At 34.0% G+C, this 72089-nt stretch overlaps 3 protein-coding genes across 3 annotated transcripts; 1 reads left to right on the top strand and 2 right to left on the bottom strand.

Moving 5' to 3' along the window:
• Nucleotides 1-33123: 33123 nt before the first annotated feature.
• LOC130824055 (protein arginine N-methyltransferase PRMT10) lies at nucleotides 33124-41143 on the bottom strand. Its single transcript, XM_057688933.1, has 8 exons — nucleotides 40733-41143; nucleotides 39091-39283; nucleotides 38891-38996; nucleotides 36551-36740; nucleotides 35684-35869; nucleotides 35501-35584; nucleotides 34090-34307; nucleotides 33124-33390 (listed from the first exon to the last, which is right to left on the bottom strand). The coding sequence occupies exons 1-7, from the start codon at nucleotides 40940-40942 to the stop codon at nucleotides 34131-34133; spliced, it is 1146 nt and encodes a 381-aa protein (XP_057544916.1). The 5' UTR covers nucleotides 40943-41143; the 3' UTR covers nucleotides 33124-33390; nucleotides 34090-34130.
• A 2688-nt stretch (nucleotides 41144-43831) lies between these two features.
• On the top strand, nucleotides 43832-46106 carry LOC130823292 (amino acid transporter AVT6E-like). The gene is made up of 4 exons (XM_057687914.1): nucleotides 43832-43981; nucleotides 44028-44207; nucleotides 44338-44417; nucleotides 45992-46106. The coding sequence occupies exons 1-4, from the start codon at nucleotides 43832-43834 to the stop codon at nucleotides 46104-46106; spliced, it is 525 nt and encodes a 174-aa protein (XP_057543897.1).
• A 4950-nt stretch (nucleotides 46107-51056) lies between these two features.
• LOC130824054 (deSI-like protein At4g17486) lies at nucleotides 51057-57734 on the bottom strand. Its single transcript, XM_057688932.1, has 4 exons — nucleotides 57238-57734; nucleotides 52428-52715; nucleotides 51725-51805; nucleotides 51057-51547 (listed from the first exon to the last, which is right to left on the bottom strand). Exons 1-4 carry the CDS (start codon nucleotides 57362-57364, stop codon nucleotides 51405-51407), a joined length of 639 nt encoding a protein of 212 aa, XP_057544915.1. The 5' UTR covers nucleotides 57365-57734; the 3' UTR covers nucleotides 51057-51404.
• Between the last annotated feature and the right edge of the window lie 14355 nt (nucleotides 57735-72089).

Raw genomic sequence — 72089 nt, 5'->3', positions numbered from 1 at the left:
GTCTAGGCGTGCTAGCGTTTCGGCACGTCCCTCTTATCATAATTCGGTAATAGCTAATATAATGAGTCAAGATGATAGTTTTGTAGGATCATCTTCTTCTTCACCCTCCACCTCATATTTAGAATTAGATAGTTATCTTAAACACCACTTTGAAATAGACCAAGGTAGCTATAATATTTTAGAGTGGTGGAAAGAAAAATCTGTAAAATTTCCCATTTTATCGAGAATTGCAAAGGATATCCTTGCAATTCCTGCGTCAACAATTGCGTCGAAGTCTGCTTTTATTGCAGGTAGAAAAGTTTTGGACGAAAAGAGATCTCGTCTTGCTCCACATAGTATTCAAATATGTGTTTGCAAGAAAGATTGGAATCAAGCGGAGATTCGAACACAAGGACAAAGGAATGATGATGATCAAGACGACGATGATGATCCATGGATGATGATGGATACATCTGCATCATCGTCAGGAGGAGAGTCAGCGGAAGCATCTAACCAACCAGATGATGATGACGAAGACGAATAGGATCAATCGGACAACGATAAATCAACATTCAACAACTATAAATAAAAGGTATGACAAAGAACTACGTGGGCTTTGATTCCTTCGGGATACGTAGGCAGCTTAGTATTCCTTTGGTTACTAGGTTCAAGTCCATTTTCTCCCTCTTTTTTTATTAATCATCTTTATCGACATTATCATTGATTCGTTTTTTATTAATTTATTTTTTTCATTTTTTTAGTATATATTTTAATAACGATGACAACTTGACAAGCAATGAATTTCGCTAATAATCAAGTAATCATCAAAGATAAGTCCGCAATATTATAGTATTTTTTTATTATATAAATATTTAAAGGAAAAAAAAAATGGAACCGATAGTCCGACCCGCCCGTCCCGTGAGTTGGAACCGCCGGAACCGCCTCATGAACCGCCAAGGAACCGTTTGGAACCGCCCGGAACCGAAACCGGTCGCGATAGGTTCCAAATCGAACCGGAACCGGAACGGGAACGGAACCGGACCAACCCGGACCGTGGCCATGCCTACTTGTTGACGAGGATTTAACTCTTGGACAATTAGACAATCACGAATTGGGTCGATCCTTAGAGTAAAATAAATTCCCTGGGGATTAAAAATATTATAATAGGCATTAAGATTGCAGTAGATATTAAGGATAATGTAAGCAGACATTAAGGATAATGACATATTGTAAGTAGGCATTTAAGATTAGCGTAAGTAAGTAGACATTAAAGATATTTTAAATAAGCATTAAGAATAGTATAAAAAGGCATTAATGATACAGTAAGTAGGCATTAAATTTGAATGAGTTGGGCTTAAAAGAAATCTTTCGGAAAGAAGATATCTCAGAAGGCAGACTATTAGACATGTTATTCTTGTTGTATACTTTGCACCCACTCTTCACAAATTTTCATGTTTGTTGATCTTACCATAAAACAATTTTAAATTAAAATAAATAGTTTATTTACATCTATTAAAATATCTATTTTAATATAAAAATTCACATTTTTGAATTTATGCTTATATAAATATATCTTATAATGAGAGGGTATGATATATAATTTATTCTTTAAGGATAATTAACTATTTTTTTTTTTTTTTCTAAACTTAAGTGTTAGGAATATTGATGTGAAGAATTATGTATTCTTTGGGTCGGTTGGTCACACATAGTAGTACATTGATATTGATATCGTAATCATATATTACCAGTTACATTGAGAATCTCGTTTTATATTTTTTTTGGATCTTTGAATATTACTATTAAAAAAATATGTGAAGAATTTTGTGAATCACTTTTTATAATTTTTTAAAAGAAAACTAACTTGCATAAGGTTTTTACTGGACACATAAATGAAATAATTAATTTCTACTTCAAAAAATTGCACTTGAAAGAAATCTCTAATTACAAGACAATTTATTACAATTTCTTTTCAAATACTCACATTTGTCTTCAATAGACAACCTAAAGACAATTTGCCAGGTTAAAGAATAATTTCAACAATCATTTTTCCATAAAGATCTTACATCAAAATAAGTCCTAAGTAGTGATCCACCTAATAGCTTTAGTGCTCTTGGAAGGACCTATTAGGCGATTTGTGTTGATCAATTACTAACCCCTTGTTTGTTTTAAAGGAGTTGGCATCTTCAGGAGTGATTTTATTGCATACTTTGGCAAGACAGCAAAGACAGGCTTCTACACCTGCATTAATCCTGTGATTAATCTTAAATCAGAGGATTAAGATCGTAATTAATTGTTTCTCAAAATGATACAGGAACAACTACTCCTATACTTGGCCAGGTCCTTAGAGAGGTGTAACTCGTGCAAGTCAACTTTTATCTTTTCCTCCCAAGTTCTTTTAGGTCTTCCTCATCTTCTCTTACCCTCTAATATGATGCTTTCTATCCTCCTCATGGAACCGTCAAAAGTCTTTCTTTGCACATGTTCAAATCATCTTAATCTTTTTCCGCGCATCTTTGCAAAAATAGTGGCAACCCTTAGTTTCTCTCTAAACTCATGGTTCCTAATTCTGTCTATTAATGTGTGACCGCACATCCACCTCAGCATGCGCATTTCTATAACTTCCATTTTATGTTCAAAATTTTTCTTTACTGGCCAACATGTTGTCCTATACAACAAAGCAGGTCTGATTGGCACTTGGTAAAATTTACCTTTTAACTTACTTGGAAACTTACTACTCCCTCCATTCTTTTAAGTTCTTCTACCTTACTATAACGGGTAGTTTCATAAGTTCTTCCACTTTAGAATACTTTATATTTGTAGAAAGTTTTTTATCCCACTTTTACCCCTTAAAACCCCCCGTTTTCTTTTAATGTACCCTTTTCTTTTATTTATAATTATTTTCTCTCTCATACTTTTAAAACAATCATTACTTCACACTACTATTTAATTAAAATAATACTCACTACAACCTCATACTTCCAATACAATCATTACTTCACACTACTATTTTATTAAAATAATACCCACTACAACCTCATACTTCCAATACAATCATTACTTCACACTACTATTTAATTAAATTAATACCAACTACAACCCAAAGATTCTATCTTCCTTAATATGTGCGAAAAATCTAAAGTGGAAGATCAAAAAAGAACGGAGGGAGTATCACATAGCACCGCAGTGGCTGCTCGCCACTTGAGCCAACCTCACTTGTATTCGAGTAACATCTCCGTCAATATGCTCATTACTCTGAATAATCGATCCCAAATACCTGTACTTGGTCATAATTGTAACAACTTCTTCACTGATGGACACCTCTGGCTCCCCGATCGGCAATGTCCCACTTAAGTCGCATCGTAAATATTTTGTCTTCGTACGAATTATGCGCAACCCTTTACCCTCTTAAACTTTCCTCCACTCTTCCAATTTATTATTAGCTTCCTCTTTAATTTCTGCTACCAATACGATATCGTCAGCAAATAACATGCACCACGGTACTGTCTTCCAAATAGATTTAGAATTTGATTTTGGTAAATTGGAGCTAAATTACGTAAATTATTTATATGATTTAGAGATATTCTATATGGTAAGCACCAACTATTGCAAAAGGCGAGTGATAGCAATTTCTTAAAAAAATTTCTACAAAATAACACTCAACTATTAGAAAATTAACTACAATAACATTATGGAGGTAAAAACATTTAATTTCCGTTAAGCTTTGGTAAAAGTAATAAATGCCCATAATAAATTCGAAATGTAAAGCCCAACTTAATGGAAATTAAACTTAATGGAAATTAAACTATTGTTAATTTTCCAAGAGTTGACTACTACTTTGTGGAAAAAATTAGGGATTTATCAAGGGCATTTATGACTTTTACTAAAACTCAATAGAAATTAAACGTTTTTACCTCCATATGTTACTATATTTAATTTTCCAAAATTTGAGTGCTATTTTGTAGAAAATATTTTAAGAATTGCTACCACTCACCTTTTTCCATAGTTGATGCTTACTATATAGAATATCCCTATAATTTATTATAGCAATTCTATATGCCTAACCTCGAATTAATTGATTCATTTAATTGAATGAAAAACTCATTTATTCAATAAATAATTTTTTAAACCATCAGTATTTAATTTTTGTTTTAAAAATCACGTATTCAATAAACTTAATTACAATAATATATTCTTGCATTATTCTTTAAAGTTATATTTTTATATATTATAGAATATCCCTATAATTTATTATAGCAATTCTATATGCCTAACCTCGAATTAATTGATTCATTTAATTGAATGAAAAAGTCATTTATTCGATAAATAATTTTTTAAACCATCAGTATTTAATTTTTGTTTTAAAAATCATGTATTCAATAAACTTAATTACAATAATATATTCTTGCATTATTTTTTGAAGTTATATTTTTATATATTATATTCCACACTAATAAATTCATCTATTTGAGTTTCCATACTAGATAATAATATATTTGTATAGTTTAATTGTTAATCTAAGATTTCATGTGCCACGTGGCCTCTTAAATAAGTTTTACTTTCTTCTTTCCTCCTTTTACTTCACAAAACTATAAATTTTATAAATGTCCTCGCTATAATAAAAACATAGATTTCGTTTGAGAACACCCACCAGACATTCATTAATAAGGATATATATCAATTTCAACTACTAATAAATTTAAGAAAAATAAATTATAATTTATATAACCATTAATTATATTACCAAAAGTAGCAATTAATTTGGAATCTATTAACAAATCACACATTAAAATATAATATTATTGGTATTATTATTTACTTAATGCATTTATGTTAGAATTCATTTTATTATCATAAGTAACTAATGTTTTGGGAGTATATAAGATGAATTTTTAATTAAATATATATGTGATTTTGTGAATATTATTCTATATATGTTGGGTTGTAGAAAGTTGATTCGACCCACATAAACGTTCGATATCGACATGGATTTGACACGTAGGTTGACCCAAGCTATGGTGAATCATAATCGACTAGAACCCGTCATGATGATGACTTGTGACCCAATATAAAATAATTACATATATAGTATACGTTATTGACCTATATACCCGCCTTATACAAGATATAAACTGAAAGATGTGGTTAACAAACTAACTTGTTATGAGCCTGAATTCGACTTTAACCTGGTAGGTATCCGACATAATTCGTCTCAAAATAACACGATACATCCAATTGACTTAACCCAATTTCAACATGACACACACAATGAAATTGTGGGAAAGAGTAATTGAGAAGAGGATTAGACAAGAGACTATGATTAGAGAATACCAATTTGGCTTCATGCCGAGAAGAGCAACGATCGAGGCCATTCGCATTTTGAGGAGACTGATGGAAAAGTATAGGGAGCGAAAGAAGGATCTACATATGGTGTTCATCGATCTAGAAAACGCGTATGATAGCAAACCATGAAGCATCATTTGGGATAGCCTCAAGGGTAGAGATATTTCTCTAAGATTCATAATTGTCGTGTCGTAAAATGAGGCTATAAAGGGATTGCTCATTTTTGCTAAAAGTTAAGTAGGAGTTTTGGTTATACAATACGGGATAAGTCCTCCTATTATAAGAATTTGTCTTTAGCTTCTTGCAGAGTTAGAACTGAAAAAGCATGGTCGTGCTCAAATGGATTAAAGAGTTTATCATCTATTTCGAAAGTTTAAACTCAAATTTCAAGAAATAAATTTGAACATTAATATGAGCGACGTGAGTCGTCACTATGCTATCAAATTTTGACATTAAGTGACTTAAGGAATTTTAGTTTACACACTTGTTTTAGGACAAGTAGGAGATTTGAAGGAAATAAGTGTCCTTATAATCAAGCGTAACTACTAAAATATAAATAGAAAAAATATGAAGATTATCATTCGATTATTTTGGGTGATCATAATGTTTTGCTAGAAACCAACTTTGATCTGTATAAGAATTAGATTAATATACTGCTATTATAACCAGGTCCTATGTGATCACACATATAAGATACCGATTGGATAATATAGTACATATATCATAAGATACTCTTTGAAATACTAAGTGCTAAGCATTATGGTTGGTTTTAATTGAGAATTAAAACACTAAACTAATACATGTTTATTAAAGGTTATTGACACATCTAACCTCTATATGTGACGTGAAAGGTTCATGTATTATGAGTATAAGTATGAGCTTTTGCTTATCTTTTTGCACAAAAGAAAGTGCCTAATTCTCTACACTTCTCTATCTAAAAAGTAATAAGATAAGTCTTTCTTATTCTGTACTAGCATGTGTGGTATTCCAATTGGGGCTTGTGGACCAATACTAGAGGAACGACACTTGACGTTTTAATCTCATTTGGTGATATTCCATACCCGGTCGTACTACGTGGAATTCACCCATCGAGGGTATGATATTCTTCAACTTTGATAATTCATATTATGCGATTTTGTCTAGATGTTAAGAAATAGTTTCTTGCAATTTCGCTTTACGCATCTATATTCCTACAGTAATGAGAATGGGAGAAAGTAGAGTTGGGTTCTTCTCTTGGCTTATATAAGTATGTTTTGAGGAGATTTGAGTTAGGTTCTTCTCATTGCTCACAAACCTAAGATTTTTCATGTATTTTTTATGCTCAAATATTTTGTTGCTAGAATTTTGGCGGATTTCGGTGGGAATTGGTGGTAATAGTGGTGGTATTAATTGGAGAGGGGTAAAGAGAGGTTGGGTGGTGGAATAGTGGTGATTAGGGAGGGGGTAAAGAGAGGTTAGAAAATAGGAGTTTAATTGGAGTAATTAAGTAAATTAAGTTTAATTAATAAATTTTATTGAAACTCAAAGGTCATTATGTTAACGGTCTTTTAGCAGGTCATATCACCTAAAGCTGACAAAATAGATGTATTGGTGTCGTGTTTATCTCAGTTGATTATATTTTTTTATTAAAGTTAAATATATATTATAATGTAGGATAAAATATACATTTACGAATCTAGGGCGGTATAATTGAACAAATAAAAAATGCTAGGTTGGGAGTATTTAGTGATGACACATAAGAATATGTGTGACAAATATAAGTAGATGTATTACATAGGTTAGAAGTGAGGGATGACTAATTGAACCTATATGCTCAACTTAAATTCAAGTTGATGCTTAAATTTGAATTATCCAAATTGATAATAGAGAACCCTTGAACATACTGAAATTGATGATAAAGATGGCTTGAATTCATCCAGATATTGAAGAGTTTACCCAAAAACCTCAAACCCTAACTAGGGATTTTCGAACCAAAGAAGAAAATAGAATTGAATCTCGGTTCTTACTGTTTTTAGTAGGGGAAAAGATCTTAAACTATTTATTATAAAGCTTCCCTTTGAGTTTTGATGAGGTACCAAGCTTCTTTAAATGGAGGTTTTTAAGAAGATGAAGAAGGTATATAAATTGTTTTTTCTTTTCTTTCCTGCATACTAATAACTTCAATTTCCCCCACTTTGTTTTAGAGAAAACGTGGTGATTTGGAGACCAAAAAACCATAGTTATTTTGAGTATTCCTACACAAATGTTTGAGATTTAATGTTTAAATGGTTGACAACTCATCAAACAAGAAAAACCCAATGTCATTTGTGAATAAGGTCAAATGCAAATCAATTGAAAATTAGAGAATGACCACAAAGATTAAAAAAACTTTGTCTACTGTTTGCATGGACTTACGTAGTGAAACAAATTGGACATATCAACGTAGTTGTTAAGGAGTTTATAATATTAGATATTTAGATGTCCATCAAATAGTGTGATAATCGTAAGTTGTTTGCTTCAAAATTCGTAAGAGATCATTTGTTTAAAAAGGGGTTTGTTGAAAACTTCTACGATTGGTACCTTCATAAAAGATCTGAAGGTGCACCAAGTACTGTGTTGATTCCGGAAGATCAACAGCAAAACACAGTTCAAAATTCGTATGCACAAATGGTTTACGATGAAGCTGCGAGTAATTTTCCTAATACACATCATCATTTTCTACCTCATTCTGATGATGTCGTCACTAATATACCACAATCGCCCCTACATATTAAAGAAGATCCGAACCCTCGATCGAGACATTTCTTTGATATGTTGAAAGCTGTGAACTTACCCTATGTACCCAGGTTATAAAACTCATACTCAGATGTCGATATCGGAAGAATGGCGAACCTAAAGACGGACTTTCATATTCATGAGAGACTTTATGATGAAATCAGTGTATTGATAATGGAAGTGTTGCCGAAAGATAATTGAATGACATTTGGTTTTTATGATACGAAGAAACAGATTTCGGCTCTTGGATTGATTGTTGTCTTAATGGGTGTATGATATATTGGGGTCCCACAGCGAGTAACACAATGTGATGATTGTGGGGTTTCTTGATGGATAACAGATACGACCCCTAAAAAGCAGTTTCACTACTTTTCCCTCGGTCCTAGGTAACAATCGTTGTATGCCTCTACCACTATTGCCAGTCACATGAGGTGGCATGCGAAGCACCATACAGAAGATGGAGAGATGTGTCACCCCTTAGATAGTGAAGCATGGTTCTCATTCAATGCGACACATCCGGATTTTGCTAGGGAGAAAAGAAATGTGAGACTAGGTTTGTGTATAGATGGTTTCAACCCATTTGGCAGCACTGGTCAACAATATTCATGTTGGCCCGTAATCTTAACTCCATATAATCTTCCTCCCTTGATGTGCATGAGAAAGCAGTAAATGTTTTTAACGGTGATCGTCCCGGGTCCTAGCAATCTAAAACATAAGATTGACCTGTACCTACAGCCATTGATACACGAGTTGAGCCTGCTGTGGGAAGATGGGATCCAGACATTTGGCCTAACTAAGAGGGATAACTTTCAGCTTCGGGCGGCGTTGATGTGGACAATCAACAACTTTTCATCTTATTCAATGATGTCGGGGTGGATTACAGCTGGCGTGCACGATTGTCCGTACTATATGGATGATTCCAAAGTCATATATTTAAGACACAGTAGAAAAGTCAATTGCTTCGACTCACATAGGTGTTTGTTAGAAAGGAGGCACCCATACCGCAAAAATCAAACAAATTATTGTCATGGAGCTATTGAGAAAGATAATAGACCCGACATCCGTATGGGAGATGAGTTGCTAGAGGATTTGGATTGTTTTTGGGTTTTTATGGGTATTTGAAGATGATGCATCTGAGTACAATGCAGGAATCAGCAAATACTGTGTTGGAGGGAAGAAGAGAAGCATATTTTGGGATCTACCGTATTAGAGAACAAACATGCTCAGTCACAATTTGGATGCTATGCATGTTGAGAATAAATTTTTTGATAACATTTTCAACAGCTTGATGTGAGTGCCAGGAAAAACAAAGGATCATCTGAAGGCATGTCAGGATTTAGTTGAGCTCGGCATTCGATCCGAATTGCATCCAGTGGGTTCATCCGTCCCTAAGGCCTTATACACACTTCATATCTAACAAATGGTTGTCGTTTTAGAGTGGCTTAAAACTCTAAGATTTCATGATGGGTATGTTTCTAATTTAGCCAAGAACATCAACATGGCTAAACATTAGATCTTCGGGGATGAAGAGTCATGATTGTCATGTGTTTATAGATCGATTAATTCCCATAGCATTTCGGAAATCGTTGCCAGCCAAAGTATGGGAAGCCCTAACAGAAGTTAGTCCATTCTTTAGAAGTCTAACATCTCCAAAGATTTCTACAACTGATATGAAGAGGTTAGATGAGGAAATCCCAATGGCGCACTATAAATTAGAGACTATATTTCCTCCAATATTCTTTGATTTTCTTAGAAGTTCTGACTAATCTCCTACCAGAAGGTAGTCGGAAAATTGCGACTAAATTTTAGTAGGTGATTAGTCGGAATCTCTGACTACATTATTACCAGTTTGGTCAGTCATAATTCCGACTAATTTCCTACCAACCAAAAGTTAGTCGAAATTCCGACTAAATTTCGAATATTCATATTTTTCAAACAATTTATTCGGACTGAAAAAAACAGTCGGAATTCAGTCGATCTAGAGCTATACTAACTAAATTTCGACTGTTTTAGGCAGTCGAAATTAGGCTTGTTTTTTAGTGAAAATATTATCAAAAACGTTCTTCTCAATATGCATAACAGACCAAAACTGTTTAGACCGTAGACCGTAACGGTTTGGTCTGTATAGTTATTCGAAACCATTGATAAAACAAGTTGAACCTTTGTTTTTATTTCGAATAACTAAAAAAACCAAACCGTTTATACCTTATATTAGACCAAATATTAAAATTCGATTTAGTCCGGTTTGATTTGCAGTTTAGACCAAACTTTGTTCAGCCCTAATTGTAATTGTGATGATATCAATAGGTAATATCACTAGTGGAAAAAACCTTATTTGCTGCGGTTTGGGGCCATAATATGCTGCGGTTTTGGCCCATAGCAATAGTGATAGCAGCAAATAACCTATTTAAATGCTGCGGTTTTGAACCGCAGCAAAAAAACTAACTATTTGCTGCGGGCTTCTTAAAAAACCGCAGCAAATAAGCATTATTTGCTGCGGTTTTAAGAAGCCCGCAGCAAATAAGTGTCTATAAAACGGAAAAAAATTTTTTTTTTTTTTGCTTTTTTTGTTTAATAATATTAAATAATTCAATAATGTACAATGTACTAAACAATAATTACTCCAATGATAATCACCAATAATCTCTTTGAAAACTCTCGATCGTATATATAATATAATATAATAATATGTACATATACAAATTAAAGTCCTAATAAATCAAAAGTGAATAGTGGATTCGAGTTGAGAATTTTTGTCCTTCAAATAAACATCGACATGGCAAACTATCAATCTGCAAATCCAGCGAAACACAAATAAGCATTAAACCATTCCAAAAACATAATTAATTAACATCCTAGAAGTACATTAGAATACCAACTTAATCCTAAAAATAGAAAATGAATAATACATTATTTTATAAGTAATGTATATAAATCTCATTTCATTTTGAGGTTCTTTAAATCTTTACAGTTTCTTAGCTGATTGTTGATAAGCAAAAGCCACTATCCTACTTCCAAATTTCTACTTCACACACAAAATAAAGCAAAGCAGGTTTAATACCAGCAAAAATTATCATCACCAAATAAAGATTGATATATAATTAAATTACATGATTATAATCTTACATGATTTCGTTTACAAGAACAACTACCCATTGAACCATTGATACCACATACATAAGTAATTATTCACATTCAAATATACAACTACATATATACATAAGTAAATTATTCACATTCAATCCACCCCAAAAATCCTAATTAATAAAAATTATTCACATTCAAATATTCATGTACATAGATAAGTAAATTATTCACATTCAAATATAAAATACATACCATGATAATGAGATATGATAATTTTGTTTCCTGAATAAGATTATGTTTACAATGAAAAAAACAAATCAAAATTAGTATAAAAAAAGACTAAATCCTTATTAAAACACAAGACTTGAAAAAGAACAAAACTAGCCATAATTTCGTGGCTTTTGAAGGAAAAGCAACAATGGTGGGTTTTAGAACTTAAACAAAGATGGAGAAGGAAATTCGTGCAACAAGCAGTTATTGAAGCAACAAATTTCAACAACACATGAATTTGAAGAACTTAAACAAAGTCGTGGGGTTTGGAAGATGATGAACGAAATGAAGAGAAAACACAGTGGAGTCGTATGATTTGAAAAACTTGAAGAGATTTTTCTTGAGTTTTTGAAGAAATTTTCTGAAATTCATAAGCTTGAAGAAGAAGACAGTCGTCGTCGTAGGATTTTGAAGAAAGTTATTTTAGGGTTTTAAGCAATTGAACGTCAAAACGCGTTTTAATATTTTTTGAACTGGCTATTTGCTGCGGGCTTCTTAAAAAACTACAGCAAGTAAGCATTATTTGCTGCGGTTCTAAAAAGCCCGCAACAAATAAGTAATTAAAAACAAATTATATATATTTTTTTAATAACTTATTTGCTGCGGTTTCATTAAAACCGCAGCAAATAATGCTTTTTTTTTTTTGTTTGATAAGCACTTATTTGCTGCATGCTTAATAAAATCGCAGCAAATAATGCTTATTTGCTGCGGTCATCATGAAAACCGCAGCATTTGTATTATATATTGTTTTTTCTTTTTTTTTTTTGCTATTTAATGCTGCGTATAAGGAAAACCGCAGCAAATGACACGCATCAAATGATGTTTTTTCCACTAATGTATCAAAAATAAGTACTCCATGCGTTCCTTAATGAAGTTCCCAAAGGGAATGTTCACGGGAATTAAGAAAAATTGAATTTGTTAGATAGTGGATGTATTATTTTATTGAATGATAAATTTGATTAAGGAAAACTGGAGACCATAAACATTGAAATAATATTAAAAGTAAGTTAGTGGAAAAAATATGGGGACCATAACTAATAAAAAATATTTTTATAAAGTTAGACGGAAAACACGAAGGGACCACAAGAAATATAAAAATGTTAAAATAAAGTTACTGGAAAATATGTGGGACCATAAGTATTAATAAAATATTAAAATGAGGATAACCAAGGTTATTTTTGTCCAAATATTGTGATATAAATGGAAAGATTTTGTTAGGATTATTGGTGACTTATGTTCACCAAGTAATCAAAACATGATTAAAAAAATTAATCATATTAGTTAGTGTAAGTAGAAGAGAACACAAGTACACACTTGTGATTGGTTGTATGGGAATCAAATAGTATATTGTATGGGATTATTGGTGAATAATGTGCTCGTTTTAGACCATGTTTACGAACCCATTTTACACACACATATTGGAGCATTGGCACACATTCCAAGGCCTTCTTAAAGGCCCTGCAAAGTTTGCCCTTGGATACTTCAAAGAAGTTGTAAAACAAAGAGCAAGCCTATATTCAGCTGAATGACTTCATGATTCGGTCGAATGGCTCCTTGAAGATCAATTGCTTGGCTCAAGATTCACTAGAATGGACGAATGAGCTTCCATTCGGTCAAATGGATCCCATTCGGGCGAATGGCCTATGCAATTCGGGCGAATGGAACTCCCAGACTCCAAGTTATGCTTAAATATTGTTGATTATGCCGAATGACATTCCATTCGATCGAATGAGGAGTCCATTGGTCAAATGGGCTCCAGTTTCTGCGCGATTTCGTTTATTCGATAGCCTATTTTTGGGGGTTATTTTAAATCTTTTTTCCTACTTTGTTCTTTGTCTATAAATACCCCCATTTTCTGTAATACACTTATACCTACTTTAAGAGCTCTTACGCCTCAACTTAGAACATTATCTTTATTGCTATCATTTCATTCATGCCCTAGGTAGATTTAAAGCTTTCTTTTATTGTGTTGTTTACATTCAAGTCTCTACATTTAAGTCTTTCTGTCAAGCTTTGTATTTTGGATTTAGGTATTTTATTCAAGCACTTTGTTTATGTAAGTTTGATTTCTCCTTATTGCTTTATGTCATTTACTACCATCATGTTTTGCTTTGTTTGATCTCCTTGCACCTGTTATTGATTTTTTGCTTTCATTTATTGATTTCCTTATTCTTCAATATTGTTATTGCTTTATCTATTGAACTTCATATTTCTTTCTTGCTATTTACATTCAAGTTCTTCTTGTCTACATTAATGGCTTTGTTTAATGCTTTTGTTCTAGCTATTTCTAGTTTGTATGAGTAGTTTCTTTTAGGGTTTGATTAGAGAAACCCTATGATTGGTCTTGTTCTTCATTCTATAGGATTAGGGTTTGAGATTGATGATTATTACTTGATTGATATTCGATGTGAATCTTGTCCTGCCACTCCTTAGGAGACATAGGGCGATTCTAGGTTGTTTGTGTGACTTGTAGGGTCACCAACTTCCTCTCGTCATCTTGAGTATCATGATTGATTGTTGTTCGGTCTCCCTTGACCTAGCTTATCTCTTGGTTTCTTATTATCGTTTTTAGTCTAACCTTATTATTATTGTCAGTAGTTTAGTTCAACAACCTACAATCCCTATAACCTCCATACACCAAGTCTTGAATCTTGCATCCCTTATCCTTGAGGTTCGATCAACGACTTACCATTACACTCGTTGTAGTAGCATTAAGGTGTTTATAAATATTCTTTGTGTAATTGGACTGTTAGTAAACGGCGATAAAAGCCCCATTATCAGTTAGCCACCTTAAATCTTTGTCTTGATTATTTCTTAATTATTGTTATCCATCACTAACTTGCAATATTTGATTCCTACACATTGACACAACATACACATCCATATTAACTTCATACTTTTATCCTTGAGTGAGGTATACACCTCTCCTATCAATTCTTATCAGAGCCAAGGGTTTATTTGAGGTTATTTGAGGTGTTAGTGGTGGCCATTTGAAGTCCAAAATGTTAACAGAAGTTAGACATTGAGAAGTTTGATAGGAACGCAAATTTCATTTTGTGGCAAGTAAAGACGAAGGAAATATTGATTCAAAATTGCGTTCATAATGCACTTGAAGGTGATAAGAGGAAGCCCATTGGTGTTAGTGAGGCTAAGTCGGAAGAGATAGATGCAAAAGCTTTATCCGCCGTACAACTTTGCCTATCCAATGAAATTTTGAGGGAAGTTATATAGGAGGTGACTTCTAAAGGGATTTGGAAGAAAGTTGGAATCATTCTACATGGCTAAGAGTGTTACTAACCGATTACTCTTAAAGAGTAGATTGTATGATCTCTGATTGCAAGAAGGTAAGCCTATGAAACCTCATTTGACGAGCTTTACTTTATTATTTTGTATTTACAAAATATTGATGTTTAACTTGATGATGAAGACTTGTCCATTCTCTTATCATGTTCTCTACCCCCTTCTTATGAGCATTTTAGAGAGAAGTTATTGTATGGTAGAGACACATTGTATAGTGAGGATGTTAGAAAGAACTTGACACAAAAGGACCTTATGGATTCTCAATTTGCTCACAAGTTGTCCATTAAGTCTAGTGATGCATTTCTTGTTAAGGAGTCAAGTAAGAACAAGAGAGGTATGACTTGCAACTATTGTAGAAACAAAGGCCATCATCTTAAGAGAGATTGTTGGAAATTAAAATCCAAACAATCCGATGATTGCAAGTCCAAATGAATTAGCTCCGCCTAGACTAGTTATGTTGAGGAAGAATATGATGTTGGTGCTCTTGTTGTTACTAGTGAGTACAAGGGTGATGATTCATGGGTATTGGATTCGGGATGTTCTAGCCACATGACTTCTAACTCTAGTTTCTTCTCAACTTATCAAAAGGTGGATGGAAGAAAAGTCACTATGGGCAATGAGGCTAGTCGTCCGATATTGGTGTTGGTGATGTTAGGATCATTATGTTTGATGGTGTTGTGAGAACATTGACCGGAGTCCTTGATGTTCCAAGCATGAATAGGCGCTTAATTTTCATTGATACTTTGGATAAAGTTTTAGCTTCATTGGTTAAGGTGGAGTTATAAAGGTTTGCAAGGTCCTAAGTTGTTCATGAAAGGGTCCATTGATGATGATGGCTTGTATAACCTACTTGGTTCAACCTTAATTAGTTCGATTTGTGATACCACTACATCAACCAAGCATGGTAATGATGATACTTCTCTTTATGACAAGAATGTAATTCCAATATTCTTCAACAAGTACATGGGTTGTATGGACTTGGTTGATATTTAATCATACTCTTTTGTAACCTTCGAGAGCGTTGTAGAGCATGTGCTTTTGTATGTTTGGTGCACAAGTTTATTTTTTTTGTTGAGTATGTTTCTAGCTTGAGATGTTTTTGTGGGTGTTGTTGGATGATCTTGAGGGTGATGTTTTTTGAAACTTGGAGAACACAATTCAAGGTGGAGATTGTAAGTATTATTGGTGACTTATGTTCACCAAGTAATAAAAACATGATTAAGAAAATTAATCATATTAGTTAGTGTAAGTAGAAGAAGACACAAATACACACTTGTGATTGGTTGTATGTGAATCAAATAAATAGTACATTGTACTATTAGTAATGTAAACTTTGACTTGTGAAGGCTTGGAGTGCAAGCATTCAGACCAAGTACAAAGTGTAAGAAGCATAGGGGACCATTGGGATACATGCAAAAGGAAAGTCAAGCAACAGAAGCTACTAACCCACGCCACTCGACCACCGCTCAACCAAAGCTCGACCAGGCTTAGGTCGAGCAGGCTGTAGGCCCTGCTGTTTCCGTATGCTACTGCATGTTGTCTTGTTTCTATTGCCTTCCTTAGCTGTTGCCCTCTTCTTATGTTTATTTCTCCTATATAAACCTTAGTCCTAGGGCTTTGTTAAGTGCACCAAAAGTCTCATCGTCTAACAACATCTTTCTAGCTTATGTAATTCTTCTTAATTAGCTCCTCTCTTCTTACATTAAACCTCCATTGTAATTCCTTCAAGTTTGTTGTCTCCTTTGAACACATTAATAATAATCCTAGGTTATATGATGGATGTAGCCCAAGAATTGTGAATCACCTTAAATCTTTGTCTTGATTATTTCTTTATTATTGTTATTCATCACTAACTTACATTATTTGATTCCTACACATTTATAATATAAACATCCATATTAACTTCATACTTTGATCCTTGAGTGAGGTATACACCTCTCCTTTCAGATTCTTTACGAGAACAATAAATGGAACACCCAAAATGGTAAATGGGAACTTCTTTAAGGAACGGAGGGAATAACAACTAACAAGTAACAACGTTGCGTAGAACATAGAAGTATGGTAGGAGATTTATTAATTTTGTTATACTTACTTTTGATGTATATTGACTTTTGTATGGTATGTGAAGTTTTCTATATTTTATATTACTTTCGCTTAAAATATTTCTACAAGCTAAGTGAAATTAACATAGATTTTTATAGGTATGCATGAGGTAATATATATTCATGTGGAATTTTAATTGAATTGTCTTTGAAATATAGAATTTTTATATACTTTTTTATAATTTCTTATGATTTGTATTTGTAAATATTAACATTCTATTTATGCTTTGAAAATTGTGCAAAAAGAAAATATAACCACTCTATGAAACAGATGGAATAATATTATTTTATTTTATACATACTTTAATTCTTTTACTAATTAAATTTAATTTTAACTGAATTTATTTATTTAAAGTCTCTAAAAAGACATATAAATAAGAAAGAATTATGTCAATTGTAGTATTAGGGATCAAGGTATAAAATAAAATATATACGCGATTTTTTTTTAAGCCAACAGAATTTTGTTTCAAAGAATTATTAGAAAAAAACAAAGGAATGATGGGAAATGGAGAGTAGATAATCAAAAATCTTCACCCCCAAAAATTCATTCTTTGATCAACTCATATTATCTCAAGGTCACAAGTTGAAATCGTTATTACTCATTGTCCTTAAATTTAGGAATGGCTAAGCTAATTGTTGGAGTAAGTGTCAATTTTCATGGTGTTGGAGGTGACTTTGCTCACCTAATTGCATACTACATAACTTGCATACTTGAAAGTGATGATGTGTGTGCATTGGGATATGGAAGGATAAAGTTTGGATCACTTGATGAAATAATCATTAGAGATCATTTAGGATGCTTTGTTGAAGACAAGAGAATGCACTATATGGTGTGTGGCTTGTGCCTTGAACGAGACAAGGCAAAAAAAAAAAGAAGCAAAGTGCTCGCCCGATGCAATGACAAAAAATATAAGGCTATTGAAATAGCTGTTGGGCATGGCTCACTCAAGTGGGCTACATCAGCCCCAACAGACGCGATTTTTGTTTTGTGCAACTTTTTCTTGGGCATCAAAGGTACCTGTCCTAAGGTTTCACTAATTTATTGTGAGCTATATAAGGGCTCAAATAGAATTAGAAAATGAGTAGAGAGGCTAATACACAAGAGGCAACTAGGGTTGAGTCCATTAGAGTTCATTCTTGTTGTATTAATGTATTTGTAAGAGATCACCATTAAAGGTGTGGTCTTTTACCTTGACAGATTGTTCTCAAGGCTTATGTGAGGTTTATCATCATATGTGTTTGATATATTGATGAAAGTAAACCATTGTTAAAGGGAAGGTATCTAAGGTACCTTATAATTTTTTGTTTGTTTTTCTTAGTGATGTGCTCTGTTTTTGTGCTTTTTTAACCTATTTTATTCTTCATCAAACTTCCAAACCCTTTCATTTCACTAACAAATAACAAATCATACAAAAAAGTGCTATATTGACATCTTAATATCATATGTAGAATGCCTACATTGTAGCTATAAGTTTATAGTCAGAACTATATGTTGGCGAAGGTTGATCATAATTCATCTTTAAAATCAATTAAATTTTATACAAATATTAGACCCACAGTTTATTTTTAACTTTACGTTTAAGTTATAATATCTACAAGTGTGTTATTGTCAAAAATAACAACACAAATCAAAAATCTAAAAATCAAAACAATTTTGACCTACTTTCAAAATCCTTCTTGCAATGTTGTTATAAAAAAATTTTGGCTCCCTCACCGAAACACCTTGCATCACCTTTAAAAGAAAAATATCATTCTAAATAATAAAATATTGTTGAAATATAGTGTGAAAGGTAATTAATGAATATAGTGTGAAAGGTAATTAATGAATTTACCCTAATGTGCATGCATTCAATGTAATTGTGGATGAACTTGCCTATAAATATAGAAGTTCACCATTGTAAAAACTACACCAATGAGTAAAAACATCTCTATCTTCAAACTTTTACTCATTCTACTTCCTCCTTATCTCTCTAAGTTTTAACACGTTATTAGCACCAGCTCTACTCTTAATAATCAAGAAGATATGAATCAGTTTGAAAATGGATTCAAATATCAATGCCTCCTAGATAGTGGAACAATTCACACTATCCTAAAGCACAAAAAATACTTTTCTGAGTTGAAGATGGTGAAAGCAGATTTCACCACAATCTCTGGAACTACTACACTAATAGAAGGATATGGAAAAGCTCAAATAATACTTCCTAATGGGACAAAACTAGTAATTAATGATGCTTTATATTCGAGTAAATCTCGACGAAATGTCATAAGTTTCAAAGATGTGCGCCAAAATGGTTATCATTTAGAAACAATGACCGAAAATCATACTGAATACTTATGCATCACATCTGAAAAATGCGGCAAGAAAAGCATTCATGAAAAATTACCAGCATACTCATCGGGATTATATCGCATTAATATAAAACCGGTTGAGATAAACATGGTGTCTAACCAGAAGTTAGATAATAAAGAAATGATGAATTTATGGCATGACCGATTGGGTCATCCTGGTGCGGGAATGATGCGAAAAATTATTGAAATTTCAATTGGACATCCAATGAAGAAAATGAGAATTCCCCAACCAAATGAATTATCATGTTCTGCATGCTCACAAGGAAAATTGATAATTAGACCATCTTAAAATAAAATTGCTACTGAAACTCCTAAATGAGTTATGGTATTGATTGATGCCTCAACACGATGGTCACATGTAAGTCTCCTACAAACTAGAAATGTGGCATTTGCGAAATTACTTGCTCAAATCATTCGATTGAGAAATCAATTTTCAGATTATACAATTAAGCGAATAAGGCTTGATAATGCCGGAGATTTTACATCTCGAACTTTTAATGATTATTGTACGTCAATTGGAATTGACATAGAACATCCAGTAGCTCATGTTCATACTCAAGTTGGTCTGGCTGAATCATTGATTAAAAGACTCCAGTTAATAGCAAGACCGTTATTAATGAGGTCGAAATTGCCGTCATCTGCTTGGGGCCATGCAATAATACATGCATCGTCATTGATAAGATTGAGACCAAGTGCTTATCATAAATATTCACCACAGCAATTAGTGAATGGTCAGGAACCAAATATATCACACTTGAAAATATTTGGATGTGCAGTATATGTCCCTATTGCGCCACCCTAACGTACAAAAATGGGTCCACAAAGAAGGATGGGAATTTATGTTGGATTTGAATGCCCATCAATTATCAAATATTTAGAACCAATAACTGGTGATTTATTTAATGCTAGATTTGCATATTGTCATTTTAATGAGACAATATTCCCATCCTTAGGGGGAGAGAAAGTGGACTCAAATAAGAAGGAAATAGATCTCACATGGAATGCAATGCATTTGAAAATATATTATCCAAAAACGAATGCTTCTGAACAAGAAGTTAGAAAAATTGTCCATAATGAATATATTGCAAACAGATTACCTGATGCATTTGTAGAAACAAAGTAAGTGATAAAATCATATATTCATGCCGCAAATGTTCCGGCACGAATTGAAATTCCCACTGATAACAAAGCTACTGAAAATGAATCTATTGCACGCCGGAAGCGTGGAAGACCACTTGGTTCAAAGGATTTGAAACAAAGAAAATCCAAAAGGTTGAATGAAATGGCAAATGTTATCAATATTACTTCTTCAATGAATTGTAAAGAAACAAGTTTTGGAGTTGAGGATGAAAATCTTAGAGAAGAATAAAATAATGATATCAAAGATAACAATGAAATTTCGATTAATTACATTTCAACTAAAAGGCGAATAAATCGAAAGAATGTTATTGTTAATGATGCACTTGCTCATTCAATCGCCACCGAAATAACACTTGATGAAAATGATATAGAACCAAGAACGATACAAGAATGTCGGCGTAGGAATGATTGGCCAAAATGGAAAGATGCTATTCAAGCGGAATTAGAGTCACTTGAAAAACGAGAAGTTTTTGGACAAATTACCCAAACACCAAATGGTATAAAATCGGTCGACTATAAATAGGTGTTTGTAAGAAAAAGAAATGAAAAAGATGAAGTGGTTAGATATAAGGCACGACTTGTAGCACAAGGCTTTTCCTAAAGACCAGAGATTGATTATAAAGAAACGTATTCTCCAGTAGTAGATGCGATTACACTAAGATTCATGATAAGTCTAACTGTCTCAACCAGTTTGCAAATGCGACTTATGGATGTTGTGACCGCATATTTATATGGTTCACTTGATACAGACATTTATATGAAAGTCCCTGAAGGACTTAAGTTGCTAGAAAACCACCAACCACGAGAAATGTTTTCCATAAAGCTGAAAAGGTCACTTTATGGACTAAAACAATCTGGAAGAATGTGGTATAACCGTCTTAGTGAATATCTCCTGAAAGAAGGATTCAAAAATGACCAAATCAGTCCTTGTGTATTTATTAAACGGACTCAATCAGGTTTTTCTATAATTGCAGTTTATGTTGATGATTTAAATATCATTGGAACTCCCAAAAAGCTTGAACAAACTGCAAAATATTTGATGAAAGAATTTGAAATGAAAGATCTTGGGAAAACAAAGTTTTGCCTTGGATTACAAATGGAGCACTTAAGGGGTGGAATTTTTGTGCACCAATCCAACTATACAGAAAATGTCCTAAAAAGATTTCATATGGACAAAGCTCATCCGCTGAGCTCTCCAATGATTGTGCGATCATTAAAACCTAAAGATGATCCATTTCGACCTTGTGAAGAAGACGAGGAGATTCTTGGCCATGAAGTGCCATATTTAAGTGCAATTGGAGCTCTGATGTATCTAGCTAATAATACAAGACCTGATATTGCTTTCGCTGTTAATTTATTAGCTAGATATAGCAATTCACCAACAAAGAGACATTGGAGGGGAATAAAATATTTGTTGCGCTACCTTCAAGGAACTAAAGATCTGGGACTATTTTATCGCTCAAACCAAGATGCTACTCTTGTTGGATATGCAGATGTTGGATACTTATTAGATCCCCATAAGGCTAAATCACAAAATGGATATGTATTCACATATGGAGGTACCGCAATATCTTGGAGATCCACGAAACAGACACTGACAGCTACATCATCAAACCATGCAGAATTGATCACCCTTTATGAAACAAGTAGAGAATGCGTTTGGTTAAGGTCAGTAATTGGTCACATTCAAGAAGAATGTGGGATAAACTCAATAATAAATTCTCCAACTGTAATCTTTGAAGATAATACCGGGTGTATTGAACAAGTTAGTGAAGGCTTCATAAAAGAGGATAGAACCAAACACATAGCACCCAAACTTTTCTTTGCACATGACCTCCAGAAGTATAAAATAGTAAAAGTCAAACAAATTCAATCAAGTGAAAATCTCGCCGATCTATTCAAAAAGTCCCTTCTATCAAAGAGATTCGAGCAACTTGTATATAAAATAGGAATGTGTCATCTACGAGATATCTGTTGAACTCAGGGGGAGAATTGATACAAATGTAGTATCAAAGGTCAAGGTCCTCACAAATGAGATGCAAGAACAAAACAGTACACTGGACTTGTCATCTACGCCAAATGCACATGGGACACAAAGAACCTATATGGATACTGCTCAACAATCAAGCATGGACTCATGAACATGTGACAAGACCGTGGGAGCCCAGCACGTTACAAAATTTAGCATCAAGGGCATAGAAGAACAGACAGATCCCAAAAGCAGAGCAACAGAGCTGCCTGCCAAACAGCTGACCTTGGTGAACCGCCTGAACTCAGACCGGAGACACTTGGACCGGGAGGAAGGCTGGAATGGCATCTCACCACATGGGCCAAGCCACCAAGGGCCAATGATACCACTAATAGTCCACCAGGAAGTTGTGGACTACGCTAAAGGAAGGCCAGTCAGCAGATTGTAAACATCAGAAATCTGACTAAGTGTTGAGCATTCTGTTTTATATTTCTGTTTGTTAGTTATCCACGTGTATTAGTTGGTATGCTTTGTAACGGCTAGTTCTATATCCAAAGCCTATATATACAGAGGCTCTCATTGTAATAAGCACGTTGAATATTGTTTTGATCATTAATAATACTTGAGGTATTTTCAAAAAAAGGATTTTTCTGAGTTTTTGAAGTTTGTTTACAAACTTCACCAGGGGTTGTGGAGCAGCCTTTGGGCCGGAGGGAAGACAAATTACGGAGTGATTTAGATTCTCAAAGGCACCCTGCAATCAAGGCCTGAGAGTCCTTGCATTGTACCTATCATTAGTGTAGTCAGAAGGCGAAACCAAGGTACTCCGATCACCCATATCAGAAAAACAAGAAACATGTTCTTTGCATGTTTTGTGTGTCTGAGCGTCTGTTTGTGGATTAATTTGGGATTGAGAGTGTGTCATTGATTGAAGTTGTGGAACAACATTAATCTTTGCGTCACAAAGTCCATATTCAGCCTTTGTTACGCATCAAATTGGTATCAGAGCAGTTTAGTGATGTTTTTCCAAATGACCTACCACCTGGACTCCCACCTGTGAGAGGGGTTGAGCATCAGATTGACTTAATTCCAGGGGCTAGCCTACCAAACAGACCTGCCTACAGAACCAACCCCATGGAGACTAAGGAATTATAGAAACAGGTTGAGGAATTAATACACAAAGTCTATGTGAGGGAAAGCTTAAGTCCATGTGTTGTACCTACTTTGTTGGTCCCTAAGAAAGATGGTACATGGCGAATGTGCATTGATAGTCGAAGTATGAACAATATTACCATTAAATATAGGTTCCCTATACCTAGAATTGATGACCTTCTTGATGAGTTAGCTGGTTCAGAATGGTTTAGCAAGATAGATCTGCGTAGTGGATACCACCAAATCCGAATGAAAGAAGGAGATGAGTGGAAAACCGCGTTCAAAACTAAGTATGGGCTTTATGAGTGGCTTGTGATGCCTTTTGGGTTAACAGGGGCTCCAAGTACCTTTATGAGACTTATGAATGCAGTCTTAAGACCATTCTTGAGAAAATTTGTGGTTGTATACCTTGATGATATATTGATATATAGCAAGACCATGACAGAACATCTGAGACACCTTGAGACCTTGTTTGAGACATTAAGAACACATAGGCTGTATGGCAAACTGGAGAAGTGCAGCTTCCTCCTACCAGAAGTAAGTTTCTTAGGGTATATTATAGGAAAAACAGGGGTAAAAGTGGACCCAAACAAAGTAAAGGCCATACAGGAATGGCCTACACCTACTACCCTTACTCAAGTAAGATCCTTCCATGGTTTAGCTTCTTTTTACAGAAGATTCATAAGGAATTTCAGTTCAATCATGGCCCCTGTTACTGAATGTACAAAACAGGGGAAGTTTGAATGGACCTCAGCAGCACAGCAAGCCTTTGAAAACCTTAAAGACATGATGTGCAAGGCCCCTATACTTAAATTACCTGATTTCACCAAACCATTTGAATTGGAATGTGATGCTTGTGGGGTAGGAATTGGGGCTGTGCTTGTTCAGGAAGGGAGGCCTGTTGCTTTTTTCACTGAAAAATTGAATAACAGTAGGCTGAATTATTCCACCTATGACAAGGAGTTTTATGCAATTATTAGGGCTCTTGAGCATTGGTCACACTATTTGAGGATCCAACCATTTGTTTTACACACAGACCATGAATCCTTAAAGCACATTAATAACCAACATAAGCTGAACAGTAGGCATGTAAGATGGGTGGAATTCATGCAAACTTTTGATTTTTCAGCTAAATATAAGGCAGGTAAGACCAACACCATAGCTGATGCCTTAAGTAGAAAGTACAACATGCTTGGGATAGTAGGATCCAGGATTTTGGGCTTTGAATTCATAAAATACCAATACTCTGTTTGCCTTGATTTTTCTGAAATTTACCAGTCATGTAAAGACAAACCTCACGTTTTATTCAGCATTCACCAGGGCTTCCTTTTCAAAGGAAACAAGTTGTGCATACCTAGACTACCTTTAAGGACCATTTTAGTAAAAGAAGTTCATGAAGGAAGCATAGCAGGTCATTTTTGAATACAAAAGACCTTAGACATGCTAGCTAAACATTTTTATTGGCCTAAAATGCTAGGCACGGTAGGGAAGCATGTGTTGAAATGTGAAGTCTGTCTTAAAGCCAAAGTAACTTTTCACAAAGGAGAATACATTGCCTATTGCACACAAACCATGGGAACACATTAGTATGGACTTTATGATGGCTTTACCCAAAACAAAGAGAGGCAAAGATGCCATAATGGTAGTTGTAGATAGGTTTTCAAAAATGTCTCACTTCATAGCTTGCACTAAGGTGGATGATGCACAAGGCATTGCAAGGCTGTTTTTTGCTGAAGTAGTCAGATTGCATGGCATACCTAAAACCATCGTTTCAGATAGAGACAGTAAGTTTCTAAGCCATTTTTGGAAAAGCTTGTGGAAGTTGGTAGGCACTAAGCTATTGTTTAGTACTGCTTACCATCCCCAAACCGATGGCCAAACCGAGGTGACTAATAGAACATTAGGCACCTTACTTAGAACTTTAATAAGTAAAAATATGAGGGAATGGGATTTAAAGTTATGTCATGCTGAGTTTGCATATAATAGAGCACCTAGTCATGCTACAAAATATTCTCCATTTGAATGTGTTTACGGCACTAACCCTTTACTTCCTATATCCCTAATTGATCTACCTGTGTGTGACAGCAAGAAAGTGGAGGCAAAGGACCTGATCCAGCAAATGGAAGCAGTACACAAGCAAGTTCATGACAATCTGGAAATCACTAAAACAAAGTACAAGCAGCAAGCAGACAAGCACCTAAAGATGAGGCAGCCTATCAAGGAAGGGGATCTAGTGTGGGTATACCTCAGAAAAGAAAGATTCCCACAACTTAGGAAGAACAAACTGATGCACAGAGCTATAGGTCCATACCCAGTGAAGAAGCAATATGGGGAGAATGCATTTGAAGTCCAGCTGCCAGCAGTGTATAACATCTCCTCTACATTCAACATAGGAGACCTTACCTTATATGAGCCTAACAAAGAATTGAGGACAATTCTTTCCCAAGAGGGAGGAATTGATACAAATGTAGTATCAAAGGTCAAGGTCCTCACAAATGAGATGCAAGAACAAAACAGTACACTGGACTTGTCATCTACGCCAAATGCACATGGGACACAAAGAACCTATATGGATACTGCTCAACAATCAAGCATGGACTCATGAACATGTGACAAGACCGTGGGAGCCCAGCACGTTACAAAATTTAGCATCAAGGGCATAGAAGAACAGACAGATCCCAAAAGCAGAGCAACAGAGCTGCCTGCCAAACAGCTGACCTTGGTGAACCGCCTGAACTCAGACCGGAGACACTTGGACCGGGAGGAAGGCTGGAATGGCATCTCACCACATGGGCCAAGCCACCAAGGGCCAATGATACCACTAATAGTCCACCAGGAAGTTGTGGACTACGCTAAAGGAAGGCCAGTCAGCAGATTGTAAACATCAGAAATCTGACTAAGTGTTGAGCATTCTGTTTTATATTTCTGTTTGTTAGTTATCCACGTGTATTAGTTGGTATGCTTTGTAACGGCTAGTTCTATATCCAAAGCCTATATATACAGAGGCTCTCATTGTAATAAGCACGTTGAATATTGTTTTGATCATTAATAATACTTGAGGTATTTTCAAAAAAAGGATTTTTCTGAGTTTTTGAAGTTTGTTTACAAACTTCACCAGGGGTTGTGGAGCAGCCTTTGGGCCGGAGGGAAGACAAATTACGGAGTGATTTAGATTCTCAAAGGCACCCTGCAATCAAGGCCTGAGAGTCCTTGCATTGTACCTATCATTAGTGTAGTCAGAAGGCGAAACCAAGGTACTCCGATCACCCATATCAGAAAAACAAGAAACATGTTCTTTGCATGTTTTGTGTGTCTGAGCGTCTGTTTGTGGATTAATTTGGGATTGAGAGTGTGTCATTGATTGAAGTTGTGGAACAACATTAATCTTTGCGTCACAAAGTCCATATTCAGCCTTTGTTACGCATCAAATTGGTATCAGAGCAGTTTAGTGATGTTTTTCCAAATGACCTACCACCTGGACTCCCACCTGTGAGAGGGGTTGAGCATCAGATTGACTTAATTCCAGGGGCTAGCCTACCAAACAGACCTGCCTACAGAACCAACCCCATGGAGACTAAGGAATTATAGAAACAGGTTGAGGAATTAATACACAAAGTCTATGTGAGGGAAAGCTTAAGTCCATGTGTTGTACCTACTTTGTTGGTCCCTAAGAAAGATGGTACATGGCGAATGTGCATTGATAGTCGAAGTATGAACAATATTACCATTAAATATAGGTTCCCTATACCTAGAATTGATGACCTTCTTGATGAGTTAGCTGGTTCAGAATGGTTTAGCAAGATAGATCTGCGTAGTGGATACCACCAAATCCGAATGAAAGAAGGAGATGAGTGGAAAACCGCGTTCAAAACTAAGTATGGGCTTTATGAGTGGCTTGTGATGCCTTTTGGGTTAACAGGGGCTCCAAGTACCTTTATGAGACTCATGAATGCAGTCTTAAGACCATTCTTGAGAAAATTTGTGGTTGTATACCTTGATGATATATTGATATATAGCAAGACCATGACAGAACATCTGAGACACCTTGAGACCTTGTTTGAGACATTAAGAACACAGAGGCTGTATGGCAAACTGGAGAAGTGCAGCTTCCTCCTACCAGAAGTAAGTTTCTTAGGGTATATTATAGGAAAAACAGGGGTAAAAGTGGACCCAAACAAAGTAAAGGCCATACAGGAATGGCCTACACCTACTACCCTTACTCAAGTAAGATCCTTCCATGGTTTAGCTTCTTTTTACAGAAGATTCATAAGGAATTTCAGTTCAATCATGGCCCCTGTTACTGAATGTACAAAACAGGGGAAGTTTGAATGGACCTCAGCAGCACAGCAAGCCTTTGAAAACCTTAAAGACATGATGTGCAAGGCCCCTATACTTAAATTACCTGATTTCACCAAACCATTTGAATTGGAATGTGATGCTTGTGGGGTAGGAATTGGGGCTGTGCTTGTTCAGGAAGGGAGGCCTGTTGCTTTTTTCACTGAAAAATTGAATAACAGTAGGCTGAATTATTCCACCTATGACAAGGAGTTTTATGCAATTATTAGGGCTCTTGAGCATTGGTCACACTATTTGAGGATCCAACCATTTGTTTTACACACAGACCATGAATCCTTAAAGCACATTAATAACCAACATAAGCTGAACAGTAGGCATGTAAGATGGGTGGAATTCATGCAAACTTTTGATTTTTCAGCTAAATATAAGGCAGGTAAGACCAACACCATAGCTGATGCCTTAAGTAGAAAGTACAACATGCTTGGGATAGTAGGATCCAGGATTTTGGGCTTTGAATTCATAAAATACCAATACTCTGTTTGCCTTGATTTTTCTGAAATTTACCAGTCATGTAAAGACAAACCTCACGTTTTATTCAGCATTCACCAGGGCTTCCTTTTCAAAGGAAACAAGTTGTGCATACCTAGACTACCTTTAAGGACCATTTTAGTAAAAGAAGTTCATGAAGGAAGCATAGCAGGTCATTTTTGAATACAAAAGACCTTAGACATGCTAGCTAAACATTTTTATTGGCCTAAAATGCTAGGCACGGTAGGGAAGCATGTGTTGAAATGTGAAGTCTGTCTTAAAGCCAAAGTAACTTTTCACAAAGGAGAATACATTGCCTATTGCACACAAACCATGGGAACACATTAGTATGGACTTTATGATGGCTTTACCCAAAACAAAGAGAGGCAAAGATGCCATAATGGTAGTTGTAGATAGGTTTTCAAAAATGTCTCACTTCATAGCTTGCACTAAGGTGGATGATGCACAAGGCATTGCAAGGCTGTTTTTTGCTGAAGTAGTCAGATTGCATGGCATACCTAAAACCATCGTTTCAGATAGAGACAGTAAGTTTCTAAGCCATTTTTGGAAAAGCTTGTGGAAGTTGGTAGGCACTAAGCTATTGTTTAGTACTGCTTACCATCCCCAAACCGATGGCCAAACCGAGGTGACTAATAGAACATTAGGCACCTTACTTAGAACTTTAATAAGTAAAAATATGAGGGAATGGGATTTAAAGTTATGTCATGCTGAGTTTGCATATAATAGAGCACCTAGTCATGCTACAAAATATTCTCCATTTGAATGTGTTTACGGCACTAACCCTTTACTTCCTATATCCCTAATTGATCTACCTGTGTGTGACAGCAAGAAAGTGGAGGCAAAGGACCTGATCCAGCAAATGGAAGCAGTACACAAGCAAGTTCATGACAATCTGGAAATCACTAAAACAAAGTACAAGCAGCAAGCAGACAAGCACCTAAAGATGAGGCAGCCTATCAAGGAAGGGGATCTAGTGTGGGTATACCTCAGAAAAGAAAGATTCCCACAACTTAGGAAGAACAAACTGATGCACAGAGCTATAGGTCCATACCCAGTGAAGAAGCAATATGGGGAGAATGCATTTGAAGTCCAGCTGCCAGCAGTGTATAACATCTCCTCTACATTCAACATAGGAGACCTTACCTTATATGAGCCTAACAAAGAATTGAGGACAATTCTTTCCCAAGAGGGAGGAATTGATACAAATGTAGTATCAAAGGTCAAGGTCCTCACAAATGAGATGCAAGAACAAAACAGTACACTGGACTTGTCATCTACGCCAAATGCACATGGGACACAAAGAACCTATATGGATACTGCTCAACAATCAAGCATGGACTCATGAACATGTGACAAGACCGTGGGAGCCCAGCACGTTACAAAATTTAGCATCAAGGGCATAGAAGAACAGACAGATCCCAAAAGCAGAGCAACAGAGCTGCCTGCCAAACAGCTGACCTTGGTGAACCGCCTGAACTCAGACCGGAGACACTTGGACCGGGAGGAAGGCTGGAATGGCATCTCACCACATGGGCCAAGCCACCAAGGGCCAATGATACCACTAATAGTCCACCAGGAAGTTGTGGACTACGCTAAAGGAAGGCCAGTCAGCAGATTGTAAACATCAGAAATCTGACTAAGTGTTGAGCATTCTGTTTTATATTTCTGTTTGTTAGTTATCCACGTGTATTAGTTGGTATGCTTTGTAACGGCTAGTTCTATATCCAAAGCCTATATATACAGAGGCTCTCATTGTAATAAGCACGTTGAATATTGTTTTGATCATTAATAATACTTGAGGTATTTTCAAAAAAAGGATTTTTCTGAGTTTTTGAAGTTTGTTTACAAACTTCACCAGGGGTTGTGGAGCAGCCTTTGGGCCGGAGGGAAGACAAATTACGGAGTGATTTAGATTCTCAAAGGCACCCTGCAATCAAGGCCTGAGAGTCCTTGCATTGTACCTATCATTAGTGTAGTCAGAAGGCGAAACCAAGGTACTCCGATCACCCATATCAGAAAAACAAGAAACATGTTCTTTGCATGTTTTGTGTGTCTGAGCGTCTGTTTGTGGATTAATTTGGGATTGAGAGTGTGTCATTGATTGAAGTTGTGGAACAACATTAATCTTTGCGTTACAAAGTCCATATTCAGCCTTTGTTACGCATCAAGAATCATACTCACTGCACACTTTTTCCCTTCGTTCAGGCTTTTATCCAATTGGGTTTTTCCTAACAAGGTTTTTAACGAGGTAGTATTAAATAGAAATATTGTAATAATATATATATATATATATATATATATATATATATATATATATATATATATATATATATATATATATATATATATATATATATAATATATATATATATATATATATATATATATATATATATATATATATATATATATATATATATATATATATATATATATATATATATATATATATATATATATATATTTACATAATTAGAATGCATTCAAGGGGGAGTGTTGAAATATAGTGTGAAAGGTAATTAATGAATATATTGTGAAAGGTAATTAATGAATTTACCCTAATGTGAATGCATTCAATGTAATTGTGGATGAACATGCCTATAAATATGGAAGTTCACCATAGTAAAAACTACACCAATGAGTAAAAACATCTCTATCTTCTAACTTTTACTCATTCTACTTCCTCCTTATCTCTCTAAGTTTTAACAAATATAATGATATAGTAAATAAACATTCCGATTTTGAACAATTTGCTTACAACCATAAACCGATTATAAAACTAAATAATTAAAGAATTGAAGAACGCACTGACTATTTAAAAATATAAAAACTAATTTAGGGAATCCAATTTTGACACACAAATCCTTGGCCGAGACGGTTACATTGTCAAATTGTCGCTTACGTGAGTTGAATAGGCTAAAGAATACAATTTATTAACATATAATTTCCTTGATTTAAGGTAGTCTCATCGGATACTAAGACGGTTTCTCATAAGAATAGCCCATTCTAACAAGATGTAGGATAGATCCTCAATTGCTTATGTTGCAAATAGCAACCTCAGGTTTAGTACTTAAACATACATTTCAAAATTTCCAAGTTGAGCAAAATCTCCTCTTATATGTTAAGTTTTTAATAAATATTCCTTTAATTCCTTTCAGTTTGCATTCTAAAACTCAAAAAGCTCTTATATATTTGAGTCTTAATGTACAAACTCAAAGGATCAATAAAAGTATTAGATACCTTATTTGTAAATTTGTTTTTTTTTTTTTATAATGACTCATAACATCATGACCTTTTTAGGTTTTCATTGATATATTGTTTCGTACTTCCTAAATCTATCAAACATATCACAATTTGATTTAAATAGTGTTATTCCAAAAGAAAAGATAAAACTCGCGCAATATAAGGCATAAAATTCCATTCTTTTTTAGCATAACAATGAAAAGTATAATGTTTTAGCTACAAGTGGCAATATTTACTTGTTAGAAAATTGTCACCATAATTATGCCCTACACCAATTATTTGCCCGAAAATTGATACCAGATTACCAGTGATGTGGTTCTTAAATTTTTATTGTATAATATTATGGATTACTACTTCAATATAGTTCACAAATAGTTTCTCTTACACAAATTAAAAAATATACATGTTATTTCAATCATCATAAGAACATGTACTAAGTTATAAGTTGTTTAGTTATATTAAGATTTATATTATTATTGTTGTGCGACAGCGGAAGCAAAGATCGAAAACAATAATGAAACAATAAAGATTCAAACAAACAATAAAGAAAATCACACCAAAAAATTAACATGGTTCACCATCAACGTGATAGCTACATCCACCGGCACCGAGAATAAACTTTTCACTATAAACCGGGAGATTACAAGATGAACATGAGAAACCACAACAATGGCTCTCCAAGCTTTTTTTCTCTTAGTTTTCCTCGCTTTGTGTTTTGCGTTGCATCCTATTCTAATTCTAATTACATGGGGCCTTTATATAGTATACCTCATAATAAGAAGGAATTAGGTTAAGAAAATACAAAAGAAACCGTCAAAAACAAAGAATAACCGGCCAAAAACGTGCCAAGAAACTACCATTACGCGAACCGTGTAAAACTACGCGAGCCGCGAAATGAAGACAGAACGCACTCCGCGCCTCGCGAACTGGGAAAGCACATACTCCGCGCCCCGCGGAGATCCTACTGTTCGAGTCACTGTATTTCAACAATTATATACAACTTTATCGGTTAGGTTCGACACTCTAACAAGCCATAAATTAAGTAAAGTCAAATCCACCTTACGGCATTCACGTATTAGTTACTCAAAGACTCATGATCCTCTCCATTACTAAAAATGTACTGGAGGGTTCATTACTCAATCTAATAACTATAATCGCTTTATGGAGTTTTTAATAGGAGGATTTTGATATTTTATTTTTTATGTAAAATATGTGTCAAAATTCTAGTATAGGTAATAGAGAAACGTAATGGAGAAACCTAAGACATAAATGGACGCTTGAACAGTCAACGTCTTACTTGAATAGACGTCTTTGACCATGAACTAATCAGTTGGACATTCGGTTGAAGTATAGGACATCATACACTCTCTCTGAATGCAGGCTATCATACATCCAAAAAATCATGGAGACGAGACCATTTTGATTTTTGACCTGGGAAAATAACATGCTAGAAAACAGCATATAGATTATGATTCAAGGGCCATTGCTCATTCTTAAAACGATCATGCCTCGTGAATTGGCACCTAGTCATCGTCATCGACTAACACCATATAGATTATGATCCATGGGGTTGTCAATAACAACTATTTCATGAGTCATCCAAGAGATTCAAAACACTTAACATTACTATCAATATTGGTTTGTTACGCATGTCTTTCGTTACGAAAATTAGGAAGAACTTGGTTTAGCAAGCTCTGCTTAAGCCACAATACAGAAGGCAAAAGCTTGAGGGTTGCAAGTTATGAGCTCTTAGGCATCAAACAATGGTTACATTACAACATCCATAACTTGATGATCATTTCCCAGGAAGTTGAATGCAGCAACAGACTTCTGCTAGGTGTCTTCTGAGCGGTTGCGGCTCTAGATTAAAAATGCAGAGATTATAACTCAAAGAGAGTACAACAGGCAGCAGATAAATGTAAAGCAGCATTCCTATATGCTAAGACAACAATATTCTATTACCCCAATGTCATTAAATGACTCCCATGTAAGTGGAGTTTAGCGGGTCAGCTGTAAACAACCTTACCCTCGTCAGTGATAAAAATAAGATTATTTTTGGTTGACCCCTTGGTAACAAATATAATCTGCAACTATATATAAATCAAAAGTGCACATGATTATATGAGTCATATTATTATACTCCTTATGGTCCACTCATATTTGCATCATTTGTCATTTTGGTCTGCCTCACTAAATTTGGATCATTTCTATTTTTGAACAATGGCGCACCACTTTCTTTTAATCTCATCCATACAATTTAACTCTCTTTTTCATCCACACAATGCATTCTCTCTCTTCATTCATTACCATTATCCACTCATTTCTTAAAAAACTCTAACTTTCTCGTTGATTCTATTCTAATGGGACAGAGGAAGTAGTTCATTGTAATCAGAAATCAAAAAACTATAGATCTTTAATCCCATTGGAATATGGGATACAAAGCAGCATCCACGCCTTTCAATTCCAGGGATGGGAGCGGCATTATGTCACGGACAATGTTGATTATATTAAAGAATGAATGACTTATAAAGCTCCAATTCAGAAACCATAAAAAAGTACCTTTAGTAAGACTCGAAAGAAGAATGCTACATATTCCATCCTCACTCTATGAAGTACTTCTTTTCGAACGGCTGGAGAGATCTTCCAGAAGCCAGTTTGACCTCAACCCCAAACTCAACTTCCAAAAGTCGATGGTTTTGTTTAGAACGATTCATCATAAAAGAAACATTTATATTATCTCCTTTACTGCATCGGATTGGAGAATTGAAGAAGAAGACCTATAATTGACCCCAAAAATTAAGATCAGCTCCAGTAGTAGCAATAGCATCAGTTGATATCATAAATACCATTAGAGGCAACCATAATTGACATAATAACCTTGAATGCACACACTGTGGGACAGATGAAGGATCACATGATTTATCCAACAGCAATGCCCCAGTATAAATAACCTTTAAAATTAAGATAAAAACTTAATTCTCATATCTCAAGTTATCAAGAATATAAGTTTTACTCAAAAATTGCTGCTAGTGTTTCTTGCTTCGGTGTTTCCTTATGCAATCAAGTTTTATTATGTCTCCTACAGAGTACTCACTTTGGCAGCAAAGTATACAGTATCCAAGCAATCTAAAATACTTTATTTTCTTTTGTTTATCTCCTTCCTAAAGTGAAGCTAATAAGCAGCATCCAACAATAAAATTGTGCAAGGCTAAGGCCCATCAATACTCATAAAAAGCCAGCACTAGTGACAGTAATCAAGAGAAGACTCAAGCTAAAATACATAGTCCTTCCCTTCCAGCACTAAGTCTCATTAAACTTTGTTTGCATAGAAGGAATTGGAAGGAAATGAAAGGGAAAGAATCAACGGCATACAATTTCCTTTGTTTGGATAACAAATTTAGAGGGTATGGATTTGGAGAGAAGGGATCAGTTCTGTTAATTTTGTTAATGACAAAAACTCTCCACAAGTAAAAAGATTTGAAAAAAAAATGGGTTTTCTCTTCTTCTCCCTCTTAAACAAACAAGGAAACTTTTCTTATTAATCCTTCTCCTTCCTTTCCCTTCGCCCCCCCCCCCCCCTCCCCCTTCTCCTTCCCCTAACCTACTTGTCCTTTCCTCCAATATTTTTATCCAAACATATTGTTAGTTTTGAACGATGCACACTATCTAATGCACTAATTCAATATTTAATATCACAAATTGTTTAGAAATTAAAATTTGAGAAAGTTGATATTAATAACATTAAAATTGAGACTAATCAAACAAGATTTTACTTACCTATGTATTGACATATAAATAAAGAATAATTTATAAATTAAGAGTGCTTCAGGAATAGTGACAAAAAAATGGGACTCAGTGTGCTGGAAGAGAAGGATCAAACGATTATTAGATAGATTATATCGTCTAAAGTTCAAAAGACAGTATAGAAAAAGTTCAAACACGATGTACGCTAATTTGTTGCTCTACTTACTTGCTGACCCCAATGCGTGTTATATTGAAGACTAGGTGCAGTTGTCAGCTCGATCTCACTCATCGCTGGACTTTCACTTCTCCCCTGTGATACCAGAACCAGGAATTAATATTCTTAAAGAAAACAATATCAATTTAACTTTTGACTTATCAAATATGCTACAAATAGAAAAGCTCAACTCACTCGGAAATGAACATCAAACCAGCCTCCAAATCCATCGAACGACACATCCTCATTCAGGATCGATGAATTAAATTGAGTTTTAAGTTTAAGGATATCAACTACTGTGGTAGTCAATAAATCAATCTCCTTAACAGTAGCAGCTGTTCCAATGACTTGATCAGGATTAAGGTTGTTCCACAGAGAAGTCTGAAATTATAATTACCCACTACATCATAGGTGGTACAGGGGGCACTTCATATTAATAAAGATGGACATATGTGATGTGCTGGATCACTGAGATGCATTAAACACAAAAATCATAACTGTTTCTCAGTTATTACTTTATACCAAATAAGGCCAAGGGTGAAACACATTAAGGAGACTAGAAACTCACCATCGGCACCGTAGTTAGAAACATGTTAATACTGTTAAAGTGTGAATCTAAATAGTCCGTAGTCTCAAAAAAGAAAGACAAGCAGCCACGAGAAAACGATACAGCTCTTCAGATGCGCACGAATGCACACGGAGAAGACCAGAGTAATGGACCACAAAACACAAACCTCATCGTGATGATATAACAAATTTCTTGGTATAAAAAAGAAACAATTAAGGTTTCAAGGAAAACAACTTCAGACCACAAATCTGTAAAATGATTTGAAAAAAGTAACAGAGTAAAAACAGAAAGTTTGAATCCAAAGTAATGGCTAACAGCTATGAAAATAATTACACAAAAAAATAATGAAAGAATAAGAATCCACATTTAACCTCAAAAAGAAAACATAGTTGCGTTTTGTCATCATGCTAAATGCCATTAAAAATACCAATTATACTCAGTTGTATAGTAAAGAAAGTAAATATCAACCCTTTCAAAACAATCCTACTACAAACCTGTAGATAGTATTTCCTCTGCTCCTCTCTAAATGGATCAGTGAGTATACTCATGTCCACGCCATAAGAGCTCTTAGTGTCATCAACAAAAGAATGCCATTCGCCCATAGCTCCTTCATAGTGATTCCTTTTCTGATCTATTATATCAGAAGTAATAGGAGCCACCCATATGCGTGCATGACTGGGGTACCTACAACTCCGAATCTCTTCCCATCAGAAAGTCTAACCATGAATGACACGCTAGAGCATAACAATCTCATGAGTCATGACACACATAAAAGATATTTTATACACATCTAGTTGACAATAGACCTCCACAAGTAAAATGGTGCAACAATGTGATTTAGGAATCCACCAAGAATTGCCTATTTAAATTTTGAAGTCTTGAAAATAAACTTCCTACAAACTAGAATATCCTTCCCTTATGGGCAGGGCAAAAGTTAGTATTGAAATCAATTTAATCAAACAAAATACCTCATATACATGCCATCAAAGAGCAATTATTTAGGCAATCAAAGCAATCAGGTCCATCTTCATATATTACCAACTAACTATCCAGTACTACTTTTTGGGTGAACACTCAATGCTGCAAGAAAAAAACCTCAACTGCTAGATACCAGTTTGTTTAATGCAAAGACATTTGAACGGTTGAACCAACTTCAAGCTTGCAAAAGCACCAAACCTTAAACAGCAAGTTATCACCCTATTATACCAACTTTATAGGAATTTGTATTAGGCAGAAAGATTACAAACATTTATTATATAAGAATAAGTCTGTGACAGGACCACTATCTCAATGGTGTCCAGAAGTTTTTTTATTATCAATGGTACCCCGTATTATTGAACGCCTTACAACCGTAACCTTTTAAAATTTTTTTTCCGTCCAAAACCGTTCAAAACCGTTAACTTTTTTCTTTTTTTTTTTTAAATTTAAAATATTTAAAAAAAAAAGAAAAAAGAAAACATTACTTCCCTACCACCCCTCCACTCCTTCCACCACCATAAACACCAACCCTTCATGGCTCTATACATACCATCATGACCACCTCCTCCTCCTCCTCCTTTATCACCATCTCTATCACCACCTCCAATTTAAAAGTTCTCCTCGAACAACTATGAACCCAGAATAAAGAAAATAGTGTTGAAAAATTGGGGAAAAAATTTAAAGTTCTCAAACTTAGAGAACATGATGAAGATGATAAAGAAAGATTGGTAATGCCCTTGTCCTGAGAATGAACAAGAGGACTGTGACTGGGAATGGAATGGGAATTGGAATTGGAATTGGAATTGGAATTGGGATTGGGATTTGGTGCAATTGGTGGTGGTGATAGAGGAGGAGAAGGTGGTGATGGTTAATCAGGTGGATTTGGGTTGCAAATTGGTGGTGTTGAATTAGGAAGAAGTGGTTAATTGGAGGTGGTGATAGAGGAGGAGGAGGTAGGGAAGTAATTTTTTTATGTTTTAAATTAAAAAATAAATGATAAAAGAAAAAAGTTAAGGTTTTTAGACGAAAAAAATTTAAAAAGCTCACAGTTGTAAGACATCCAATAACACGATGGTACCATTGATAATAATAAAAAAATTAAAAAAAAATAAAAAACTTAGGCACACCATTGATAATTTCCCTAGATAATATAAAGATTCTAATACAAATGTATATCAAATCGTAGAAAAATGTGTGTGAATTACAATTGTGTATGGATTGTATGAAAAATGTAGAAGAATGGTAACCTAGAAAGATTACAATGATTGTACAAGCTTCTGAGAGACTTGTGGCTCTCCAATATGAATCAAAAACTCATCCTCAATCTATTTCAAATGAATTATTCCATATTTCCTACCGTTGCTCTTTTTTATACTACTTTTTAATTGCTTAATCCTTTCATTACAATATTATCGAATATTTACTATAAAAAAATGTGAGTTACTTATTACGAGAATTTTTTTTTGTTCAAACCCCACCCCCTTTTGGCCGCTTCTAACTTATGGGACATCGAATGATTGGCCACACTTCAATTGACGTACTTTTAATAGTTGTTACAATACCATATATATTCTTCAATACACAAGTTACAACATGCCATGGGAATCTTTCTTTGGATCCAACATAGTGCTACCATTAAGGATGATATGGTAATTCTTCAAATTTCAACTTACTACATTAAAAAGTGGTGTATTATTTTGGGATGAACTAAAATATAAGCTTGGACTAATAGTTTGGATTTGATGTAATATTATAAGAGGATATAAACTATCACAATAAAAGATTTAGTGTGTTCTCATTTAATACAACCAATACCTTAAAATTCTTATAAACAATAAAGGAAAACTATCACTTACATGACTCCTGTATGCTTCAACCATCTATCTCTAGCACATATAACAGAATCAAGCATAGACTCGCGCAAAAGGAAGTACCCCATCCACTCAGATATAATTACATCAACTGCTCAACAAAATAACAAAATTAATTATATGAGATTTAACTTATCAAAATTCAAAACCGAAAGGATAGATATCACCAAACGAGAAATAAATACCTTTTTCCGGAAGAGAGACATCTTCCATGGAGCCTTCAATGACTTCAACAATGCCCTCAAGGCCATTTGCTTTAACAAGATTTCGAGCATGCTCAGACATCTTTGTAGCTTCCACTGCATAGACTTTTCGTGCACCAGCTTGTGCAGACCAAATTGCAAGAATACCACTCCCGGTCCCAACGTCCAACACAGTCTAGCATAAATATGAGAACAAGTATCAAGATTTAAAATTCAATAAGCAATCAAGTGGTCTATTATAAACATTTTGAGGTTAATCACGAAAAAGACACTCCTTTAGGGATCAATTGCTGCCTCATCCCAACAAAGTAAAACTAAAAGTATGGCCTGCTTTGCAAAAAAACGCGTTACAATGATTTGATTAATTTAATGTTGTCCCAAACCCCCATTACAACCCATGTAAGAATATACAAAAATAATTCATATGACTATTCTAAGTAAAATAACAAGGCTTTGAAGCATTAATGTTGGATTTCGAACAATCCAAAATAGATTGGACACATCAGGACTTTATAACACATTAGCCCCAAGTTTATTATAGACAAAAAATGAAAATTTTCAAAAAAAAAAATTACTGGTTTGGATACTTAGACACCTACTCGCCTTGGATTCAATTTCCGAGTTTAAAAAAGATACAATTTTAGCTATACGAGGTACAATTTACAATAAAGTCCAAATAAATTTCTTCAATTATAAAGGAATACAGCTAAAAAACCCTCCATCAAAACAAAAAAAAAAAATTAAAAACGATAGAATCAAAAACATCAGGAAATGTTACTTACAAGTAGCTTTGTTTTCTATCCCACAAAAAGTCACAAAAGCTTTAGAAAAAACATAAACCTTTACTAGTCTAACCATAACCAATATACAAAATCAAGAGAAACTCTAGGAGGTGAGAACATAGTGTACAACTGCGGTAACGGTCACGATCGGGGTAACATGAGTAATACGCTTATGGTAATGCCTAAACATTGGTCGAATCATAAATATCATTGAAAATCAATAGTTTAGTTAGGTCTAACTAAAAATCATATGCCTCAAAACTTCACTTTCATTGGTGAAGTAAAATCAAGCATGGAAAGTGTAAATGTTGAACGAAAAAGGTATAACTTTGCCACAACAAATCATAACACAATTGTTTCCTAACAAAATTGCATAAATATCATTGAAGATCAAATAGTTTAGTGAGGTCTAAAATAGGTCCATAAGTTGTATTTAAGTCTAACATGAATCTAAATAATATAAAATTGGTTTAAAATAAGTTCATAATTGATTTTGGGTTGAGGAATGGTTGTTTCTATATTTTTCTTGACACGAAACCAGATAGACTTATTGGTTTTCAAACAATTAGACTCAAATCATAAAATTAGGGGTATACAATCAACATTATTAGCATCAAAAAGTTGGAATTATTAAAGGTAGAAACTTTCAAGTAGATGAAACAACAAGCACACGATGTGTTACAACAACCCTTTCCTAGCCCACAAAATAATCAAAATACAATTAAACGCTCTCCATGAATCAGAATTCCTGAATTATATATATAATCAACAAAGTATACATCAAGAGAAAGCGCAGTAAGCAATAAAGACAGAAACTTAAAATAAAAGGGGAAATTGCAAACCTTGCCAAGAAAATGGTGCTTGTTCTTAAAAATGGAGTTGAAGTAAGCATTCATTCTAACACGATCAGAAAGCATATCTTTTTGATGGTACAAGAAAGAGTAAGTGCAAAAGTAGTTGGCATAATCAACCCCTTTGTCAACCACTCCAACGCCACCATTGGCTAAGGCTCCTCCTCGTTCTCCCCCGCCATTTGCATTTGAACTTCCCATTTTTCTCTAATTAAGATTAAGATTAATAAGGGAGAGATTCAGAAATCAGACTACAAAAAGGAACGAGTGAAAACGGTACAAGCCTAGAAGGGTTAGGGCAAAGGGCTTTTATATCTTGTGTCACTCACTACTCACTACTCACTACTCACTACTCACTAGTACTCTTGTGTTTCATGGGTGATTTACTAATTTTTATAAAGTGAGCCCCTTTGTGTCTTTGTCTAATTATTTTATTCTATTGTTTAAAAATTCAAAAGAATTCCTTTTCCAAAACAAAATTTAAGAATTTTTCCTATTTATTTACTTGTTCCATTTACTTTTTAAAATTTGTTAAAATTATATTTTATTTTTTAACTTGTATGTTTTTGATATTTTGCGTCATAGTTGGCTATATTTATTTGTATTTAAACTTTTTTTTCTAATTTTTAGGTTGGAACATTATAGGAGCAGGGCGAATGCAACTTGGGTTGGACTAGGCGTTGGCCCAAGTTAACATTCAACACAGATAACATATTAATATCTACAAATTAAGTTACAAATGTGAAGTAGCGGAGCTGTTCTATGCTTTGGCCTAATTTTATTGAAGTACTGTGTTCGAATATTGCAAGGAACGAATTTGTTTTTTGATAACCCAAACCTTCAACATTAGACTCATTGTTAATTTAAAATATTTCTATCAATTTGTATATAAATAATGTTGTCGATTAGTTGGCTAGTTTATAGGGTTGTTGTAGTACGCTATTTTGTTTTGTTGTTGTCTTTGGTTTCAGTGTTTGTCTTTGGTACTGGTTTTTTTGTACAATTTCTCTCTTCACTGCTATAGTTATTGACGGTGTTGTGGCTGAGAGGTGTATTGTGTACCTTTTCTTCCTGAAGAATAAGGTTGTTGTTGTACGAGTCTGATAGGACAGAAAAGAAGTGTTATAGATAATATTTCTTTACAATGAGAACCGTCAAAATGTTAAATTTTAAATATATTTCTTTTATCTTTTTCTTTTTATCATGGGACCTTCTGAACAGAAAGATCAAAGTAACACACAATAGTATGTATATACCTCAAGTCCTCAACTATGGGACAATAGCTAATGTGTCCAAGCCACCATTGTAAGCAAAACCACTTTATTCAATTTCCTTTACTATTTATTACAATTTAGTGGAATACTTGGATACAATTTCTTACTTTTTAGACTTCTAGCTAACTGAAAATTTGCCAAAAACGAGATTCATACAGTAATAGATGTGCTTGTGTTTAAGCATCAGACAGCAGATGCAGCAAGTCAGCAGGCAAACCAACTAACAACTCACGCGTAGCTCGAAGTATTGCAATTGGATTGATCATTTGCATCAAGACAGTAGCAGAGGCAGCAGATGATCAGTAGGCAACAACATCATTACATCACTATTATGGAGTACTCTATGCATTATCACTACATCACTATTATGGGATACTCTATGCATTTATCAAGAACCCCACACCATACCATGCACAACAAGAGTACACCATCAAGAACCCCATAGTTGGAAGGTACAGAGTAGAGACGTACTGTAAGTGTGCCCAATGGGATACTCTATGCATTTATCAAATTTAGAAACATAAGCTATACTTTTTCTAGATTCTAATTAAACATTGGGCAAGGATGTCTCGCCGAATAGTGATGGGTGGATCACAAACATTACAACAACTTATGAAAATCTTGATCGATTTAGGTAGTTTTTATTACTTAAGGGTTGTTTGGTATATAAAGATGGGAAAGGGAAAGGAAAATCAAGAAAGTGAATAGACTTTGCATTTGATCAGTTGAAGGTTCATGCTAAGAATTGATTTAATTACATTTTCCCCTATGTTTATTTTTGTTCTTGAGCCCTAATTTTGTGAATTTAATTTGGATTTTCATTGAAGTTGTGAATAAAGCTAAATAATTGGTTAAAAATAGCAAAAGATTGATTTTCATTTGCTTTTCATATTAGCTTTGATTTTCACTTGATTTTCATTTTAGTTTTGATTTTTCATTTGACTGATTTTCATTTTAGTTTTTCATTTGATTTTCATTTTAGTTTTGATTTTCATTTTCATTTTAGTTTTCAATTGATTTTCATTTTATTTTCATTTTAGTTTTCAATTGATTTTCATTTGATTGTCACTTTAGTTTTCATTGGTAATTTTCATCCTCATACTCATTCCTTCCATAATCAATCTTTAACCTGATATTTTCTTATTTCTTAGTTAATGAAAACATTAATTTGTTGAGCAATCTTGGATCAGAATAGGTAATTCTTTTTGTTACTCTTCCTCATAAAAATAATTTATTTTGAAGCCTAAATATCATGTAATTATTTGTTGGCAATTGTTGGCTAGTAACTTTCGTATTTTCATTGGTGGTCGGGTCTATTTTGGGAGGCTGTAGGATTGTTTGTTGGGGTTTTTTTCTGGGTTGATTGGGCCTTAGGGTCTGTTTTGGGAGCTGATTTGGATCCACATCATAGTTGGATTCATGGATCTACACGGCACAACGACACCAATGGACACCAGTATCATCTAATCAGCAGAGTACAATAGCTTCTGCGGAACATAAGCTTCACCAAGAGCACTACATGCCTGTATAACAGTTTTTGGTTTCTAATAGTATGTTGCAGAGGTATTCTCACTTCAATTAGATTTCTTTTTTTGAATTTGAAGTTCTTCTAAAAGGGGTATATTTTAAATTTGTTGTCACATTATGCAGTAAGTAATTCACTTTCTACTTTTTACATGAGTATGGTAGGAGTGATTAGGAAGTTTGTTCTTCTGGAAGAAATGCAAATGAAATGTGCATGCCATCATCAAGAGTTACATGTAAGATTGAAGGGAAGATTGAAGCTTTAAGGATGACTCTTGATTTTAGTTAAACGATGGCAATTGTGAATTTGCTTGTGGTGATCCCAGTCATGACTAATGCATATGTATGCCATTTTAATGTGCAACCTATTTACAATGAACTTGATGGACGTTCTCCTCAAAAGATGAATCGCGTAGCAAGAATCACAATAGTTGTCACTGTGGTTTATGATTTTACCTTTTTTTTCCGGATATTTGTTGTTTGGAAAGAACATTAAATCTAATGTTATTACCAATTTTGATACAGATCTAGAAATTGCTTATAGTGATATCCTGAATTACATAGTTCGAATAGGATACATTCTTCATCTAATTCTTGTTTTTGTAGTTAACCATTTCTCATTGTGCAAAATTGTTAATACCTTGATATTAGCGGATTCAGCTCCTTCAGTGAGTAAGAAAAGCCTTTATATCCTAACTTCATTATGAGCAACATGAGAATTCAGAAAATGTATGAGTCATGGATGATCAAAATATAAGAGGATGCATGAGTCATTCATGTCTATCTATACATCTTCAGCAATTGCACCATCGCGAGCACAAGATTAACACATTAAAAAAAGCTTTCCTTGCTTTATTATCGATTTTACTTTGTCCAATGTTTGTAGTTAAAATGATCAATTTTTAGACCACTCCAATTATTTTTAAGGAGTAGAATCTGATTTCATTATCCCTAAGACAAGAATCTTCTGTGAAATTTCTACAGGAAAAACATTTGCTCCTATTATATAGATCAAGTGATCAACACCAAACACATTTATCAATGAATAATTAGCATTTGAGGGAGAACATGAAAGTGTTTTGATGCTTTTGCTGTCGATTCATCTTGAATTCCATCTATCTAGTCGAGTGTAGAATAAAAAATATACTGACTTTTCAAGTCTCTTTTCTCCCACACTCATTTTTACTCCCATCAAGCCAAAACTCACTAACATTTATTGTTAAATGGTATACATACTGCAAGGCAAGAACAAAACTCAAACCTTACTCAAACAATAAGAAAATAACATAAGAAAAATAATGAGCTAAGCACATACAATACAAATTACGTCTCAAATCAGTTATTGCAATACTTATAAGATTAACAATTGTTTAGATTTTCAATGGAAATCCCAACTTATTTTATTTAGGCAAAATTATAAAAAACTACCTAATATATACCCCATTTTGTAAAAAACTACCTTATGTAAAAATTTTTGCAAAAAGCTATCTTATAAAATACAATTGTTTGCAAAACACTACCTTATAACGGTTTGTGGCCTTTGACCGCTAACTTTAACCATTGACCCGCATGTGACACTCACGTGATGCTTTAATGTATTTACTTCTTCATTTCAGTTCAGCTTCAAAAATCCTTTCTTTCATCCTGCCATTTCCATCGATAAACCCTAATTATTCTTTCTTTCGCTTTTCTTTCTTTCTCCTTGATTTCCAATCCCTAAATCATTCAAAGATCAATTTTTTCCAATTAATTAGTTATGTCTTGTTCTTCAAGCGAAAATTCAATACCTGAAAAATGTGGGTGTGGAGTTCCCTTTGCAAGGAGGGTTTCATGGACCAAGGAAAATCCTGGAAGAATGTTTAAGACTTGCGTTTTTTATGATCCTGATACAAAATGGAGGGGATGCAAAAAGTTTAAATGGATTGATGAACCTGAAATGACTGTTTGGCAAAGAGAAGTGACTAACAAACTTGTGGAGGACAAGCAACAATTAGCAACTGAAATCAAGATTTTGACATCAAGGGTTTGTTGCTTGGAACATGAAAAGGAACAAGCACTTTCAGAAATTAAAAGGATTAAGAAGAAATGGATGAATGAGAGGAAGCATGGAAATCAGATTACAAGCTTTGTATTAGGGTTTTTCTTTTGTTTTTTGTTGGTGTTGGTTGTTTTAATCAAGGCTAGTAAATGAAGTTTATGACCTATTAAGAATTTGTATTAGTGATTTAGGTATTGTAACATGATTATGATGAATGAATTAGGTTTTTCTTGTTGTTTGAAAATCAGATGTACATATACTTAACCCAGCAACATAATGTATTTATTGCTTTCTGTTCATTGCTTTATGTTTGTACAAATCAGATGCTTTGTGTTAATTGCTTGTTTGCTGTGTTTGTGTATGAAAATTAGATGGCTCATTTGTTGTTTGCTGTTTACTGTGTTTGGAAATCAGATGGCTCATTGTACATACACTTCAATCGTCTATATGGAAATTAGATGGCTCAATTGCATATAGCAATTTACATACTGCTGCATACAGCAATGTACATATTGCTTGGTTCATTTGAACTTAACCCATACAACATACAGCATATAGCAATGAACTTAACCCAATATATACAGCAATGAACTTAACCCAACATATACAGCAATGAACTTAACCCAGCATACAACACACAACAATGTACTTAACCAAGCATACAGCAATCAGATGATTCATTTGCTTACATACAGCAACTACATACTGCACAGCACAATGCACTTAACCAAGCATATAGCAATCAGATGGTTCAATGTGTATCAAATCTGTATTTCAGCACTGATTCAAAACTAAGCAACTTGCACCAATGCTTGCTGCACTAATGAACTTCAGTGTACTCAATCATTTTGGTGAACTGATTTTCAGCACTGATTAAATGTCTATGTAATACTACGTTACCAATCAACTTCAGCATACTCATAACTGATTCAAAACTTATTTTCAACACTAATCAACTTCAGTAGGCATTTCAATGTGTTTCAAATCTATATTTCAGCACTGATTCAAAACTAAGCAACTTACACTAATGCTTGCTGCACTGATCTTACATACGTATATACAGTACCCATGTCAACACTGATCTTAAACAACGATGTAATCAAGTTCAGTACCAATCTCAACACTGATCTTAAACAACAGATCAGATTTTCAGCACTAATCAAGTTCAGTAGCCATATCAAGAATGCTGCACTCAGTTCTCACTTCTCAAAACAGATACTCATCCAATAATCAAGATGTATATACAGCAGCATACAAAACACATTGAGTTTGCTGCAATTAACAAATTTACTAATTCCTGCACAACACAACATTAAACCCATACACAACACAACATTTACTTAATTCAACATAGTAAATTAATGAAACAGAGTACATTCTCAGTTCATATACAGATTTGCTTACATGTAGTTCAACACAGTACATTCTCAGTTCATATATTATACTAATATATGTCTTACATTAAATCAACACATTACAGTCAACATTAATTTACTTTTACAACTCTATATTTGACTTTATTGATCCATTACACATGAAGTTTGTGTTTGTTGTTGACTACTGGAGCAAGGCACATCATTTGGTGTGGACTGTTGAGTAGAAGAAGATCCCATTTTAGGCCTTCCACCCTTTGACTTGATCTTTTTTGGTGGTGGTTTGGGTGGATTCTTGCAGCCTTTTTTGTAGTGACCTAGGTCACCACAATTACCACATCTCCGTTGCTTGAATTCTCTAACAGCACATTCAGCCTTCTTACCTCCTTTACCTTCATCAGCTTCCTTCTTTCTTTTCCTCTTGTTAGGCCTTCCAGGCATCTTTCGATATGGTGGAGGAAGTGGTTTGGCTAAAGTGGTTGTGGGCCACGTTTTGTGTCCTGGCATACCATAAGACTTTGGACCATACGTCTTTTGATACGTTTCTACAAGATACGCCTCGTGGACAAAGTCATTGGCATCTAATTTTCTAAGAACAGTACAAGCTAAGGCATGTTTACAAGGAATCCCTATAAGGTCCCAGCTTCCACAATGGCAAGTTCTATTGGCCAAGTTTACAACGTAAGAGTCATCATTATCATCCACCTCAAACTCACACACATCGGATTACCCTTAAACCATATATTTCCTTTGTATTTTTTTAAATCATTTTGGTGATAGATGGCATCAACACACCTTCAAAGTTACTCAGCCCTTCCCTTTTGGCTGTGCTTCTTTGCATCACATATCTCCTAATCCACTCCATTAGAGAAATTATAAGCTTCCTCCTTGCTTCTACTAACACATTATTGAATGCCTCACAAATATTATTTAACAACATCCCAGACTTACTCCTACCACAAAAAGCATGCCTAGACCAGTGTTTTGTAGGAATAGCAGCTAGATATTCATATGCTTCAACAGAAATATTCTTTATTTCATTCATTTCTCTATAAAAATGAAACTGCAAACGTAAATTGTTACTAATTAGTTTGATATGATCTCAAATATTTAATTGAAGTTCACCCATATATGTCTACAGTAGAACCTAATTTCAGCTTTAGGAATCACTGAGTTCAAAGCTTCAACCAAACCCTACATTAGGGTGTTAACAAGATATGTGTTAATATTAGGGTTATAGCATTAGTTACATTTAAAAAAAGATATGTGCTAACAAGTAATTACATTCATATCTTTTGCCTATCGCTTATGAAGGTGAAAGCTTCACCTCTTGCTTGAACCCAACTACTCGATGCAGTAACCGACCTAAGTTCCTCTACAAGGAGATTTAGAAACCAAGTCCAAGTTTCTACATATTCTGTTTCGACCACAGCCCATGCAATGGGGAAGAAGTTATTGTTCCCATCTTTACCTACAACAGTCAACAAAACCCTAAGGAATTGTCCATTCAAATGTGCCTCATCAACACCTATAATAGGCCTATAGCCAGCAACAAAACCCTCCTTACATGCTGGCAAGCATATATACATCCTTTGGAACAAAGGTGGGGGTGTGTCTATTCCAATGCATTTAACGATTGCAGTGCTTCCTGGATTAAACCTCCTTATTGCTTCCGCACAATCCCAAACCCTGCTATACTCTTCACTAACATCACCATATATCATTTTCATTGCAATTCTTTTAGCCATATAACACTTAGAATACCTCACTTCACAACCTAACTCTCTATTAACCCATTTATTAAATGCCTTTAATTCCCAAGTTGGATTTTCCCTCCAATCATCTAAGTATTTCTCAGCTAAATACAAAGCAGTGACTTTGTTATTTTGGTGTTGGTGACAAGTGTGCTTGGGAAAATAACTCTTTATTTGAAGTGTCTCCTCATCTTTCAACTACACAGCATGAACCTTAAAATAACACTTCTTCTCCTTCCCACAAACACAGTTCACAATTCTAGCTTTCGATTTCATGCAATCGCATCTATTGTAGCAATACACACTGATCCTACTTCTACCATTATGCAGGTAATAATAATTGTAACCACATTCAATAGCATGGTAGCTTAGTGTTTTTCTAAACACATATGTCGAAGGAAACTTAAGGCCTAAAGATAAATTGATCTTACCCTTGAAATCAACCTCAGGATTGAATGTAGGATAGCTGCATATACCTTCCTCATCAACATTCAATGCACCCAAATCATAATCATCAGACTGCGGTTCATCATCATTAAAGTATATGTCTCTATTGTTTTCTTCATCAACCTTCTTATCTACTATCAATCTAATTTCATCATCACCTATAAACACATCATCAAGACCATAAACTACATTTTCTGCAAACAATTCTTCTTCATCACCACAACTATAATCATTATCACTACTATCCTCAAAATCAGAAACTTGTTGCTCTATGTGGCCTCTCACATTTGGTGTAAGGTTTAGGGTAGAAATAGCGGCTGAGTTATTTGTTTTAGATCTAGGGTTAGCACTTGAAGATTCTTTATAACCCGTATGTGTGACTGGTGGTCCCAATAGCCCGGCATCAACATCTACATTTGCTCTTTCCAACTCATCCACAACCTCATGTGGCACATCAAAACTTTCATTCACCACCTCATCTACCCTTACATTACCCACCTCAGTTGCCAACTCAGACTGCTTCTTTTTCGAATCACTTGCTTTTTTACGAATTTTCAATTTCTTCATCTTATTGATTTAGCTAATTTTAAGAACCCTAATACATTATTCAGATACAACAACAATCAATTTACAAATTACGAGATAAAAAACAACAAATTCAATAAAAAAACGTAGCAAAAGGAAGCAAATTTGTAAAACGAAATAAATTTTAAATTATACCTAAATTAGAACAATGAAGTACAAAACCATAATTAAGTAGTAGTACATACCAGTATAGGTAAGAACTTTCAATGAGATGAAGTTACGAGGTGGATGGGAGCGAATTGAGGAGTTACAGGAATGGAGTTGTCGCTGGAAATGGCAGGAAGAAAGGAATTTCGAATAGATTGAACTGAAATTAAGAAGTAAATACATTAAAGCATCACATGAGTGTCACATGCGGGTCAACGGTTAAAGTTAGCGGTCAAAGGCCACAAATCGTTATAAGGTAGTGTTTTGCAAACAACTGTATTATATAAAGTAGTTTTTTGCAATAAATTTTTACATAAGGTAGTTTTTTACAAAATGGGGTATATATTAGGTAGTTTTTTATAATTTTGCCTTTTATTTATGACCACTTTGGTATTAACAATCAAATTTAAATCATTAAATGGGGACCTAGTGTCTCGACCTAATTGATCCAGGTACTCGGATAACTCGGGTCGGGACATGGGCCGGCAAAACAAGTAAGCAACTAGCCGAATACCCGAATTACCGGTACCCGTTAATGAACACCCCTACTCAAAGTAACTATTTTGAATATCTGCTTTTTAAATCTTACGTAAGTGTTTTAAGGTATAAAGTGGGTGCATTATGTAACAAAGTTAGTGTTTTAAGATTCATATTATGTGTTATAATTCCTAAAATTTAATATTTTTATATTCATCTTATTTATGTGTTTCAATTGAAAATCTAAAGTTTTTGCTTATTTCTGTGTTTTGAAGTATAACCATCAAGGTAAGTAAGAGATTTTTCAGCCAAAATTACATTATTTTTTCATTTTCATTACCACCGTTTATTACCACCTACCAAACATGTCGTTATTTCCTTTATTATTTAACTGACATCTTCTCCTTAAATTTGATAAGAAATTCAACAGTTAGAGAAAATAATGAAACTTTCTTTCTTTTGCATTTAGTTCTATATGGGTCATTTCACCTAATGATCTTTCTCACTAGAGTTAGCGATAATAACTTATAAGGAAGAAACATAAGTAATCCATAATCCATGTTGGATTGTCAAAATGTATTAATAGTTTTTCTTTGAACCAAAATCCTTGCTTAACTAGGGAACCAAATGGATCCATATAAAGCAGTATCCACAACTTGATAACTTCATTGATACTTAAATAGCTGCAGGTATTACTAGCCTTACACAAAGAACAAGTAAAAATCCAAAAGGTAACACATTACAGGAGGGCAAAGGGTCAGAAACCAGCCCTTGGAGCAAATATATTACAGTTGCAACGTCTGTCCAGCCTCGACTTTGGGCAAAACACTAATTCAATAAGAAACGATCACAAGTGACAACGATACAACACCAACAAGGTAAACGCCAAAAATTACAAAAAGGATAATAGTTTTTGAAAACATTAAAAATAGAGACTACACGAGCTTCTCGAGTAGAAGTCTCTTCAGTAGCTTGCTTCAACTTTGTCTGTCGAAAAAATCCATGAACAAGAAGCAGTCTTCTAAAAAGCTAACGGAAACTAATTCATTTTTCTTCTTCCATTTCCTTGATAAAGGAAACGTCGGAACATCTGGGTCTCGGTGATAGCAGCACAACCTTGTCTTGATCAGTATCTTCACTTTCCGTGTGTTCATGTGTGCCTGCTGAAGATGATTCCATCCCGTCTTCTGAATTCCATATAAAACTCATTAGCTACTTAAAACAGTTACTTTGTCCTTAAATAACAGGTCACATAGATCAGCCTGCAGGCCAAAATCCCTAGCTTTTGAGCCATCTTGGCCCGAGCTTGTGGGTTAGGTCGAATTTGATAATCTCTACTTTCAAGAGACTACTTAGTGATATACCTACGCATTCGTAGTACTCGGGTGACTGTTTTACAGTTGTTACTTGCAGGCTTTCAGGAAGCAAGCAGCTACATACGGCACCTGAAACGCAGCCAAATCGAATGTTGTTGATCATGCTATGAAGCCTGACATCATTGTTATAAAAGACTAAAAGAAGAAAAGCTCATCCTAATCATGAATGGAAACGGCAATGCTCATATACGATATTATATAGACAATGTTCATTTCAGCTAGTATCATCTGTCATGAGCAGTTCATCTGGTGGGTCAAGGCTAAATGATCATTCTTGGTGTCAAAGAGATGAAACGTAAATATCAGAAACAAAAGCCTCAGCATGTAATGCTTTACAACAGTATTTTTTTTTCCTCTTAAAGCACATAGCATATGGTAATGGCTATGTCAAAAAAGATCTGTTTCCTAGTTGTCTGCTCTATAATGAAAAATAGATGGAGCATCCGAATAATACATGCACAACTAGCCTAAAGCCAATCAAACATCAATAATGGTGATTTAAAAGAGAAATGAGTTCTCCGTTCAGACTAAGAACACATGGTGAAAAATGAATTAAATACGGGAATATGAGATGTCCATAAAACCGAGTTTATCTTCAAGAAAGAAATTTTCAGTGCAACATAAATATCAAGGCAATCAAACACCTATTGGAAAGCATGCATGGAAGAACTTTCAGCAGCTGAGCACATACCAGCTCGGGCAAGACGGTTGACCCATCCAGGGATTCTTTTGCCGGTCAATCTATAGCAAATGTCATATGAGAAATGATTGCAATTTTTAGTGATGAGATGATAAGTATCTCCATGATACTCAGACGCGACCCTTTCAATAAAAGTTCGAAATTCAGATTGTGACATACTCGTCCGACCCATTGGTATCGAACATCTGTAAATAAAACCCGGACAGCTCCTTGGTTCCACTTCGAAAACCCCACTAGCGGGGAAATCATGGGCTCCATATCCGTACTCCATGCCATGGACTGCTTGTATCAGATACAAAAAAGGGTTTTTGTTAAGAACATATTAAAAGGAAAACTTAAATCAATGTTGCAAAAGGCATAAAGCAAACTCACATGATAAGGATTCTGAAGCCTAGGCAAGAGGCAAGCAAGAGGCAAAGGTGTTTGCAAAGGCAAAGTGAAGTGCACTTTTCTCTAAAACAGTAAATTTAAATAAAGAAAATTCACTCTGATTATCCACCTTATGTAAGCTAATTACTGTTACTTTTCCACAATAACTAACATAGTGATACCCATATTCAGGTTAACAAGTTGTACTTGTGATGTAGACAAGAGTTAGAGTCACGAGGTTTCAAATTATATCGGAGCAAGATTGAGTACATGGAGTGTAATTTTAGCACAAGTGAGATAACGAGAGGCATTATAAAACTATACGCGAAAGAAATCACTTCAAGTGGATCCCTCAAATACCTTGGGTCTATATTTCAGGGAGTTGGCACATCCAGCAAGATGTGACTCATAGAATTAAGCGTGGCTGACAAAAATGAAGAGCGATTACTAAGATATTATGTGATTGAGGTATGCCCTTAAAGTAAAAGGATATGTTTTATCGAACAACCATTAGACCAACAGCATATGGATCAGAATGGCTATTAGAAAGGATCATAGTAGAAATATAGAAGTAGCAAAAATGTGAATACTTCGATGGATGTGAGGGGGTACCTTGAGAGATAGAATTCGAAATGAAGATATAAGAATTGGTTTACGAGTTGCAAATATAGAGGAAAAGATGAAAGAGAATCGTTTAAGATGGTCCGGGCATGTGCAAAGACAAGGTAAGAAAGATAGAAAGCTACAGCTTGAGAGACTTAAAAACAGGGCGAAAAATACTAAAGATGACTTGGAGGGCAAGAGTGGAAAAGTATATAAATGACCTAGACTCGCGAATTGAGATGGTAGGAATTCGAAATGAATGAAGAAAAAGAATCCACGTGGACGACCATTAAAACTGATATATTGGTTCATGTAGCCAACCCCAATCTTTTCAGATTAAGAAACTGGCATTATTGTTGTGAACAGCTACTTTTGTCTTGGTTTTGATTTTCTTATACTCGGCTAAGTTTTTATCATTCCCAAATTTTCCTAATGCAAGATAGCACTTTTTCTTTTCCTTGATAAATGCTTTGACCTCCACATTTCACCACATTGTATCCTTCTTTACCACGTACTTACCTCTAAATCTCCTCAAATCTCCTAGTTATTCGGATGATATAAGTTTTCATCTTTGTCCAATTATCCTCTGCATCCAAAGTCATCTCCCAATTTGCTTATTCAACAACTTTCTTGGGAAAACTTAAGCAGTATCCTCTTTTAATCTCCACCATTTAATCCTATGTTATTCTTTGGCTTTCTTCATCTTTGGTTTTGGTTAGAGGCAAACATCTCATATAAGGAGTTTGTGTTGGGTGGCTACAGTACACTCTTATAGGATAACTTTACCATTTAGGCATATACCTCTATTTATCATCCTTTTCAAAAAGTAGTTAATTTGAATTGTGATTACTCTACTGTAGTCTTATAACTTACCAGGTGGCTATCTTTCTTTTTAAATTATGTGTTAGCAATCAACAAATTGAAAGGGAGTGCAAAATCTTAAATGGACTTTTTCTCTACATTCCTAGTTCAATAGTAAAACCTCGATGAACGTTTTCATAGCCACTATGACATAACCCTATGTGTTTTTCATTCATTGGTATGTTTTGTACCATATTATTGAAATCCTTCCAAAATTGTCTTTTAATTGATTCATCTATCCCTACTTGAGGTGCATATGTGCTTATGACATTTAAATTCTCTTTAACGTATAAAATATTCATTCTTATAATACTATCGTTCTTCCTCCATACATCTACTACATCCTTAGATGTTCGCTCATTGATAATAACATAAACTCCATTCTGATTTTTATCTTGTCTCGTGCACAACAATTTATATTCGTTCCTTTCAACTACTATGGTTTTGGCGTTATCTCTAACCCATCATGTCTATTGTACACATAATTTTCCTCGTTTCAATGATATCTACCAGCTCATAAAACTACCAATCAAGCTACCAATGTTCAAAGATTTCATTTTTAACTTAAGTCTCTTGGTTTTCCTTAACCTGCTATGCTTAAACCCTATGTGCTCTTGCTTATTTGACACCACACTCAGGCCATGTGACGCATCATTTCTGTACGACGTATCCTGGTATAAGTAACCCCAACCTTTGCTCGTTTGACACCACATTCGAGAAATGTGGCATGTCGCTTCTAGACGACAACCTAGCAATCATTGCATGCTTTTTCACTGCACTCAAGCCTAAGAAGTGCAGTGTCAATGTTACTGAGTAGAGGAGGGGATGATCATCTTCAAGAAACACAATACGCTAAGTCTAAGGCTGACTGGTGACTAATACTAAGGTCATGTTTGGTATGCAGTTTTTATATACAAGGTAATGGAATGGTAACATTGTTTCCATCACTTTTTGTTTGGTAAATATTTTTTGTATTCGTTTACATTTCTTCACATTAACAGTTGCCACTACTTTGTTACTACTCATACATAAGCGGAAAAAAATTCCACATAATTGAAGAAATAAAATCATTTCACCAGCCAACTATCATCTTTGCTCAATCACCTTCACTACTATGACTTATTACAAAGGAGGAAAAAGAGAAAAAAGAGAAAAAAAATTAACCAATAGCTTCAAATAGAAATGTATGTGGACCAATATGGTAGATTATGATACCACGATTGTTGATTAAGCTTTAAGCTTTGTAGTACAAAAGGGGAAAAGGGAAGATGGTGGAACTAAACTCGAAGTTCCGCCATTGTTTATTGGGCTTTAAGCTTAGTGGAAATTTGAGAAATACATCATCAAAAATGAAATAAAGAAACCGAAAGAGATTTCATCACGTAATTGCTTGAAAAATAAGAGATAAAACAAGCAAATTACTAAAATTAGCATCAAATTCACATTCAATTTGATGAAAAGATAAAATCTAGCAATGATAGTGTTAGTTTTGGAATGTCTATGGTTATCAAAACTTCAACTACAATACGAGGGAAGAGAGTAATGGTGGATCGGCGACTATGGTTGTGCTGGTGGGAGTTGTGAAGGAAGGATCGAGAACATGTTAATATGCAATTTCCATTTTTCAAGTGTGCGGTGTACCAAATAAACTTTAACAAAGTAACGGATTTAAATACAATCCACACCGTTACTTCCTTTAACGAATATTATTCCATTTCTATAGTTGAGTATATACCAAACACCTCCTAAATTGATAAGAATACCATGATTCTCCTATCTAATTAAACTATATGAGTAAAGTGTAGACTATTGTGAATAATGTAACAGTGAAATACTTATCTCAATCACACTTTTCTTACACAAGGTTAACAAGATTGATCATGATTGCTCTTGATCCACAACTTAGATTGATCATGATTCATGAGTTAGACCAATGGATCCCCAGATAAATTTCTCCTTTGAAGGAACATTTGGTAACCTTAGGTCAAATACACAGCTCATTTTATTTCACCCTCTAACAACTTCAAGATCAAGACCGTCAAATGATACCATTTCATAGTACATACCAAAATTAGTCTTCTTAAGAGAATCATTCAACATTATCTTAACAAAATCTATCTCTACAGCTCCATATTCACGATTAATGATCCTAATTAAGCTACTATATCACAGAAAAAATTTACTCATAAGCTTGACAAGCTCCTCTATTTGATTCTCTTAGACTAATGGGGTCTTTGGTATAATAAGTTAAAATGTAATGGAAAGGAAATAAATAAATTAAGTAAGGGTAATGGTAAGTGTTGTTATTATTTGTTTGGTATGAAGAGAGCAAAGGGAATCAGAAAAATGATGGGTTGATAGCACATATGAGCAGCATACTATCATACAACATCATTTTCTTACTTCCATTTTATCCGAATTGCCAAAATCTTGCACTATTTATTGCCAAAATCCATTCTATCCGAATTTTCAACATCAATTTGGAAAACAAGTTTGGATGTAAGGGAATTTGTTACAACACTAATATGAGCAGTAATAAGTTAGAGGATTATATTTCCATAGAGTAACGTAAACGAATGCTTTAAAGTCAAAATAAACAACATGTAACGAATTGAGTTATGAACAGGATACCAAGCACGCCCTAAACTTCCATAAATTAAGAAATATCCTGATTGAAAACTGTTAGCAAATCAATTATTAATGATCCTAATTAAGCCACAATAACTTTTTTGTGCGTAAATCAATAACTGTTATCAACATAAACAATCATCAATCAATACAAATCAAGCCCCTTCATGCATCATGTATAGAAGCAAAATCATCATACTGTTGTAAACAGTCAGACCATTCCAACCAACAATCTCCAATCAATACAAAAAAAAGGAAAATGACAAAGATAAGGAACAAAGAGATTCAAGATTTAAGTAAAATAACAACAATAAGAATAGCAAATAATGATAAGAATTACCTTCAATGCCAGAATGAAAAATTCCAAAACCAAACCAGTAGGTGTAATTATTAAGAGGGGTGAGATCATACACATTCAACACCACCGGGGTTTCAAATCCTCCATTACTTTTACTTGATGATTCCATTTTCAAAGCTCTTTTTTTAAATAAATTTCTTCAAAAATCAATTGGATCTGCCCAAAGCTCTTTTCCAAGATTATAACATTAATAATTGGGTATTGGAAAAATCGCAAATCCCAGAAAACCCAGTATCATACCAGGGCTGCTGAGATGAGCCCAGGACACCTGCATACAGGTAGGTGTCTGTCGGGGGGAGAATTTGTGCAAATTTGGAACTTTCAGAAATGAAATACAAAAAACTTTTAAAAAGTCTAATTGCATACTTGTACTAATCAGGCTATTACAAGTTTTTTTCAAAAAAAATGGCACCCAACTCAGAATTCCCCGACAGCCAATCGCCAATCCAAAGATATTTCATTTGCAATTTAACTGAGATTTGACGACTTTTTTCACTCCTTCACGTTACCTTAAATAACTTCCTACAAAGAATTGTTTACGAAAATTAAAAATAATAAAATTATTTAGATGATGAATACTTTATACTCCCTCCTATTCATCTCACATTTGACTTTTCACGGATTTTAAGGAGAGTTAAAAGTGGGACCCTAAGGGTAAGAAAGAGTATGGTATTATGAGTTTTTAATGTAAGAGAGGAAATTTAATATGGGTGATGGAGGGTATAATTGAAAATAGGTAAAGCTACTAACGGCATAAAAGTCAAAAACCCATACCAAAAATAGAATTGAGACAATTAAGGTGACTTGACCATAAAAAAATAGGACACATAACCTGAATCGGAGGGAGTATTATTTTATTAAATAATATATTTGATCGAGAAAAAGTAAAGACCATAAACATTAAAAAATATTTAAAAAATATTTGGTACAAAAATATGAAGATCACAAAAATTAAACAAATGTTTTTAAGTGTTCATTCGGGTTATCGGGTTGGTTTCGGACGTGTGTTATTCGATTCGGTTGTATTTCGAATCGGTTATATTTCGGATGCATGTTGCGACGGGTCATACTCGAGTCAGGTCGATTAGTTACGGTTCGGTTGAAGATCGGTTATTCGAACTATGGGGTTAGTATCAGGTCGGTGTCGGTTAAAGTTTGTGTCGAGTTTCAATCGGTCTCGGGTTGTCATCGGTTAATAATTGGTTCGGTTTTACCAAGTACAGATCAGGTTCGGGTATTTTTCAAGTAGAATTCGGCAATGAATTGCGAATTACTAATTACTATTGATCGAATCAGTATCAGATTAAGTTGTTAGTCATTTTTAATTAATGATAAGGTTCCTTTACTTAAAGCAAAATAGTGAAAATGCAAATCAATTAGTGATCATTATTACATTGTTACTTTTACTTATTTGACCGGAAAATTAAAATTATAAAGTTCTATCAATTTTCATCTAATTCGATTAAAAGTAGTTAAATAAACATTGACCATTGATTATTAACTCTAAATATATGAAATCATATATTTATAAAATTTATTTTATTAAAATATTTATGACTTCATTAGAATAACTAATAGATGATTGAATATGAATCGATCATACTTCTATGTAAAAAATTGGTTCGAGTTTATAGCAGTTCGATCTAAACTTCGTTTGGGTTAAGTCGGTTTTAGTTGTATCGAGTTCGGTTTTGAGCATGATTCGGGTCGGATATGACTCGAGTCGGTCATTATTAGGTTCGGGTAATCTCGGTTAACGGTTATGTGTCGGTTAGAAAAATCGGTTACAGCTCGGGTTCAGTTTTCCCATTTTCGGTTTTCAACCGGTTCGTATATAGCTTCAAGTCGGGTAATGTCGTTTCGATAAACCTAAAAAAGGAACACATTTTCAGGTCGGTTTACTTTCGATTTCGGATAGGATTTTCGGGTCGGGTCACTTTTGAACAGCTCTAGTTTTTATAAAGTTACTGAGAAATATGTAGGAATTATAAGGCACATAAGCAATGTAAAAAAGTTAAAATGAAGTTATTGAAAATATATAGGGACCGAGGGAGTATTATTCTAATATGGGGTGATCTTTCAAAATGTCCCTCTGACACTAAAGTAAGTTCACGACTTCTTGATTAAAAATGGCGAATCAGAATTAAGATTTTAGGGAAATTATCAATAGGGAGCCTTGTATTTTAGCACTTTATCGATAGTGATCTTTTAGTTTCGCTCTTACCACCGAATAATTCAATTTTTTTTCAAGAGTAACCTTATTGAAGTTTTTTGGGCAAAAAGTCGTTAAATATTTCAGAAAAGACTTAAATACCCTTAGCGTTTATCAAAAATGAACAAGGGAAATTATCGGTGATGCTCTAATGATTTAGCACTTTATTAATTTTTGGATTCTCAAAGTTACCCTCATATTATTCAACTTTTTTGAAATTCGATCTTATTACCTTTTTTGTTAGAAGGTCATCAAGTATTTTTATTATTTATGCTTTACAATTTTAAAAATTTAAAACATAAAAAATTCCTAATTCACTCGATCACCTTCCTCCATCCCTCCCACCACTAAGTCATCCCCTTTTCACCTTCACTACAAAAAACTTTCATGTACCCACACTTATTTACCCACGCTTAATTAAGTGCAGTAAGATATTTACATTTAGCCACGCTTATTGAGTGTAGGATTAGCAACCTCACCTATAAGCGTGGAGAAATGCATATCTAGACAAAACTATAACTTAATCTAAAATTTTCGATCCTTTCCAAATTCCTAAAACCTAAAATTCTAAAAACCCAATTCCCGCTATTCTCCCTAACCTAATAGCCCTAAAATCCTAAAAACCCAAAAACCTAATATCCCTAAGCGTAAAAACCCAATTCTGCCATTCTCCCTCACCATTCATCTCCATTCGCTGCATAACCCACTGCCGCCGCTGTATCTCCGTCTCCATCTCCATCTCTCACTGTCGCCGCCACAACTGCTGCTTCTAAAGTTTTGTTTCATCTTCAAGCTTCTCTTCCATGGCTGCCTGATTTTCGTTTTCTTTAATTGTGTTTCTTTGATTTTCGAGTGTTTGTATCCTTATTTTTCTTTAATTGGTCTTTTTGTTTTTCATTTTTTTTATCTCCATGGCTGCTTTTCTCCAACTACTGCTGCTCTTGTCTTTCAAGTTGTTGTTCTATGTTTCTTTAATTGGTTTTTTTTTTTTTTTTTTTTATGTTTTTCTATCTTTAATTTTCGTTTCTAATGACCGCTGAATTTCGATTTTGTAGTAAATTGATTTTTGTTTAATGGCTGCTCTTGATTTTAATGCCTACTGAAATTCGGATCTAATGGCTGCTCTTTTCTTCTCTTTCATGGCTGCTCTTCTTCCACTACTGCTGCTCTTTGATTTTTGCTTTTTTATCTTTAGTAAACTAAATTTTGTTTCTTTAATTTTGATTCTTTTGATTATAACTTCAATTTGTTAGATTATTTTCTAATCAATATATCATTGGACAAATTATATATCATACAAAAGAGTATGATATATAATTTGTCTAATAATATATTGTAGTTTAGTAGTTTTAAATAAAATATAGGAAAATTTATTGTGAATAATTCAACTTATTTTCCATTATCTATTAATAATTCTACCTTTTAAAAATTCTTTAATAATCCAATCTTTGTTTCTAAGTTGTTGTCAAAGGACTCTTTAGAAAATGACCTGCTATATCAGGTTATCTCTCATCTTTTTTTTTTATAATAATCCAACCTATTTCTTATTACCTGCCAATAATCCCACCTTTTGAATTTTTTAATAATCCATTCTTTGTTTTCATTTTTCTTGTCAATGGACCCTTTAAGAAACTAAATATTCAATTTCTCTTTGTCACTGCTTTATAATAATTCAATATATCTCATCCATACATGTTAAGTCTTTTTAATTTCTTTAACTCATGTTCTTTTCAATTATTATCAAAAAATCCACATTTTTTTTCTTTGCTACTGATTTGAAGTGGTGGTATACGAAGTGAAAAACATACGAGTATACGACTATTATTAATTTTTTATAATTATATTGATTATAAAATTTCAACGTGTAAATTTCAACTTGATAAAGATAATACATAACGCCTAACGGATCGACGAGTATTCGACTCAATGTATTTTGTGGCCCATGACGCAACCTGGTTAAGGCATTATTTTTTATTAAAATTGACCTGTCATTTAGGATATGGATCAGCGGGTCGGGTCAAGCGGGTTGGACTTTTGAACACCCCTAGTTGATGGGATATCTATGTAAAGCCAATTACTATTTATGCAATGATTAACTTCATAAGTTTGGGAAATAATAGCAATTTCATTCAGTTTCTTGAAGGTTTATTGGCAACAAAAAAGCAAAGGTTGAATTATTAAAAAAATTTCACAGCTGGGATTATTGGTAGGTAATGGAAAATAGATTGGATTGATAGGTAATTGAAAATAAATTGAATTATTCACAGTAATTTTTTCTAAAACATAACGATAAAAGTTGGTTTTCAAAAGTTTGATAAATGATACTTCATACTTATGACTCATCTGTAACACAAATTTACTTTGTGGTTTAGTTAGGATAATATGAAAAAAAACATTTGAATTGCTTAGATGGTATTAGAAGAGAAATGAAATTTGTGGATTACTCTATGAAAAAAACATATGGTATAGATAATGTGTTTTTTTTTTGGGCTACATATTTTCACCTCATTTCGTTTCTTGTTGCTTCAGCCAGACATGTTGTAATGATTCTCTATCAACCTTGTTTAACTATGTAACACTCATTCTCATGGAATTCAGAGTACTCTTTGATTGAAAATCGATGTCGGTGGTATCAGTTACCATGATAGAAGGTGGCCAGCATATAGATGTGCTTTTGGATTAATTTTTGTCCGTCAAAGTTAAATTTTAAGGTATATGGCTATTCCAATTTGTAGTTATAAGACTAGATTATTGATATACTAAGAAGGTGTTCTCTTCAACTTATTTTTTTGACTTATTACTTATTCTTATTGGAATCAGATCAGATCAGACCAGATCAGATCAGATCAGATCAGATCAGAACTATTCAGATCAGATCAGAAAGTTTCAGATCAGACCAGACCAGACCAGATCAGACCAGATCAGACCAGACCAGATCAGATCAGACCAGACCAGATCAGACCAGACTAGATCAGATCAGATCAAACCATACCATTATTATTATTATTATTATTATTATTATTATTATTATTATTATTATTAATCATTATAACTATGTAGTATGTAATATTAATAATAATAATAATAATGATAATAATAATAATAATAATAATAATAATAATAATAGTAATAATAAATAATAATAATAATAATAATAATAATAATAATAATAATAATAATAATAATAATAATAATAATAATAATAATATTAATAATGATAATGATAATAATAATAATAATAATAATAATAATAATAATAATAATAATAATAATAATAATAATAATAATAATAATAATAATGACAATAATAATAATAATATTAATAATAATAGTAAAATAAATAATAATAATCATTATAACTATTCAGATCAGATCAGAAAGTTTCAGATCAGATCAGACCAGACCAGATCAGACCAGACTAGATCAGATCAGACCAGATCAGACCAGGATCAGATCAGATCAGAAAGATTCAGATCAGATCAGACTGAATCAGACCAGATCAGACCAGATCAGACCAGATCAGATCAGACCTTAGTAAATTCAGATCAGATCCAATCAGATCAGACGAAGAGCACATGTCCTAATTTAAATTTTTGAATATTTTCAGGTCAATGGTACAATACTGTAAATGAAACTAAAAAAAAAACAAGTTTCATTTATATTTGTTATTATAGGTATATATAATATATACTTTGTATTGAAACTAAAAAAAATTAATTATTACTTTATGTGTTTAGGTGGCCACCAAGGAACGAGTACGACAAACAATAGTACAAAATACAAGTGTCCAAAAGTAGTTATGAAGACGGTTTACATTGATTTTTAATTTGTATTGTAATATCATGAAAATAATTTTTTTTTCAATATTATTAGATATTTTGTTTTTTTTATTTACAAAATTTGTGACGTTAATTAATGTAGAAATCAAAGATAATATATATTTATGTTTTGGAATGAAAACATATGCATCTTTTTATTATTAGCCGTTTTTTTTAACTTTTTTTTTTTTGAAGAATAAGATTTTTGTATTTACCAAGCAAAAAAGGGGATACAAGGCACCTAAGACCCTAAGATTTCCAGCTTAGCTCCCTAACGTTGCATTAGTGTGAACATAATGCCTGCCTTCTAGGAAGGGTTTCAAAGCGTCACACTTCATGTGCACAAAGGATAAGCGGAAAACCTAAAAAAATGGCTATACAAGGAATTAACCATTCACAAACCAAGCTGTATCAATAGGACATGCCCCACTTGACAGGACAACAAAAAGAAACAAAACTGGCTATGGAGGACCGGATAGGTAGTGCCGGAGGCTACAGCAGCCTATGAATGAGGACTTAGGAAGGAAAAAAGTCGAGGCCTAAGACAGCAGCTGTCGTGAGGATAATCGCACTGGAAATTAAGAGCTGAAGCAGCATCTGAGTATAAACACCATCGATAGAGACTAAACTGTGAAGAAGCTTCAAGCTGATTCACCTCTCAAGGATGCTAGGAATTTGAATCTGGTCTCCAAAGCGTCCTTGACGTTGCCTACCACTTGGTTAATCATTGGTACCTTGTGGTTCCACGTGGCGTCATTCCTGGCGCTCCAAATTGCATAGATGAGGTTGCAAAGGATGACCTCATAATGCTTTCTCTTGAGGCGGCCCAGATGGGTCCTCATGAGGGTATCTTCCAGTGTCTCTATTTTGATATTGGTGCCAATCCATTCTTTCTGTTTATCTACGCACTTCTGACTAAAGGTTGCATTGGAAAAATAGATGGTTCACTGTTTCACTTTTCAGACCGCAAATTGGGCATGTGTCAATATCGACGACTCCAGCAAGCTTAAGGCGATGTTTTGTTTTCAGACGATTATTGAACGCCAACCATGCTATGAATCTACTTCTGGGGGTAGCAATCTTGCTCCATACTATGTTTTTCCACTTGACTCTTTCTTCTCCTCCCCTGAGGTCGTCGTATACTTCAGTTTTTTTAACTTTGTTAATATAATAATAATTAATAATAATAATTATTATTACTATAATAGAAAAAAATAGTAATATATAAGTGTGGATAAAGGGTTAATAAATCATTAGGAATGTACTTAATTTCCCCACGCTTATAAGTAAGGATAATGTCCCCATGCTTGTAAGTGAGGCTAGAAGTGCTTTTCCCCACACTTATAAGCGTGGCTGAATGTGCATTTCCCCACGCTTAATAAGAGTGGGTAAAATTTCCCCACACTTTTTTAAGCGTGGGGAATTATTTTAGCCTCACATATAAGCGTGGGCATTAATATTTGTAAGCGTAGGAGGATGCAACTTTTTTTGTAGTGCTTTGACCAACCCAAACCCTGGTTGCTGCTAACCAAACCACCACACTTGTCCAGACCAAACACCATACCATCCTTTGCTAATCAAAGAATCAATCCTAAATTGAGTTCTCAACATTTTATCACAAAAATCACGAAGCCCATTTAATAAAAAATGTAAAGTCACGGTTTTAAAAACTTAAACAATATGGAGGTAACATGAATCTAAAAACTTTAAGGTTACCATTGATAAAGTACTAATACATTAGGTTAACATTGATAATTTCTCTTATTTATTTTTATATTAAAAAAACGTTAGGGCATTTAAGTATAATCCTTAATATTTAACGGTTTTTTGGCAGAAAAATTCAATAAGGTCAGGGATGAAAAAAGTTGAATAACAAGAAACACCATTGATAACCAAAAAAGTTTAGGGATACAATTGATAAAGTGCTAAAATAAAAGGGTATCATTGATAATTTTCTAAGATTCTATGATAATTGATTGTTTATATGAGATAAGGTTTTTTTATTGGTTCTTTCTCCAGCCAAACTGGTATCCGATTTCTTTGAAAGGAGTGGTATCTATAGTCTACTAGTATAGAAACTCGTGTGATGCACAAATTTATTATTATGAAATATATATAAAAAATAACTTAATGAATAATGAAAGTATATATTATCGTGATTTAAATTTATCAGATATATGATTTTGAAACAACAACTAAATACTAATGTTTATAAAAAATATATATCGAATAAATCACGTTTTCATTCAAATAAACGTATCAATTCTAGTTAGACAAATAGAATTTCTATAATAAATTGTATTAATACTTTATCCAATTTAACTCCAATTTAAAAAGAAACTCAAATTCTGAATTAGGTAAATATTGTAATGTAATAAACTATTATCTACTAGAATAATTCCATTTGTCAAGGCTCCTAAGGATGATTTTGTAATTTTTGAACATTATTATTAGTATGTATGATGTGATGATATGATTGGGAAAAGAAATTCCCAGCATAGGATTGGTCGAAGAAGAATGTGGGCTAGCAGTTAAGTCAAGAAAGATATTTTTCAAAAATAACCCCCAAAATTTTAATTACTAGAGCTTCTTATGATTGTGTCCCATGTTCCTGTTCATTTCTGGCATGAGATAATTGCTACTGGTACCTATTTAACTAATCGTCTTCCCACAAAAGCCTTGAACTACCAAACGAGTTCACATGTTCTTTCTTTTTCCTCACATTTCCTTCCTTCTCATGTCTTTGGTTGTGTAGTATATGTACATCTTCCAAAATGGGCTAAAAACAAGTTAGAACCTCAGACAATTAAATGTGTCTTTATTGGATATGGAGTTGATCAAAAGGGTTACTGGTGCTTTGACCCCATCTAAAACCGATCCAATATCTAATATTGAGATACCAGAAAACACTAGTGGAAAAAACCTTATATGATGCGCAACATATGCTGCTGTTTTATAAAAACGCAGCATAAAAGTAGTAGAAAAATTAGGCAAAAAAAGTTATAGGGTATATGTTGAGGTTCTCTGAAAACCGCAGCATATACCCATTACTTTTTTATAAAATCCCTCCTTCATTCATACAACAGATTCAAAACCCATAAATATATATTATTTTTTTTCAAAACCTGCCTTACTTCGACATTTGCTGATTTCTCTTCATCTTCTTCAAACTTCTTCTTCAACCCATGAAAATTTGTTGTTCTTCCTCTTCTTCTTCTTCTTCTTCTTCTTCTTCTTCTTCAACCTTTAACTTCTTCAAAACCCACGAAATTTTTTGTTCTTCTTCTTCAAAACCCACGCAATAGTTGGCTTCGTTTTTTTAAGGTACCACGAAAATTGTTGTTCTTCTTCTTTTTTTAGTTTTTCAAGCTTTATGGTGTTTTAAGGCTTAATTTTTGTATGCTAGTTATGTGATACTCACTTAGGTTTTTTGATGGTAATGGAATTTATTGTTGTCTTCATTTTTTAAGGTATGTATTGTTGTCTTCGTTTTTTGATGCAAGTTATGTGAATCTCATTTAGGTTTTGACAAATTGGTGTTTTGAGATTGGTATCTAAAGGTATGTGAAGCTATTCTTAGAAGCATACAATATGAGGGCTTTTTAAACAATTTAAGGTATAATTTCTTCAACCTTTTAGTTTTTCAAGCTTTATGGTATTTTAGGGTTTATTCAAGCTTCAACCTTTGAAAATATCACTAGTGAAAAATAACATATCTGCTACTAATCAATTGCTGCGGTTTTTATTAACGCAGCATAAAATAGCACCAAAGAATTTCGCAAAAAAAAAAAAAAATAGAGCAAATGTTTTGGGCTTCCCAAAAACCGCAGCAAATAAGTCTTCAAATGCTACGGTTTCTGGAAGCCCGCAGCACATAATATTTTTTTGGCAATTTTATACTGCGGTTCTCACTAGCCCGCAGCACATAATCTTTCTTAAAAATTAAAACCCGCCAATCAACGTTCCATTTCACAAATACTCGACCTACTGTTGTATTCTCCAAAAGCCCTCCTAAAACCCTCCATTTTCGCTAACTACTTCATTCTTCATCATCTTCTTCGTCATCATCTGCTACTTCTTCTTCCACGAAAAACCAATAAATTCTTCATCTTCGCAAACTGCTTCTTCTTCTTCATCATTTTCACATAAATTCTTCATCATTTTTCTTCATTGTTCTTCTTCTTCCACACGAAAACCCCAAAAAAAATCCACGAAAAATTTGGGCTTAGTTCTTGCTCTTCTTCTAGGTATACTTTTTTAAAACTTAGTTCTCAAAGCCATTGTTGTTCAAGCTTCATTAATTGTGTTTTAGGGCTTTGTTTTTTTATACTAATTTTAATTTTTTTAATTGTATAGGTTCTACACAACCCACTAAAACCACGAAAATTCAAGGTATCTTTTTCATTTTGATTTTGCAAATTAGGTTTAAATTTATCATAATTTAAGAATGTGTATGTAGTTGTTGTTTTTAAGTTTAAATTTATCATATATATCATGTTTTGTTATATTTTAAAGTAATTTCTTCATTTTATTTATGAATGTGTATGTAGTTGTCGTTTTTAAGTTTTAAATTTATCATAATTTATTTTTTACAGTTTGTAAATTAGGTTTAATTAGAGTTGTTTATGGTTAAATGAATAAGTTGTTGATATGAATGTTAATTAGTTGTCCAAGTTTATGAATGTGATTTTATTTTTATTGTTTTTCTATTTTGTTAATATATGTGAATATTAATTATGGTTAGTAGAATAAACATCATTTGGACAATTTAAAAAACATTGTATTATTATTAGGGTTAATTATTGTTAAAACAATGTTGTTATTAGAATATACATATTTTTTGAACAATTTATAGATTATAAAGGTTAATTATTAATATTGTAAATTAGAGTTAAATGAATGATTATTACTTAATTTTGTGGTTAATTAGTTCGTTAAGTATATATGTTAAAAGTAGTTATTAATTTTGTTTTGAATTAATTAATCACACTTAGGATGACAAAAGATCGTTCTTGAATGTATAGAAGCATTGAATCGTCAAAATTTATTGGTGGCGTATTAAAATTTTGTAGTATTGCGGTTGAACATCAAGTTAGGACGGGGGGAGTTGGTTTTTATTGCCCATGTGTCAATTGTGGCAATGTGTCAAAGGTAGATATATAGTGTTCATTTCCTTAGCGAGCACATACTTCGACGTGCGTTTAGGCCTCAATATCATGTTCAGGTTTGGGATGGTAAGGAGGGAGTTTACAAAGAAAAAAAGTATTGTTGAGGATGTCAATAATGTGGTCAATGTCAATAAGGATGTAGTAGATCGTGTTGATGGGTATGAGACGAATGAAGAGAATGTCAATGAGGATGTGGATTGTGTTGATGAGATGATGGAGAGGGAGTCGAGAATGAGTTAGGAAAACGTCCTTTTGTTATTGACTTGTTCACAGAGGCTTCTCAAAAGCCTTTGTACCCTGGATGTACAAAGTTCACCAAACTAACAACAGTGTTGACAATTTTCAAAATTAAGTCAAAGTTCAATTGGAGTGACGCTAGTTTCACAATGTTATTAGAAGCGTTAGGTGAGATACTTCCTGAGGGAAATGAACTTCCAAAGTCGACATATTATGCCAAAAAGATTCATGCATGTCCGAATGATTGTGTATTCTATCGAAATGAAATCAAGAACTTAGAAACGTGTCTTAGGTGTGGCTTATCGCGTTACAAGCGTAAAGGGGCTCGGGATGCTAAACGGCCCCCGGCTAAGGTATTGTGGTATCTTCCAATTGTACCTAGATTCAAGCGCTTGTTTTCTATGAAGAAAGATGCTTTAAATTTGAGGTGGCATGCAGATAGGGTGAAGAAAGGTCACTTACTCCCACATCCATCTGATTTTAAGGGTTTTTAAGCGGTTTTGGCACTTTCACGCATAAAGTAGCTCAAACTTGGTTTGTTTTGCACGAAACTTGGCACACAACACTATTTGGTATATATTATTTTGTTGAAATGGTTAGAATTGAAAATCATAATCATATGCTTGAAATTACGTGCTAAGTTGCGGTTTTAAGGATTTTTTTAGCGATTTTGGCACTTTCGCGCATAAAGTAGCTCAAACTTGGTTTGTCTTGCACGAAACTTCGCACACAATACTATTTGGTATATATTATTGTGATTGAAATGGTTAGAATAGAACATCATAACCATATGCTTAAAATTACGTGCTAAGTTGCGATTTTAAGGGTTTTTAAGCGTTTTTGGCACTTTCGCACATAAAATAGCTCAAACTTGGTTTGTTTTGCATGAAACTTGGTACACAACACTATTTGGTATATAATATTGTGTTGAAATGGTTAGAATTGAAAATGATAGTGACTTTCTTGAAATTACGTGCTAAGTTGCGATTTTAAGGGTTTTTAAGCGGTTTTCGCGCTTTCGCACATAAAGTAGCTAAAACTTGGTTTGTTTTGCACGACACTTGGCACACAACACTATTTGGTATATATTATTGTGTTGAATTGCTTAGAATTGAAATGACATTCCTATCTTCTAATATATTTCTATTTATACTCATTTAGGTACTCATCTACAATGCATCTTTTCGAAGATGAAATTGTCCTCGAGATTGAGACTTCAGATGACCACCAGATTGTTAGATATGAGCGTATGGCTGAAGACGCCCCACCAGCGGATGCTTCCGCCACCACTATTAGCGTTGGTTCTAAGAAAGAAAAGGGCGAGGTCCTACAAAATACCTCAAAGTGATAGAACCGATGCACTTGGATTACAATGCATTGGGTCAACCCTGTGGAAAATGGCGTAGGCAATAAGGAAAACAAGTAGGCCTATGTATCCGCAAGATTTCTATATTGTACCCATGGAACGAGGTTCTAGAGGGTTTGAAGAACTCTCTGTGGGATGATACTATGGTAAGCAACTTTACTAATTTTATTCATTTAGTTTCATTTTAAAATTAATTTAATTGAAACTAATAAATATAATTTTTCTTTTGTAGAATCTTTTTAACATTGAGAACATAAAGAGAAGAAGAATGTTTTTCAACTGTTGCTGAAAGATTCAGAGATTTCAAATCCAAGCTAGTAACTGGCTGGATCACCAAGAAGCTTGCCCGTAAGACCATGAAGGTCAAAACGGGAAACGAAGGTGGAGACTAAGCACCTTCAAAGATGCCCTATGAAATATGGGGTCACATATCGAAGAATGAATGGGAGGCGTTTGTTGCCAAAAAAACAACTCCCATCGCAGTTGTAAGTATTCCATATTATATTATAGCTTTTGATTTAAATTTACTTCTTTTGATTCAATCATTAAACTAATATATGACATTTGATTTCTATTGATTAATTAGGAAAAGCGTGGTATAGCTTCTGAATCAGCAAGCAAAAAGAAGGTTTACCATCGCTTGGGCCCAAAAAAGTACGATAAGGTCCGCAAAAAGTGTGGGTGGATGCGGGTTTATACCCCAATCAAAGTCCCACGACCTCATCTATGACTACCTCCGCATCCGTGAATATTCCTACTGGCGATCGGGTGCGAGATTGGTGCTGCGGGCTTCATTCCTGAGATGCAAGTGGTAAATTTACCATTATTAATCCGGGAACGAAGAAGGTTGCTGATGCTGTTGTGAGTTCTGATATCATTAAGTATATTCTTGATTTATTTTGTATTTTTTGGCTTTGATTTACTTAAACTAACTTTTTATTTGAATAAATGGGCTGGAAGGAAAAAGAAGCTACCGGGGAGTTCACCCCAAGAGACAATGTTGATGCATTGCATATGGTATTAGGGAAAGACTATAGGGGGGGGGGGGGGGGGGGTAGTCAGAAAAGGAGGTGTCCGCGTGGGGTTAAAGAAGGCATTCAGCAAAGAGTGTATTGCTACTCAATCCAGAACGATGCCACCTGATGAAGTAGCGACCCTCAGAGCACAAATTATGAAGGATGTTCTCGCCAAAGTGGCATTTGTGTTGCAGAAGATGGTAGCACCTACTGTAGACTTCACAAATTTGATTGTCGAGGATCAGCAAAGTCAACATGGGGATCCTAAGACTTCGGCCGAGCCAACACCCAAGCCATCTGATGATAGAAAAAGGGGGAGATATTTTAAAAAAAGAGGAGAAATTTGAGAAATTTGACAGAAAATTTGACATATTTTCATAAAATTTGATTTGGTTGATTGATCATCTTAATCATCTGCTTGGTTTTTGTTCATCTGATGACTTCTTTACTATGTATTTTGATTCATTCATGTTCATTCATTAAAATTCATGTTTATTGCTGTTTGATTGATGATTGTAATGTTTGATGATACGTTTATAGTTATTGATTATTGTTCTTATTCCTGTTCATGTCGTTTGATTATCATAATACACTTTGATTTTAATATTGATAATTATATCTTTGCATGTATTATGATTGGATATTTGTTTACATGCATGGATAATGAGAAGCATGAAAATTTATTGGTTTACACTATTTTGATTTGAAACTAATTTCAAAGTCTTGAAAATATTCTGCTTAATGATATCTTGTTATTCTTATCATGTTTTTTAATTCATGTTAACTTAGAAATATGATATAGGAAAATATGGTTTTGACATTCATCAAGGGGGAAATTGAAGACTCAACTCTCTTAAATGATGATAATTCAAAACACATATTAATCAAACAAATAAATTAAGTAATTACATTTAGTTGTTTAAGTCGGTCTAAAATCATATTGGATATAAAGTAAATAATTGTTATATATTTTAAGTCCGAAATATTCAAATATGTTTAAATGACTTAAGTTTATCT

The sequence above is a fragment of the Amaranthus tricolor genome, chromosome 9 (genome assembly GCF_026212465.1).
Source record: "Amaranthus tricolor cultivar Red isolate AtriRed21 chromosome 9, ASM2621246v1, whole genome shotgun sequence".
NCBI lineage: Eukaryota > Viridiplantae > Streptophyta > Magnoliopsida > Caryophyllales > Amaranthaceae > Amaranthus > Amaranthus tricolor.
This window is presented reverse-complemented; position numbering and strand designations above follow the sequence as displayed.

Coding starts and splice junctions, on each gene's coding strand:
- LOC130823292 (XM_057687914.1), top strand. CDS start 43,832: ATGGCAATTGTGAATTTGCTTGTGGTGATCCCAGTCATGACTAATGCA. Junction 44,208..44,337: donor TAGCGGATTCAGCTCCTTCA/GTGAGTAAGAAA, acceptor ATACATCTTCAG/CAATTGCACCATCGCGAGCA. Junction 44,418..45,991: donor TCGATTTTACTTTGTCCAAT/GTTTGTAGTTAA, acceptor TTTGGAAATCAG/ATGGCTCATTGTACATACAC.
- LOC130824055 (XM_057688933.1), bottom strand. CDS start 40,942: ATGGGAAGTTCAAATGCAAATGGCGGGGGAGAACGAGGAGGAGCCTTA. Junction 36,741..38,890: donor TTGAAGCATACAGGAGTCAT/GTAAGTGATAGT, acceptor TCGGAGTTGTAG/GTACCCCAGTCATGCACGCA. Junction 35,585..35,683: donor GGTTTGATGTTCATTTCCGA/GTGAGTTGAGCT, acceptor CTGGTATCACAG/GGGAGAAGTGAAAGTCCAGC.
- LOC130824054 (XM_057688932.1), bottom strand. CDS start 57,364: ATGGAATCATCAAGTAAAAGTAATGGAGGATTTGAAACCCCGGTGGTG. Junction 51,806..52,427: donor CAACCGTCTTGCCCGAGCTG/GTATGTGCTCAG, acceptor GCTGCGTTTCAG/GTGCCGTATGTAGCTGCTTG. Junction 51,548..51,724: donor CGAGTACTACGAATGCGTAG/GTATATCACTAA, acceptor TATGGAATTCAG/AAGACGGGATGGAATCATCT.